General features: G+C 35.4%; 5 protein-coding genes across 6 annotated transcripts; 4 read left to right on the top strand and 1 right to left on the bottom strand.

The window, feature by feature from the left end:
• The first annotated feature begins 11204 nt into the window (after positions 1 to 11204).
• Positions 11205 to 12737, top strand: LOC108994640 (glucan endo-1,3-beta-glucosidase-like). Its single transcript, XM_018969927.2, has 2 exons — positions 11205 to 11340; positions 11481 to 12737. Exons 1-2 carry the CDS (start codon positions 11247 to 11249, stop codon positions 12530 to 12532), a joined length of 1146 nt encoding a protein of 381 aa, XP_018825472.1. The 5' UTR covers positions 11205 to 11246; the 3' UTR covers positions 12533 to 12737.
• A 611-nt stretch (positions 12738 to 13348) lies between these two features.
• Positions 13349 to 16214, top strand: LOC108994664 (glucan endo-1,3-beta-glucosidase-like). Its single transcript, XM_018969968.2, has 2 exons — positions 13349 to 13680; positions 14854 to 16214. The coding sequence occupies exons 1-2, from the start codon at positions 13587 to 13589 to the stop codon at positions 15849 to 15851; spliced, it is 1092 nt and encodes a 363-aa protein (XP_018825513.1). The 5' UTR covers positions 13349 to 13586; the 3' UTR covers positions 15852 to 16214.
• A 2906-nt stretch (positions 16215 to 19120) lies between these two features.
• On the top strand, positions 19121 to 40163 carry LOC108994643. Its single transcript, XM_018969930.2, has 11 exons — positions 19121 to 21955; positions 22125 to 22364; positions 23025 to 23154; positions 25211 to 25369; positions 25474 to 25706; positions 25799 to 25868; positions 32062 to 32268; positions 35689 to 35924; positions 38094 to 38172; positions 38264 to 38401; positions 39427 to 40163. The coding sequence occupies exons 1-11, from the start codon at positions 19491 to 19493 to the stop codon at positions 39610 to 39612; spliced, it is 4143 nt and encodes a 1380-aa protein (XP_018825475.1). The 5' UTR covers positions 19121 to 19490; the 3' UTR covers positions 39613 to 40163.
• Positions 40164 to 40797: 634 nt separating this feature from the next.
• LOC108994644 lies at positions 40798 to 47703 on the bottom strand. Of its 2 annotated transcripts, none has more exons than XM_018969933.2 (13): positions 47370 to 47703; positions 46987 to 47084; positions 45875 to 45957; positions 45559 to 45685; positions 44015 to 44078; positions 43143 to 43240; positions 42954 to 43038; positions 42330 to 42453; positions 41781 to 41882; positions 41561 to 41625; positions 41296 to 41377; positions 41141 to 41220; positions 40798 to 41035 (listed from the first exon to the last, which is right to left on the bottom strand). In XM_018969933.2, the coding sequence occupies exons 1-13, from the start codon at positions 47582 to 47584 to the stop codon at positions 40978 to 40980; spliced, it is 1281 nt and encodes a 426-aa protein (XP_018825478.1). In that variant the 5' UTR covers positions 47585 to 47703; the 3' UTR covers positions 40798 to 40977. The 2 variants fall into 2 exon arrangements, with proteins under 2 accessions (XP_018825478.1, XP_018825479.1); XM_018969934.2 differs by having other exon boundaries at positions 41141 to 41216; positions 47370 to 47653.
• A 15809-nt stretch (positions 47704 to 63512) lies between these two features.
• LOC108994655 (hexokinase-3-like) lies at positions 63513 to 71495 on the top strand. Its single transcript, XM_018969953.2, has 9 exons — positions 63513 to 64128; positions 65434 to 65584; positions 65685 to 65867; positions 66211 to 66285; positions 69107 to 69262; positions 69362 to 69460; positions 69539 to 69666; positions 70764 to 70845; positions 70958 to 71495. Exons 1-9 carry the CDS (start codon positions 63854 to 63856, stop codon positions 71300 to 71302), a joined length of 1494 nt encoding a protein of 497 aa, XP_018825498.1. The 5' UTR covers positions 63513 to 63853; the 3' UTR covers positions 71303 to 71495.
• Positions 71496 to 71904: the final 409 nt, after the last annotated feature.

The raw sequence follows: 71904 nt of genomic DNA, 5'->3' as shown, positions 1-71904 counted from the left end.
AGGGAGGTTGGTAAAAATAATAAAATAGTCTAATGGAGGGTGAACAGTGACTCGACAACAATGGAGAGTCCTAAAAAATTACTATAGCTCAAATGTTGAGCCTTAGACCATTGACTAGTCCAATATAGATGTTTTTTCTTACAAATAGCCAAATTATAAACTTGCATTGGCATTTGGCTAGGCTATCGCCAATGCTCTTAGCACTAGCATAAATTTGGCTATTCCATCAAAGTTTGTCTAATAAAAGATTCTACAAACAACTGCCCTTGCATCCCCGTCATGAAACCAGTTCCCACGTGGCAAGCAAAAACGACGCCGTTTCTTTTCTTTTTCATGGCTCTCCGTAACAACGTTGTTTCTTTTATTTTTCGTTCCCCTTTCCCATTCGATTTCCCTCCCTGCCTTCGATTTCTTTCCTCCTTTCCAGGCCCCCTTCGTTTCCTCCTCTGATTCCTTCTTCCCCCCAAATCCCCTTTGTGGCCCATCACAGGCCTAATTCTTGCAACTCATTCCATCTTTCACCATTGAAGTTGACCCACGAAACTGACGTTCATGGTCCTCAAGCACGGCGTTTCACCTTCATTTGTCTTCATCAAGCACGGCGACCAAGCACAATTCGTCTTCCTCAAGTACGATTTGTCTTCCTCAAGCACTGTCCCCCCCCCAGGGCCCCATTCCCACAAAAGCTCCACCTTCCCACTCAAAACCGCAGTCCATTCGAAGCCAAAACCCTAACCATAATCCAACTCCTGGCATAATCCCTTGAGGTAACTTGTCCAAAATCTAACCCTAACCCTAACATCAAGTAAGTGTAATTTTGGTTTTACTTTCCTTCTAGCATACATTTTAGCTCCAAGGGTGATTTTTTTTTTATGATTTTTGATGGATTGTTTTAGCACCCAGCTTGTGAAAATCCAAGTTTTTAAATTAGATTTGTAGTGATGTTGATGGATTTTATTCTCGATTTCTAATCCATATATGCTTGTGATCACAACTGCATGCTTGTGTTGATGGCTTCATGTATGTGCTTGCTTTTGGGAATCGTTATGTGCTGAGAATAAAATTACATAATTTGTAGACGCAAAAATTCAGTTTGATTGAAGTTATATAATGCTATTCTATAACACATTTTATTTCTACAAAATATATTTCAATAGTTTTTTTGTGACTTTTCTGCTTGTGGTTAATTGTTGTGTATTTCCAGGTTCTAGACTAAATCAATATATATATATATAAAAGATACAGAATTAGTACCATATTATATATAAAATTAGACCTGTTGTCACAGCCAAATAACAAGATAAGGTTGAGCTTAAGGGCTTTTTACATATATATAGTGATTGGGAACAAGAAGACAAACTAATGCAATTAAACACAAAAAGATAGAGAAGAAAGGAAATTGAGGGATGTTGCAATGTTTAATTAGACCTGTTTGATTAGAAGACAACAATGTTTAATAGAGGATTTAACCATAATTGGTGCAAAATATTTGTGCTCATGAGAACATGAGATTGAGATTATTGTTCATGACTTTGGAAGTTTAGGGTTTAGCACATGAAATTCACATAAAACCTAAACAATCATAGAGATTAATATGATACTATAGAGTAATACTGGTTAACACTTGGCTAACATTGAATAATACTATAGAATATCTTCTATAGTAAAAGCCACCTTTGGCTCATTGATCTCATAGAGAATCATAAATTTTCACTACTTAACACTTACTATATTCAACCAACATCAGTTTAGAAGACAAATAAATAATAGCAAGGAATAAAAAAACACAAGTAATGTTAAGACTTCAGACTTTGAATTGTTTTTGTTGCATTCTGATCCTGGTTTTGATTTTGAAGTATTTGTGTTAATTTTTGTTAGCATCACTTCAGTTTCATGAATCCAAACTTTTTTTTTTCCTTTACTTATCAAATCAATTGGTTACACTGCTTACTTGCACATTTCTAAGGCCTCCATCCAGATGTCATCATCATCATCTATGACTTCTTCAACCTCACAGAAGCATAAACCATTATGCTTCTGTGAGATTGAAGCCACACTGAAATACTCAAATACTGGCAGAAATCCAGGACAACCCTTCTTAGGTTGTCCAAAGTACAACACAAATGTAACTACATAATTTGTAGTGTAAAATGCTTAATATAATGATTAATATTATTTACATCTAACATTTTTTATATATGTAAAAAATAATCAGAGATTACCATACTACAAGTTTTTCAAGTGGGCAGATAGTAATCACAACTATGAGCTCCAACTTCGAGAAAGATACAATGAGCTATTAACGAGTCAAAAAGAGCTTGAGAAGAAACTCGAAGACCTCAAGAAGAGGGAGATTGAGCTTTGTAAGAGAGCGGATGAGATCAAGAAGAGAGAGTTGGGGCTTCTAGAGCAAGAAGTTGAAATATTGCGTTCACGCATATTACTCTGGCTATATTGGGCTTTTGTAGTTGTTTGTATCATGTTATGTAATAGTATGTAGGTGATTTTGGAACTTGGTATATGTTGTAAAATTTGTAAGTTTATGTTAGACTAATTAGTTTGTGCTTACCAGAGTTCACCAACGAATTTTGTGAAATTTGTACTTAACTTAAGTTTCTGAAGTAATTTGGGATTGAGTTTTGTATAAATGAATGGATAGTTTAACTTTTTGATGTTCTTTAATCTAACTAGTCTTAAATGGGATTGCAGAAAAATTTGTAATTTGATGTTTGTTGAGTTGTCACAAATTTGTATATGTGCATGTATAATTATATAATTTGTCTGATCCATGCTTATTATAATTGATATAAAGAGAATGGGAGCTGGGTGAAAAGAGTGTATGCACGTGCATGTACAAAATCAAAACTCAACCCGTACCTAACCCAATGTAGGTATCTGTAATACGAATGGGAAGATAGTGACTCATCAGCAATGGGCACTATTAGTACAAGAAACCTCTTAATGGCATGCATCAAGTTATCAGAACCACAAGTAATCAAACTTTATAAACGAATAGGTTCAAAATAGCGTAAAACATGATTCATGGCCTCATATTCTCAGCTAATGTTTACTCTAAGGTTGTGTTTGGATGTTGAGTTGAGTTGAGTTGAGTTGAGATGAGATGATAAAATATTGTTAGAATATTATTTTTTAATATTATTATTATTTTGGGATTTGAAAAAGTTGAATTGTTTATTATATTTTATGTTGGGATTTGAAAAAGTTGTAATGATGAGTTGAGAGATGTTTATAAACCAAACGAAGCATAGTCCTTAGATAAACTCGGAACTAATGGACACAAAAGTCAAAACTCCTACCGTGCACTACTTTAAAACTTTGTTTAGTCCTAAGATTAACACCAACAAAGCACACTCAATTATAATCATTCCAATTTGCAACAAAATAACGAACAAATCAGCCTACTATATATGGCCATTCAACATAAGCATTCCCATTTGCTCAAAAAAATATTATTCAAGTACACAAAACTCCAACCTGCTATATAAGGCCATCAAATTACACTTACATTCCAATACACAGTTCCAATACATTCCAATACACTCACATCAAATTATACAATACACAGTTCCAATACATTCCATGGCTTACATTCCAATACATAATTTCAATACACAGTTCCTATACATTTCAATACACTCGCATCAAATTGCACAATACACAATTCCAATACACAAAAAGTATTTGAATATTAAAATTAAAACATCTCATTGCGCAGGTTGTGATCCATCCCTATCAGGTTGCACCGGTTGTGATCCATTCAACCAAAATTGCATCTTTAATAAATAATGTTCAAATATTAATGTGATATCGATAGTACAATCTGAATATTAAAAACTTACACTTTTTGACTTGCAAACAGTGTTTCGCGGAGCACGGTTCCACTAATGTCTGGAGCAGCCTAGTGATACATAGTCGTGTCTAGAAAAGCCTGGTGATACATGTTTGTCAGAAAACTCTACAATATTGTAATTCAAATACAAACCCTTAATATACCTGCACGTCATCAATATTTGTCATATCTATCTCTGAAGTACCGAATAAATTCCTGCAAGTACCCATGACTAGTGTATCTCCTTTATCACGCTATTAATCAAGTAAGAAAGTGCAAAATACATTAGTCATATTTGTTGTTATAAAATATAAAAACAAAATTCATTAAATATCTGCATCTCTTTACGTTTCCCTTTTCCTGGTGCATTTGTTTTCTTCGCTTTAGCTTTCCGCATGTCTGTCTCCATCCTAGATGCTCTCCTCAGAGATGGGGGTCTATCTTTCCCCCGCACAACACGTGGACTGAGTACTTGCTTAGAACTACCAACTATAGTTGTGTCATTTGTTGTACAACCAACATTGGAATCTGTTTAGGTTATCAATGGGAAGTCTTGGTTGGCATATAACTTATTAGTTGCATGAGTGATCATCTAAATAGATATTCAACAAACATGAATATCTATTACAATCTGCTCGCTAATCCTCTCCGTCATAGCTATTATGGATTAATGTGTATCTCCTTTTGATGTCCTTACTCCGTATATCTAAAATGTACCTTTCTGCCAAAGATTTAATCCTGTTACATTTGAATACTGTCAAAATGTGCAGAAACAATATCCCCCTCGTCTCAAATAAACCACAAGAACATTTTGTAGATGCATCATCCTAGCTAAATTTCACAAAATGTATAACCAGCTTAGTGAAGTCTTTCAAACGAACTTCATCCTCTACTAGATATGTCTTTACTACACCATCATGCTTAAGTAACTCTGGATCCATATCGATGATGCTGGTAACTTGCTGTTGGACTTCCTTGAATTTAGCATTCGTATACAAATCTTGAAACCTCTTCTCAATCGGAGATCTAAATATGCAGAGAATTGTGACATTAAATGTGTGGAAGTCCGCGACATTTTCATTCTCAATTTTTTTTTCAACGCATTCTCAAACTGATCGACAAACTCTTTCAAGTTTGTCTCAGCATGAACATACTCGTTAAAAAAGTCATTCATGCTCTCGCTCCGCTACGTTGTACTCATTCTAGTCCAAAAAAACTCTCTCAAGAATGTTGGCACCCAATGTTCACACTCAGCATATAAACTTTGCAACCACGCATTCTCATGCAAGTTGTAAGTGGTAATTAACTGATCCCAAGATTCCTCAAACTCTTCAATGTTTTGGATGTCATACACACATTTCATCAGGTGATTTTTCACCCCACTTTTGTAGGATCCATAGGAGCCAAGCTTCTTGGAGACTTTCTTCATTATATGTCATAGGCAAAATCTAGGTTGGCTTTTTAGAAAAACAAGAGCGATTGAATTTTTCATCACTCTGTCCTGATCAGTGATAATAGCTTTCAGAGTTATACCATCCATACACTGCAACCAAGTCTGAAATAAGCACACAAAGGTCTCGATATTCTCACTGGAAATCAAGCCTACTCCCAACAAAATTGACTGCCCATGGTGGTTTACGAATGGTGCAAAGGGCATTCCATATCTATTTGTCAGGTATGTGGTGTCGAATGTGACCACATCACTGAAATACTGGTAGGCTGCTCTACTACGGGGGTCTGCCCAAAAAACATTTTTAACCTTCCATCATCATCTAAATCCATCAATGCAAAGAACTCAAGATTTTTGTACTGCATTCGTAAAAAGTACTCTTGAAACGCTTCAGCACTACCTGTGCCAAGTCATAGATGTCTTGCCTTATCGATATAGTTACGACAATCCTTTTTTTCAAAAATAAGGTTCTCAAATCCACCCGCGCCAACAATAAGAGATCCGAAACTCTTATTCATTCAGATGTCAGTCAAATCATTTGTATCTAATACTCTTTTTACAGCATCATTGACTTCTCTATTACATCGAAAGAAGCGGGACTAAGGCCGTGGTTATGGATATTATGAACTATAGTCAACCGAAACTTTTCCTCAGATTTTAAGGCATTAATCTTTGTCTTACATTCCATCTTTCCTGTCGGACGTAGGTTGACGACATTAAAGTCCTATTGCAAGCCTTCCCACCGCGAGCACAAGCAAAGTTGACATATCTAACAGTCTCATGATCTCCCCTCTATCCTTTTTGTCATCACTCCAACGCCACATTTCTTACCATATTGCTTATAATAACTCATTAAATCTTTAAGGGAATTAAATTCCATCCCCGATTTTGGCTCCTTAATCATATCATCACCACCTATCTGCACATTCTGAGATGTCTCGGTGCTGCCATCCTCGGTTTCCCGTGGATTTAGTCTATCCTCATTATTTTCTTCAACTCTAGAGGATGTACATGGCGCTTCAGTTTTCCCACCATCCGGTCTATTATCATCTAAGCCAACTGGTCTACTTGTAGCAGAGCTTGTATTGATGAGAGGAGTCGGAGGTTCCATGTCATATTGAAATGGGTAACCAACGTTCTGCAACAAGAAAAAATAAATAAAAAATGGAAATAAAATTCCTGAAAAGTAGCCAACTTATTAAAAATAAATAATATGTTATCACCACCTATATGTTGAATGGATATTGGTTACCAATTGGATATGGCAGAAAAGCTAGTGACCACGCAGAGACTGGTCCATAGTAACCTGGCATGTAATTTTGAATGTTTGGACAAGTTGATGGTATGTCCTAACATGTTATTGGAATAAGTTATTGATGTATTTTGAAAATAAATATTAACTCAACAAATTCCAATTTAGTTGATATATTAAATGATATAACATATCCCGGATGGGAGATTTGAGGTAGATGGTGTTAATGACTTTGGTTGTTTTTTTCCATTTTCCATGCTGAGAGGGAGGCAAATGCATGTCAATATATCTCTTACATATCTCCATTAAAGAGAGAATCATTTGTTGGCAAAATTATTCTTAATAAGGGCTTAGTAATGGAGTTAATCATGCAAGCTATAAATATCTTATTGAGGGAACTTTTGCTAATGGGCAGGTTCCACTAAAATATGCCACAAATATGGAAAAGGTCTCAATAATTGGAATCAGAAAATATTTATAGTATCTACAGCAAGCTTCCTTCACATGGGGTCAGCTATTTTGATATTATTTCAAGACAAAGATATGCGTTATGCAATGTCTTCCATATCAAAGATCCTACGATTACATCCATCACCCCTTATGTCTTTTAAATAACTACTACAATTACCTTAAGATGCCCCACCACACATCCAATTTTCAGGAAAATTAAGATATACAAAACCCTTAAGCCTAAAGTGACTTTAAAGTTTTTGAGATTTTTTTTATAAGGTTTGAAAAGTGCCGTAATTGTCCAAAACTCAGAAACTTAGAGCAACATCTATTGAAGTGGATCACAAGGCTAGTATCACTCTATATTATATGAAAACTAAGGTCTCAGATGCAAATCCCACCCTGCAGAACATGAACATAGACCAGTAACCTTATGAAGAGCCTTTAATGGGAATTAGAGAAAAAAAAAAGTCCCACTATCACAAAGATAACTATTACATGCGCATACATTTTTTACATGCATTGTGAAACAAAGAATATGGTTCGACGTGCAGAACAGAAATCCAACTAAACAAAATTAAAATGGTTATGCATGCAATGATGCGTCCGATTCCTATGTAAAATCACATTTAGATGGTGGTTCTCCTCGTCTGTTAATATTTGCACACCAACATTCATAGACTAGGTTGTACACCAACATTCTAGAAAAAATCCTACAAGGGCATGGTGACATTGTTACTACTCTGTTTTGGTTGATTATGTTCCCAAATTTAAGCGAATGTAGGAGAAAATAGAGATTGTAGAATCGAGTTTGGTTTTGAATGCCTTACAGTTTAAGAACTTGGGTTCCTTTTGGTGGATTTTTCTTTCATGAAAAATGATTTCAGAAGTCAGAAAAAGTTGCTCGCAATACTTTTGGTAAAAAGGGTGCATCAACATTTAGCCAATTTGGTAAAGGAACTTAAGTTAGCAGTGGATCAGTGCCTTCCGTTACTTCTCTAGCTCAAATGCATGCAGAAGAAAGAAAGCAACAGACGGATGAGGTGGGGGGAAGAGGAAGCCAAAAGCCATAAACCAGCAATAGAAAACTTCCGACCTTAGCTATATCTCCAAGAAAAACTACATGATTCATGTATAAATTTCTTTATTCATCTAGCAAAAAAAAAAATCTTCATTCTATCTTAACTTTTTACAACTAATTTGCAGCTCTCAAATCTCTCCTTCAATGCAAAGATATAACTTGTTCACAACTGCAAATATATAGTTCATAGACATCGTAGAAAGATTTCACTGAGATTCCACTGAGATAATACATAAGCAAAACTCTAGAAGATCAAACTTGTGATTACCTAACAAATTTCACTGAGATAATGTAGGACTGGGTTGAAGAACCAACGGAAACTCTCACGGCGACCGCAAACCTCTCTCTCACCCACGACACCACGACTTAGAGATTTGTAGGTTGTGACGATGGCGACCACAACAACGGGACAACGACCATACGTGAAATGAACCACTAGATTTCTTCAGACGCACGATGGCGATCAGATCTCCCTCTCCGATTTCACTCTCTTGCAAGCTTCCTTTCTGTGTACAAGATGTTTTTTTTTTTAATAATATTATCTGTTGACGTGGCAGTCTGCCACATCAGCAGGTTCCACAGTGGGTCCTAGCCTGTTGTCTGTAGACTTTTTGTCAATATTGTACTTTTTATTTTTTGCCATTTCCACTCAAAATTTAATCTTATATTGAATTATTCATCTAAATTCGATATAATAATAAAAAGATTACTTATTTTATTATATTTTACAAATCTATCGTACATATTTTATTTTTAATCAAATAAAATATATTTGTTTTAATTAAAAATAGAGGATGAAGATGAGTACCGAATTGTTGAGAAAATTTGAGAAGATATGAATGATGATTGTTAAGATAGCTAGAATACCAGCTCAGCAAGAGAGGCTCAAATATGGTCTAGAAGACTCTGGGCGCATTCTACACTAACGAAATTGGTGCAAGTGGTCCCAAGTTTGTTTGTAAATTTCAAATGAAATTCTCTGTAAATGTCATTTCCATTTTCTTGAGATATAATGTATAAATAGGACCTACGAGTCATTGTAAATGATATACAAAATATATGCAAATTCTGAGAATATAAAAATGTCGTTGAGAACTTTTTCCAAACACTTACTTTGTCTTCTTTCTTTCCTTCTCTTTATGGTATCAGAGCTACCATAAAGCTCATGCTTCTTCTTCTTCTCAATAAATCAAATGGACTCCATTGAAAAGCTTATTGTTGTTACTGGTTCAAATAACTTGCTTATTTCTGATTTCATTACTACACTTGGGTCTTATTTTCCTGTAAAAGATCTCGATCCTTTACAGTATTTTTTGGGTATTGAGGTCACGAGAAATTTCAATGATCTATCTATTTCGCAATCAAAGTATATCTTTGATCTGTTACTACACACCAATATGCACAAAGCCAAATCTGTCTCGACCCCTATGTCTTCCACTGTTAAACTCATTGTACTCGAAGGTTCCTCTTTTGAAGATCCTCAGCTTTATCATAGTGTGGTGGGCAGCCTTCAATATCGAGCCTTTACTAGGCCAGATATCTCATTTGCTATCAACAAAGTATGTTAGTTCATGCATTATTCACGGCTTCCCCACTAGCAAGCTATAAAACGCATTCTTCGTTATCTAAATCTTACACAACATTTTAGTCTCCATTTCAGTGCATCTTCTTCATTAACATTGTCTGCTTTCTCTGATGCTGATTGGGTCGGTTGCCCTGATGACTGTAAGTCAACTGGTGGTTTTTGTATTTACTTTGGTTTTCATCTTCTTTCTTGGGACTCTAAGAAATAACCAACAATTGCTCGGTCTTCTACTGAAGCCGAATACAAAGCAGTAACTAACACTGTTTGTGAACTTATTTGGCTGCAATCTCTTTTAAAAGAACTTAGTATATTTCTTAAGAATCCACCCACTTTATGCTGTGACAATTTGGGTGCTACTTACTTAACTACTTAACTCTCAATCCTATTATGCATGATCACATTAAATATGTTGAGCTCGATTATCATTTTGTTAGAGATCGTGTGGCAGCTAAATCCCTACAAGTTTCTTTTGTGTCTAGTAAGGACCAACGTGCAAATGTTTTCACAAAGCCTTTATTCAGCTCATTTTACTCAATTACGATCAAGCCTCACAATTTGCCCCAAGGTGCTTCAATCATGGGGGACTGTTAAGGTAGTTGAAATACCAGCTCAACAGGAAAGGCTCGAATATGGTCTAGAAGACTCTGGGCGCATTCTACTTTAACGGAATTGGTGCAAATAGTCCCAAGTTTGTTTGTAAATTTCAAATGAAATTCTCTGTAAATGTCATTTCCATTTTCTTGAGATATACTGTATAAATAGGACCTACGAGTCATTGTAAAAGATATACAAATTATATGCAAATTCTGAGAATATGAAAATGTCATTGAAGACTTTTCCTATACACTTGCTCTACCTTCTCTTTCCTTCTCTTTAATGATCAGACGGAAAATTTGATATTTTCTCCTTATTTTGCTCATGTTAAACCGATGGGGGAAGAAGCGTGGGGAAGAGTCGAAGACTGGCTTGTGTGAGGAGAATGAAAGAAAAAAGGCATACTGACTTTAACTTGCACGATGAAAAGGAAAGAAAAAAATGCATGGTAGGGTGATTTGGATTAGAGATGAGATGGTTTGTGAATAATAGAATAAAATATTATTATAATATTATTTTTTAATATTATTATTGTTTTGAGATTTGAAAAAATTGTATTGTTTATTATATTTTGTGTAAAAATTTAAAAAACTTATAATAATGAAATGAGATGAATTAAAGTGAGTTTTGAATCCAAACCGTTTTTGGCTAAGCCAACGAAGAGTGCTTATACCATTTCTACACGTTGACAGATATTGATAGCCCTGATTATGAATGGATCGAATTATGGCAATCCTATTCAAGGAGACAGAAATTTCCAAAACTACTCTCCACCTTTCCGCAACACTACTCTTGGAAATTTCTAGTGGGTCAATATTGGTGGTCCATTTTGGAGGAGAACTTATTCACTAAAATATTCCATTGTGTAGGGATAGACAGCAATTCCGTGAGCCGCTTGCCTCTGATCTATATATAAGAGGCAGTAAGAGTATGTTGTGAAATGCCAATTACTATATTGTTTAGTTATTTCATTCCCTCTCCTCTATGGCTTCAATATATACAATGAGGAATAGAACTTTTATTACTGCCATGTCGATGTTGCTACTTCTTCAGCTGTTGTGTAGCCTACAGAATATGGGTCTCTCTCTCTCTCTCTCTCTCTCTCTCTCTCTCTGTGCGCGCGCTTGTGTTATATATGCATGATTACCAGATATAGTAGTACATGTTGCAAGATTGCTTTCTTTGAAACTCATTGAATCTTTGGTCAATACAATACAGATGCACAATCCATCGGTGTTTGCTACGGAGGAAGTGGCAATGCAAACAATTTACCACCTGAGTCGGAAGCTGTAAGTCTCTGCAAAACACATGGCATTGGAAAGATGCGCATTTACTCTCCATATCCACAAATTCTTCAACCCCTTGGAGACTCGAACATAGAACTCATGGTTGGAGTCCCTAAGGACACCTTTCAAGACCTTGCCGACCCTTCAGCTGCAGCTGATTGGGTCCAGATGAATGTAAAAAGCTATTCTTCCAATGTCAAGCTCAAGTACATTGCTGTTGGAAACGAATTAGATCCAACAGCTCATTTTGTTCTACCGTGTGATTCATTCCAGAGGAATAAAAAAAACAATTCCTCCAATGTCAAGTTCATGTACATTAGCGTTGGAAACGACATAGATCCAACGGATGCAGCAGCTCAGTTTGTTCTTCCCGTAATGCAAAACATTTACAAAGCAATTGCTGATGCTGGTCTGCAAAACCAAATCAAGGTCTCAACGGCGGTGAGCACAAATTTGTTGGGTGTTTTTGATCCTCCATCGGCAGCTGCTTTCAGTGACAAGGCAAGGACATTCATCGAGCCAATCATTAGTTTCCTGGTCAGTACTGGGGCACCACTCCTTGCCAACATCTACCCTTATTTCAGAGTTAAATACAACAACCAATCACTACCCTATGCCTTATTTACTGCAACAGATGTTGTCGTGCAAGATGGCAAGCTAGAGTACAGAAATCTCTTTGATGCCTTGATGGATGCTTTGTATTATGCTATTGAGAAAATAAATGAAGGAAGTTTGGAAATTGTGGTGTCAGAGAGTGGCTGGCCATCTGCTGGTGGTGCTGTGGAAACTATTGAGAATGCAGGCACTTATTATAGGAATTTGGTTAATCATGTGAAAGGAGGGACTCCAAAAAGGCCAGGAAAGGCCATAGAAACTTATTTGCTTGGCTTGTTTGATGAGAACCTCAAGGAAAAGGACGTTGATAGACACTTTGGCCTATTCTATGGCAATAAAACGGCAAAGTATAGTATGAGTTTCACTTGAAAGGAAGAAACTTACTGTCTCTTGTAATATATACCTTGCATGTATGGGTGCAAATATTAAGAGTGGCTTCTGCCTTTAAATTATGAAATGCTTAATTAACCGAATGAACTCGATCCAAATAAGCCAGAAATCCCTTCAGCTGGATTTGCAGGCTAGTTACATGAGGAAAAGGTTGCAGCCGTGTTCAACTTGCTAAAATTTATCTGCCTTGAATGGGACCTAATTGTGTTGAGCTGTGTGCCTGATTACTTGGGTTTTACGTCTCTTTTATTTTGTTTAGTTACTGGTTAGACTTTTTGGTGACTATCTTTGTGTTTTTTATTAGAATAAATATAGATAGAAATTATTATTAAGAATATCTATTTTGTATAAAAAATTATATTCATAAGCCTCATACACAACATATTATCTTTTTTATAATTTCTTTAATTTTATTCTCTTATCAAATATGTGATATGTAGATTATGAGTAGAATAATTCAATTATTTTAAGAATAATAAAACCAAAAAAAACTTTAAAAAAATTTAAAAAAATTTAAAAAAAATAAAAAAAATCTTGATGTGTGGTGTATGGGCTTATGAATAGCAATGCTCATTTTGCATACATAATGTGGTATCATTTAGACTACACATCTTTTCAAATGAATGTTGAAAATAATTAACTAGAAGTAACTACGCAGTGAATGCAAAATATGTACTATTATAATAATTTCTCTCTAATATTACTCTTTTTATTAAAAAAACATTTTTTTGGTAATTTTGAACTTGTCTAGAAAAAAGGACCTAAAGTGGCAGAAGTTAATGGGTGATTACAACTGGGTCAGTCTTTGCTGCTGGACTTTTCCAAGAGAAACTGGGTCAGCCTTTCAGTCGTCGGCAATAATTCCTAACTCGACCATGACCTTGACCAATTTACAACAGGGTTAGTTCGGTTGAATTGAATGCAACTCAAATTATGTAAACGTTTGTGGTCAAGGATCTTGATCTTTACATAATTAGAGATATCTGTGCTGAGCAATAGAGCTGGTTTCTTGGTTTTCTCATTTGCTTTTCCCATGGTTGGCTTACTCGACTCAAAAGATAGCAAAGCTCTTATGGCTCCCATATTCCTACTTCTTGGTTTTCTGATATGGAGCCTAGAATTAACAGGTCTACTCTCTCTCTCTCTCTCTCTCTCTCTCTCTCTCTGCATTTGTACTGCATGCACAATTTCATAGTTTAATCTTTGGAGACTCTGTCTTGGTTTTGAGATGTGATGATCGAAAAAATTTACACGCGTACTCTTTGGTATTTACCAGTAAGTTCGATAGAGGGGGAGGCACGTTCAATAGCAACCTATTTAAGAAAATGGCTCCAATTATCTCCCATTTGAGTGGGGCTAGCTCATTCGTTTTCAGTTTTTCACCTAAAAAGCTGCTCTTGCAATAGATAGAGATATAAAGACGGTGCGTTTCTCAGGTGAGGTCAAACGACCAAGTGATCAACCCAATTCTGTGTAAATTTTATTCCTATAATTTGAGATGGGCCTCCTCATCTTATCGAAGAATGCTTGTTTTGTAGTGATCAAAGCCATATAATTTAGGGCGATATGATTGCCAGGGGGACATATTCACTAGCAATCTAATAATGAGGGTTTAAAGTGTACTGTTGAGATAGGTCTCTTTGTCCTTATATGTAGAAAGCAGCATTTGGTTGAAGAGCCAGATTGACAAATATATAAATGTATTCCCAGGTGATGAGGAAAAAAGAAAAAAAATTTACCAGTGAGTTCGGACATTCACTTTCTTTAACTCCCTACATGACTCTTTTGATAAGAAATTCTAGGTCAGTTGAACTCAGAATAGGTGTGTGGATCTCTGTTTTTTTTTTTTTTATGCTTTGAAAAAAATTTGTTAAGACCTGCATGGCACAGACTGGATTTAGTTTGTTGTTCTATAACTGTTTGGAACTGATAGAATTAACACGATTTCAGAATTGGCTGCCATAAAAAAAGCACTTCACTCACATTCAGTTTAACCGGAGAATGGTTACTTCTCATTTCAGGCTTTGTTCTTAAAATCTTTCTGGACGCATAATGACATGAACATTAATTTTAACTAAAAAGAAATAATCATCCCGTTATTTAATTTGCCTTTCCCACATGCCTGATTATGCCACAACTCATCAAGAGTATTGGGTTGAGGTTTACTCCCACCTGATTTGGCGGTTGAAAGATTATGAGATGTTTGTTTGAATCTTCATGGATACCACACCAAAGAGATTATATTTAAACAAATGAAGAGATGATAAAACTCGTCATATTTTGGCCTAATTTTGATGAAGGTGCACAATCTGTTGGTGTATGTTATGGAAAAAATGGCAATAATCTACCAGCTGATGGAGAAGTCATAGAACTATATAGAAGCAATGGCATTGGAAGAATGCGGATATATGAACCAGATCGATCAATTCTCGATGCCCTTAGAGGATCAAACATAGAACTCATCATTGGCATATCTAACAACAACCTTGAAGCCCTCACTGATGCTGCAGCTGCAACAAATTGGGTCGAGAAGAACGTCAGAAACTACTGGCCGGAAATAAAGTTTCGATACATTGCTGTTGGGAACGAAGTACATCCTAATGAAAATGAAGCCCAATTTGTTCTACCTGCCATGCAAAACATTCTTAATGCAACTGCATCTGCCAATTTGCATGACCGAATAAAGGTGTCAACAGCCATAGACACAACTTTGCTGGGAAATTCCTACCCTCCATCAGTAGGCTCATTCAGTGACTCTGCAAGTTCATATATAAACCCAATCATCAAATTCCTTGTCAAGAATGGTGCACCACTTCTAGCCAATTTGTACCCCTACTTTAGCTATATAAATAACCCTCAAGCCATCAGCCTTCCATATGCCTTATTTACTTCACAAAGCGTTGTGATGATGGATGGTAATCATGGATACAGGAATCTCTTTGATGCAATGTTGGATTCTCTGTACTCTGCTCTTGAGAGAGCCGGTGCACCTGATTTGCAGATTGTAGTATCAGAGAGCGGTTGGCCATCAGAAGGTGGTGCTACAGCTTCAATTCAAAATGCTGGCACTTACTACAAGAATTTGATTAATCATGTGAAGGGTGGGACTCCAAAGAGGCCTGGACAAGCAATAGAAACATATTTGTTCGCCATGTTTGATGAAAACCAGAAGAGTGCGGCCACAGCAATTGAAAGACATTTTGGTCTCTTCTTACCTGACAAACAACCCAAGTACCAAATCAGTTTTGGCAATAGTATTTTCTGCGTGGGAAGAGGAATCTTTGTGAGTATACTATAGCCACATAGATACATGTTTTCTGTATACGAGTATGTGCTAGGTTTTTTTTTTAAATGAAAAAAATGAATTGGTCTTAAGTTTAAATCCATGATGAGTTCTAAACCATAACAATGTCAAAACATCATATGTCCATATGATCATCTCATAAAAGGAACTTTTATTTCAAGTTTCCTACGAAGACACTGAACACTTGGTGTTTGTAAAAATGTCTCTTGCACCGTGAGAGCGTTGAGAGCCTTTTTATTCATATTTATAGATATTAGCTACAAGATGTATAATAGGAAAGGGAGTATATTACTGTTCGAAGATTATTATGTACCAGGAAATAATCAATATTAATGGAGTATGATACATGTTTAGGAAGGTTTGCCATTAGCCATTGTAGAGAGATCTTGGGACTCATAGCTGTTGCTAGGTGGATATGGGAAGTTTTGCCGCTTTTGTCTCTCCTTGATTGTGGTTAATATCCCAGTTTGCTATGATAAATTGTAAGGTTTGTTTCTTGTAGCAGCGTAGGTTTTAAGACTGCCTGACTAATTCCAAAATTGAAGAACTGTAAGTAAAAAGAGAGGAGAGATAGCCAGTAGAATAGAAAGGGACTTGTAAAGTATTTGGATTTTTTGAGCTTTGTACTGTTTGTTTCACATGGATATGTAGTATGTTTGTGCTTTGACATATGAGATTTTGAGAACTTCAAGAGCCCCTATTAAAAAGCATTCCAGATTTAACTCAAAGTTCATTTTGATTGATTTTTAAGAGAGAACCGTTTAGAACTCAGAAGGAATAGTTTTGGGAGACTAAAAATTAATTTTGGGAGACACTTATACAAAATACTAATTCCTATGGAAGTTCCTAGTGTTTAGGTGTCCAAGTATGTGGTTGTATGTTTCTGTGTATATATAAAGACACTCAAGAAATATTTAATGGTATTGTCTGCTTCTTTTCCACTTTTTGTTAAAATTATAATGCAGAATTCTACGAAGTTGAAGTCCTTTTTCTTAGAATGATACTGTTAATAAGGCAGATCTTGAGCATCAGACAGATCTTGAACTCTGTTTTCTTTGAATATCCCACCCTGCCTTGATAGTTTTGGGTAACCATTTGTGCTAGATATGGTTTCATGCCCACTACCAACCCTTCATCTGCATCCTTTCAGTAAAATATCTGCATCTTGAAAAACTTTCAAATTTCATTGTCATAAAAGCTACATAGCTTTCACACTTCATTGTTAGTGATGATATATAACATAAAACAAAAAACAAAAAAATCAGAATCTTCAAAGTTGTAAAATAGGAATCAGTAAGAGTGTAATAGAGATCTATTACAATAATGACATAATGATTTTAGCTCAGAGCCCAAATACCAAGTCAGAAAGGTTAGTATTGCAAGGCCGAATACGAGTGTAATGATAATGATTTGGTACTACTTATTTCAGTTGGCATGAAAATGTTTCTTAAGTGGATACCAAATATTTAAGGCCAAGTATGCAAATAATTGAGTGAAATTGGACTAAAATTCATGGAGAAGTAACCCTTTTTTTTTTTTTTGGGAAATACTTTAGATACAAAGCGATTACACAAAAATAAATTCACAAACTGATATAGCTTGATATGATACGTCAGATTGTAAAGTTACTTTTATTGTAAAGTAAATCTACCGAATCTTATAAAATCACATCAGTTTGTAGATTTGTTTTTGTGTAATTTCTTTATGTATGTAGCACTTTTTTTTTTTTTTTGTTCTTTTTTGAAATCGTTGTCCTATTTTTATATATAAAGAAGGGGGCTGACAATTATTGTTGTTCAATTCTCTTATCCTCCCTCCCTCTCTACAAAAGCCCTCTCCCCCCTGTATTCTCTAGGTCAAAAGAGTCACGATCAATTGCTTTCTGGCAAACACCATTCACGCTTACTTCACCACAGCATTCTCAAGTTGCCAATCATTCAGATAAGCTCATAATCAAAGTCATCCAATCAAAATGTTGGGCTTACTTGCCGCCCAAAGTCACATGTAATTTCCACATACCGTCGTGAAATTGTGACTCCAAAAACCATATGCATGGCATCATCAGCCTCAACTTTTCAAGATCCAGCCCTTCCACACATTCCCACCAGTGCACGAGTCTCCCAATGCTTTATGCTATATCTGTTTTTTCTGAATAAAAAACTAAAAAATAGAGGAAGTGAAAATCTCTGATAAATGTACCAAAACATTGATCACATTGCCCTCCTATCATTTGCAGTCTCTAACCACAAACAATCAGTTCACCAATTAGACCAAAACAAATCGTCTATTTTTTAAGAAATTTATGAACCTAACTCATCTCATAAAATCATGAACCTAACTCATCTCATAAAATCGGTTCTAGAAAAGATGATTGTTTATTTCTTATAAACATGCACAAAACTTTATCTATAGTCAATGTAAAATTATTCCTCTGCACTTTTGACGATCTCTTCCTTAATTTTGCCAAAAAAAACTATGGGCCAAGTGTCATTAACAAGTAATAAAGAGAGTTAATACTATCAAAATTTCTCAAGGATGCAATGAAATAGACGGTAAGTGGCCAATGCTCAGCGCTACCACCCCATGGCCTTCTGGATTCCTTCAAAGTTTTAAGGAGCTAAATATAATAAAGATTATTATGTGTAAATATTTATTGTGTACATTAGAAGTTAGCCATTTTATATATTCAAGTTGATGTCACTGTTAACATATTTTGCTTGAGTTTCAATCAAAATTTTCATTAAAACATTGGAATTAAGCTTAATATGATGTCAAAATGAACAATATAAGCTATTAATGAAAAGAAAATACATGTAAACTCAAGTTGTTTATGATTTGCAATTGCATCACTTGTTTGATACATCATACAAGGTCAATCTCTAAATATAGACAATATACAATTTTCATTACTACAAATTCAATTATACAAATTCAATTTTCTCATATTAAAATAAAATAATAACACTTTTATACCGAGTAGCAGGCAATCTCATGCAAGATCGTACAATCTTTAAAAATGTTGTCGATTTTACAAATTTTAATCGAAATTTTTGTCTCAATTTCACTTTGGACATGATGTTTGATAATGCAAATAAGTTTGATAATACAATTCTTATGTTATTAAAAGGTATTTAATAGAAAAGTTATTTAATAAATAATGGTACTTTAATTGGGATTTTCTTTTGAAAATAGAAAATAATAATAATATGGTAAAATGTAAGTTAAAAATAAAGAGGAAAAAAAGGAAGACCAGAAACCAAAAGCGAAAACAGAAAAGAACTTTTTGAAAACGCCATGAGAGGATCAAAAACCTGACTCATCAGGAACAGAGAAGAGAAAGAAACATCTTTCAGCCCGTGAATTTGTCAAAAGAAACGCTCTCTTTCTCTTTCCTTTTTTTTTTTTTTTCCCTCTTTCGAACCAAACAAAGACGCCTAAAGACCCCTCAGACGCAAATACATACACACCTTAGAAATTTCTTCCTTTAATCTATCTTGAATTCTTAGAATCTGAGAAATCCTACGATTACACACATGCAAAGATTAGCATTCGATCTCAAAATCAAGATTGGATCAGAAAGTCCCATCAACACCAGGATCATCAGACGTCTGATTTGATGACTCCAACTTTGACATGTTGCCGGCGTTGCTAGACCCTGCAGCTCCGGCGCACACAACCACCCAAAACCCCAGCCTTAACGGTCAGTTTTCTCGTTCTCTCTCATTCAACTTTTCTGGGCTTCCATCAAAATTTCAGTCTGTGCCAATGAACCCATCCAATATCGGGAATCAAACTTCCGGATTTTCGGAATATTCAAATTCGAATACTGGTTTCAATACGTCGTCGTTTACGGGATCAGCGACCGGTTCTTCAAGACCGAGGTTTGTGAAGGTGAGGAGGCATTCGAATTCCCAAAATTTGAGACCAAAGGGAGCCTCCGACGACCATGCAGACCTCGGCTTCAATCCATTTCGGCCCGTTTCCGAGCGTTCGATTCCAGCCTCGTCTGCATCCCAAACCGGGGCTTCAATTTCTGGCGGCTTCGGTTTTGGCAACAGTGGGAGCGAGGCATTTGTGTTTGGAGCGAACGGGATCGATTCGGGTGCGGATTTGAATCTGGGAAAGTGGGATTCTAGTGTAGGTTTTATGAGGAACTTGAAAATGGGAAATGAGGATTTCGTGAATGTCAAAGATAGCTATCCTGGTAGGACACGTTCAAGCCTATCCGGTCGGTCCGTGAGTAGTGGCTTCGTATTCGGTAGTGGCGACGAGAAGAGTTCTGGTATTGATGAAGGCATTGCATCGATGCTTCCAGAGGAAATGAGGAAGTTGAACATTGAAAGTCGAGAAGATGTCGAAAATATCAGGAAAAATAGAGATGTAAGGTTTAATCTAAGTGCGAATGACAAGACCAAGTTTGGGTTTGGGAGTGATGACAATGTGAGCAGTTCCTTTGATAGAAGCGTGGATGCAGAACTCCCAAACGAATTCAAAAATAAATTGGGCATTAAAGAAGCTGGTAAGTTTGATGGTGCTGGAAGTTCAGCAGATACACTTCCTGATCAGATGAAGAATTTAAACATGAAGGATTCTATAAATACCAACCGTTTTGAGAAGAATGATGTTAATATTGAGACAAATGACGAAAACAATGCAATCTTTGGAGGCAGTGAAAGTACTAGTGATGCGTATGGAGGAAGAAGAGAAAATCTGCTGTTGAGGAAGATGGAGAAGTTAAAATTAGGAAGTGGGGCAGGATACACTAATCGATCAGATTCGGGGCTATCTTCCTCTCGAGTATATGTGAAGGAGACTCAAACGGCAGATTTTAGTGATATGTTTTTACATGACCTTGATAAATCAGCACCGATGGAATCCAATTTTCAGGTGGGGATGCAGGGTAAGAACGTAAGTGGTAGTCAAGTTCCTTTGGGCCAACCAAAAGATGATACCAAACTGCATGGAAAATTCGCATCTTCTGCTTCATTCTCATCTAGTGACATGGGTCTTCCTCCAATTGGGAATGCTTTTGAAGTACCTAAGGCTGAGTTTAGCTTTACTAGCAGACAAGATGCAACAGAGACAGACTTTGTAGAATTTAAAACACCGAAACCAAAAGCTAACATATTTTCAGGCTTAAATCAGAAAATGGAATTCAGTGCAAGGAAGGAACCAATCAGAGACACGAGACTAAATAAAAAGAGTGGAAAACTGAAACATTCTACCCCAGTCAAGCTGTGGCCTGGTCAATATGCCGTTTTTGGGGAAAGTGTTTCCCATGAGAACGCAGAGGTTTCTGAATCTTATTCACCTATGGATATTTCCCCGTATCAGGAAACACCAGCTGATAAGCGATGCTCAAGAGAAAATTCTGTGACATCTGACGAGTCATTTAGGCTGGATAGCAACTATGAAGCAACTAATTCAGCACCAACAACTTTGAGTGATGCTATAGATGAGGGTTTGATTAAAGCAACTCAATGCTTGAATATTAATGAAGACAATTCAATATGCCAAGAAGCAAAATTCGTTAGTTCTGAATACTATTTTGATAAAATTGGTGGTGCTAAAGGCCCTCAGGAAGGGTCTGTTTCTGGGGCTGAAACTGAAAGCTTCAAATCTGCTGCTGAGGATGTGGACTATAATAGTGACGTCACCATCACATCACGAGAAACTGAAGCCATTCCGAGCTCGAATATTGAGAGTTGTGATAATGATGACCGGATGCGAATTGGCATTACTTCAAGTTTGGAAGATATAAGTGGGTTTAACTTTACATTCGCCGCCTCTTCTGCCACTCAAGGTCAATTATCTTCTTCAAAACGCTACCAGAAAAAGAAAAGTTTGTTGAAAGTTGCTCATGATGTGTATGATTCCTCTCCCAAGGCAAAAGTTTCACATGGATCATCCTCTGTGAATCTTTTTCCATTCTCCGGAACTTCATTGCCTTTGTCTCCTGGGCGGACCCAGAAAGGAGATCTATCTATATCACAATCAAATGTTAAAACTGATTCCGCGATGGAAAAAAGACAGGAGATCAAGCTAGAGCCTGCACCGAACATTGCAGCTCAGGAAGTATGTGAGAAGTGGCGACAAAGGTTAGCTTCGATTCAAATCATTTCCTTTTCATCTGTCCTTAAAATTCATAAAATTCTCTCTTTTACTAATCTTTTATGTCATTGGAGCATTTAGTAAGTTGGCCATGTGCATGCCATTTGTTTTCATTATACCCTCTGGCATTGAGATCCAATTTGTTTCTTGAATCAGGGGAAACCAGGCCTATATGAATGGGGATCTTTCTAAAGCGGAGGATTGTTACACAAAAGGGGTTAACTCTGTTTCTATGAGTGAGTCGTCAAGAGGTTGTCTCAGGGTTTTAATGCTGTGCTATAGCAACCGGGCAGCAACACGTATGGCTCTTGGAAGAATTAGAGATGCATTAGGAGATTGTATGATGGCTGCCACAATTGATCCCAACTTCCTTAAGGTGCAACTTAGAGCTGCAAAGTAAGGGTTCTAATTTTATTTTGAATGCATATTAACATTTCATTGTCTGCATATGCTTGTTTATCTGTGACTGAGTCTGTTTGCTCTTGAAGAATATGTAACCATTTAATTGACAGCTTTCTTGGTAAATGACGTTAGAGAAAAGAATATTGTGCATCCTCAAAACTATCAGGGATTTTGCACGTTGTATCTCCAACTACCGTAACTGGCACATTGCATACTAAAACTACCAAAAACTAATATTTTTTCCTCCATTAAAATCTGATCATCAAGATTGTGTCAATTCACCAATTTTTCATTCACCAAAGTGCAAGGTTTTGTTAGTTGGAGGGTCCACTTTGTCAATTTTGGAAGTTTGGTGTGCACAATGCAAAATCTTGGTGGTTTGCGGTGCAAAGTGTGCTTTTTCCTTATTATTATATTCTATTGTATTCTGGCATATACCATTAAAATAAATTTCATGCTAGATTCTATATTGGTAGACGAAAGATGTTTATGGTGTGGAAGTTACCGCCCCTTTTGATTTCTATTTACATTTTTATTTAACTAGTTTTTTTAGGCCTATATAAATAGATATCTGGGTACCCATAGCCTGAACTTCTTAAAATAGTGATATAAGATTATATCCCCTAATCTATGTTTTTTTTTCAATTTTTAAAGTTGTTACCTTTCCCTTGGAGAAGTTGAAGATGCATCAAAATATTTTAAGAGGTGCCTTCAATCAGGAAGTGACATCTGTGTCGACCGGAAAATTGCAGTAGAAGCATCCGATGGCTTACAAAAGGCACAGGTACTGTAACTTACATTTTGTAATGTAAAAGATGTAGTCATTGTATTTATTAACATTTTTTTCATTCTCTATTAATATGAAGAGTTTTTATCAATGTTTTAAATCCCGTTCCGGTGATCATTCCGATTTAAGCACTGGAACGGAATATTTCGCAACCGGTGTGTTTCGGTGGACTGTTTCTGGATTAGCTGTTGTATAAATAAACCGATAATTAATAGAATAAATATATGTCTATGTAAGTGTGTATCATGTATGTATGTGTGTGTGAGTGTGTATGGAAGAATTGACGATTATACCCTTATTTTCATGAATATCTTATCAATGAGCTAGCATTTCTTCCTTGGAGTGTTTGACTGGCTGATCCAACTTCCTCATTTCTCCAGCATTGTTAAATCGTATTCAGTTTTCCCAACAAGTAAAAGGGTTGATTTTTTATTTTAAAAACCTTGTTATTGTATTTGTGAAGGCAATTTGGAACATTATTTCTCACTCATCATAGTTGCTACCATCAGAAGTAAGCATTTTGGCAACTCTCTTTGTAGTCATGGGTGTTTCCTGTATAGTAATGAAGTGAATACACAAAATCAGAAGCTTAGGGAGCAGAACTGAATATTTTGTGGGAACTTTGTCTTTCTTTCCTTTTTATATTGGTGAAATGGAAGGCCAGACACTGTTTTTAGACTGTAGCAGATTGTTTCTTGCAGCTGAATTATTTGAGAGTGTGAATTCATTAAATTGTTCTTGATGTATCACTTAAATATACTTCTTTATTGCTATATATGAAAGTTTTTATTGGTGCTTGTTTTAGTGAGACTAGGGGATGTTTCAAAGATGTTTTCATTCCCAAACATATTAAATCTACGGTATAAAAACTCCTCAAACACCAAAACTCAAAACACCATCTCGCAAAGAGTATTCTTCTAATTTATTTTTTCTTAAAAAGCAAGCAGCAACAGCCCCATCATGGTTGCCACCACAGGGTGAGCAGCCTGGCCACCAGGGGTGGGCCAGATCTGTGGTGGCCATGTTCGGGCCACCACCAGGCAGCCTGGCTCCTCTGGCCACTAAGAGTGGTCCGATCTAGCCGCCGTGATGGCAAAAGTTTTCTAGCCACTATTGTGGCCAAAGCTTGTAGCTGCTGTGGTGGCAAAATTTTTCTAGCCACCAAGAGGACGATCTGGGCCCCATCTAAAAACAAATGCTTACTTTGTGGCCACAACATGGTGGCAACCAACATGTGGTTGCAGCCACTATGGGGTGGCTTTTAGGTTTTTAAGGGAAAAAACAATATATTTAAATTCTTTATTACACCCTTCGTAATAACTCATCTAAAATTTTTTTACAGCCAAACATATTCTCAATAGGTTCCACCACTCCTATAAAACTTATTGAAACCTCCTTTCAAAAAGTTTTGATGACCATTCATATACATTTTAACGCTATTCATGAAAAATCCTAACATCCAAACATCCCCTAAAGATTTTCTTAAAGGTCTCTATGTGAGCCTAGAAAGGCGGGTCAAATTATAAACATGGTGTTCAAATTTATTTTTTAAACAAATCAAAAGTTAGCTGAATTGATATTTCATTTTGGGGATTTTTGTCTGTTTTGAGACAAACCCAAAAAAGAAAGCACATCACTCTTGTGGGACGGTGGGAGTAAATTGTAATATTTTGCTGTACCATCTTATCAAAAATATTTTGCTGTACCATTACATACAATTGTTGCTCTTGATCTGTTCAAAATTTTATAGTTTTAAGTACTTTGATGCGTTAGTTGTTAAACTACACCAATCTGGTTGTGAGGCCATGCCTAAAATATTCCTTCATTTTCTCTAAAACATTTTTAGTTACATAGCTGCGGCAAAATGTTGTCAAAAGTTTCTGATTTATTTGCTATGTGGCTTTCACTTCTGAAAATGCTTGATATTACTCCTTCATTTTCTTTTATATTTTCCCTTTACAGTGAGTCCATTTATTATTTTTTTTCCTACAATCTCAGTGTATATTTCTTTCTGTATGTTATCCAAACTAATTTGTGGTTTTATGGCTAGCAGAAAGTGATAGATTGCATGAATTGCTCTGCTGAGATTTTGACAAGGACTAGGAGCACAGCCAATGATGCAGAGACTGCTCTGGAAGTAATTGCTGAGGCTTTGATGATAAGCCCGTACTCGGAAAAGTTACTTGAAATGAAAACAGAGGCTCTTTTTATGGTTTGTAGCTCTGTTTCTGATATTGAGAAATTTTATTTTTAGACTATGGAAACTCATTAAGAGTCTGTTTCCAGTTTTCTGTTAACTTCTCTATTAATTGGCAGCTCCGGAGGTATGATGAGGTGATTCAGCTGTGTGATCAGACCCTTGGTTCTGCTGAAAAGAACTCTCCTCCAGTGGCTACTAATGACCAGGAAACAACTCTGAATGGTTCTGAAAATTTGAAGAACTTTTACTTCAGAGTTTGGCGATGCCGCCTGACTTTTCAAGCCTGCTTTCATTTAGGAAGGCTTGAGGAGGGTCTTGCTTTACTTGAGCAAGATGAAATCATGAATAGGTAACTCATATTCCTCTCATATGAAAGATCCCCTACATTTACACGGTTTGTTACTGCAACACAAAGTTCCTGATGCTAATTTGAACTGTCAGGAGTGGAAGCAAGTCTCTGGAATCATTAATACCCCTAGTTGGTACCGTACGTAAGCTCTTGCATCATAAGGTATTGCTTTTTTCTCTTCTTGGGCTTTGAAATTGTTTGCTACAAATGGACACCATATAACGTGTGAGACATCAGTGTTAAATAAGGAAGACAACTCTTATAAAAAAAATAATAATAAGGAAGACAACCTGGGTATTTCCAATTTGATGCATGCTCACATTTTTCATTTTGATTTGAATGTATTTTGTAGACACAATTAATACAATTATGTGATTGGTCTTTATTTGAATCTACTTACTCAGCATCCTCCATCAATCAAGACCAATAAGTGCTATTATAAGGATATTCTTCACCTTTGTCCATCATACAAAATCAACAGATATACATCGGATGATGATTTGAGAAATGCTAAATGCTAATAATCAATTCAATAAATGTCTAATACTCCAGAAGGATGATCATACGTTCAAATTTATAAAATACAGGGCATCACCTCTGTTGTGTATTGTATAGGTGTTATTGGTTCACTTGACTTGGTCTCTTTTTCCTCTCTAGTAGTTCAAAAAATAAAGCTTAATCTATTAGTTAAGCTTGGTACAGTTTTAGTTTCTCTCCGTACAGTTTTAGTTTTTTTCCTTCTGTTGGTAGTGCCTTCTGTTGGTAGTGATTCATCAATGGCTTTTCCCTTTTGAGGGGATTAGTGTATTCTCTGAATCATTAGGTCTGTGGGTTGGTTTAGATGGGGTTGTGTAATGAGGTATTCATTGATCAGAAGTTGTTTGAGTTTAGAAAGGAGAATGCAAGGTGGTGGAGGATAATAGAAAGTAGTCATCGTGGTGTGAAATATATTTCAGTGGATTGGGAAACTTTGGGTTGGCTGGGTTCTATGGTGAAGGAGTGTGCAATAACATTGGGTACTCAGGAGTTTCTGCGAACTCGTAGAAAAGGGGACACTGTGATAATAGTGAGGAAGGGACGTAACTTTAATGGAAGTTTTATATCCATCTCGGAATTTGGTCGTGATAAGAGGAGAGGATTGATTGTGATTCCGGAAGGAAGAAAGGGGGAGGGATGGAAGAAGCTTGCTGATATTTTAATGGAGATGGCTGATATCCAGTTGGTTGCTGTGAAGAAGAACAAAGGTGAGGGAGGTGCTCCTTCATCGTGGGCAGGAGGTGCAAGGTCGTACAGTGAGGTGCTGAAGAAGGTACCGTATCATGCTGCGTTTGACGTGGTGTCAGGTGCAACCAAGGACGTGCAGCGGCATGGTGTAGCAGAAAGCAGATTGGCGGGGCTAAATGAGGAAAGCATGTTGAAGACGTTAGCTGGATTGGAGGAGAAGATCGGCATTGTGTTAGATGAGATAAACTTTCTAAAACGGTGCGTTAAAGGTAAAGAGGTGGTGGGCCGAAATGGTGGGCTTGGTATGGGTCTGGGCAGCGCGACGGGCTTGGGCAAGGGTCAGGCTTTAGGCCCTGTGAAGGCCTGGAGGGCAGTGGAGACCGTTGGGTCGGGGAAGGTTCTCGGACCCGAGATATCGGACCAGGGACAGCGGGCGGCGCCGATAAGCTCATTACCGGCAACCCTGCCGGCACAGAAGCTGCCGACAACCTCGGTCGAACCCTCTGGTGAGACGGAAAAGGAGATCCGGCTCGGATCCGAGACTTTGGACCAGGGTCTTGTTGCTCCTGTGGCGCCGATAGTTGCTTTATCGGCATCCCTGCCGGCACAGAAGTTGCCGACACCCTCGGTCGACCACTCAGGTGAGACAGTCAAGGAGTTTCGACGGGAAGAGGTCGAGGAGGGGGAGTTTCTGGCGTTAACTCCTGCGTCTGTGGAGAATAGTCTATCGGAACTGTGTGTGGTGGACGAATTCCCAGAAGTGGTGCACGAGCAGTCTGGCTTGAGGGATAGAATTCCAGAAGAGGTGCTCGAGCAGTCTGGCTTGAGGGAGAGAGAGATGTCTCTTTGCGGTGAGGTGTTTTCGCGGGACAGTGAGGTGGTTCAAAGTGGTCTTCCACTTTTGGTGTTGAGTAGTTCTGATGAGTTATTTTCTGGGGATGATCCTTCTCTTAATAATATGGTTTTAAGTGGTGAAACTGTTTCGGTGATTTCAAATAACAGTGTTGGGGAAGAGGGGGCTCTTACTCCTTTATGTACACTCCCCCCCAGTGATTATGGGAGTTGTTCGACGAATTGGATATTCAAAAAGGTAGAGGAGCTACAGAAAATTTTGGGGGTCTCTTTTGGAGGTTATGAGGAACAATTTATGGCCCTTCTTGTGGCTATTGAAGCTAGCCGCTCGAAATCAGCCTCAAAACAAGATAGGGAACTTAAACGCTTAACATGCTCCATCAATTATGATGTCAAGGAGGGGAGTAGCGGAAGGGTTAGATCAAAAGGGAGGGGTAAGTTAAGCTTTAATGAAGCCTAAGATCATTTCTTGGAATGTAAGGGGTCTCAATGATAGGGACAAACGCATTCGGATCAAAGCGCTATTGAGATTATGGAAGGGAGATTTGATATGCTTGCAAGAAACGAAGTTGGGTTTTATTGATAGAAGTTTTGTGCGTAGTATTTGGGGATGTTCCTATATGGGCTGGTCCTATTTGGCCTCTCAGGGAGCATCAGGTGGAGTATTATTAATGTGGGATAAAAGAGTGTTTGAGGCGATTGAGGAGTGTGTTGGAGAGTTTTCGGTTTCGGTGCTATTCAAAAATGTGAGCGATGGGTGGACTTGGGCTTTTGCAGGGTCTTATGGTCCTAACATAGATAGAGATAGACGACGGTTGTGGGAGGAGTTGGCGGGAATACACTCTTTATGGGATGTGCCGTGGTGTATGGGGGGTGATTTTAATATTACTCGTTTTCCTAGTGAACGATCGGGGCTTCATCGACACACTTTGGCCATGGCGGAATTCTCTGAGTTCATTTTTGATATGGATCTTATGGACCTCCCTTTGGTGGGTGGTGAGTATACTTGGTCTAATGGCCGTGCTTGGTCGAAATTGGATAGATTTCTTGTCTCGCCGTTATGGGAAGCCCACTATCCAGAAGTTAGCCAGAAAAGGTTAGCTAGAGTCAGCTCAGACCATTTTCCCATCCTCTTAGATTGTGGTGGCTTTCAAGGGGGTCGCCGGTATTTCAAGTTTGAGAATATGTGGCTTAAGGTGGACGGGTTTGTTGAGATGGTGAGAAATTGGTGGACTTCGTACCAGTTTAGTGGCACTCCGAGTTTTATTCTTGCAGGTAAGATGAAAGCTCTAAAGCAAGACCTGAAGAAATGGAACTTGGAAGTTTTTGGTCACATTGACAATCAAAAGTCTATTTTGATGGAGGAGTTGCAGGAGTTGGAGGGTAAGGAATTAATGGGAAGGGCTTCGGAGGAGGAGTTATTGAGAAAAGTAACGGTTGTGGCAGATTTGGAAAGGGTATTGCTTTTAGAAGAGACTTCATGGCGTCAAAAATCCAGAGCTCTCTGGTTGAAAGAGGGTGATAGGTGTACGAAGTTTTTTCACAAAATGGCTAATTCTCATCGACGTAATAATGCGATTGAGTTGTTACATTCAGGTACACAGGTTCTATCTTCTTCGGCTGATCTAGAAAGTCACATTGCACATTATTATGAGTCTCTACTTACCGAAACAGTAACTTGGAGGCCGAAGCTTGATGACTTACCGTTTGAGGTAATTGATCCGCAGCTTGTGAGTGTATTGGAGAGACCTTTTGTGGAAGATGAGATTTTCAAGGTCATATCTGGTATGGCTAAGGACAAAGCGCCGGGTCCGGATGGTTTCTCAATGGGTTTCTTCCAAACTTGTTGGGATGTGGTGAAAGGTGATGTTTTGCGGGTGTTCAGTGAATTTCATGCTTATCAAAAGCTTGAAAAATCACTTAATGCGACTTTTATTGCACTCATTCCAAAGAAACATGGGGCGTCGAATATTGAGGATTTTCGCCCAATAAGTTTGATTAGCAGTGTTTATAAGATTATTTCAAAGGTCCTTGCTAATCGGCTTAGTCTAGTGCTGGAAAATATTATCTCCAAGCCTCAGAATGCTTTTATTCATGGGAGATATATACTTGATTCGGTGCTCATTGCAAATGAGTGTTTGGATGCTAGATTGAGGGAGGGAAGTCCAGGTATTCTTTGCAAGCTAGACATGGAGAAGGCTTATGACCATGTGAACTGGGATTTCCTTTTGTATTTATTGAAGAGATGTGGTTTCGGCGATAGGTGGATTTCTTGGATGCGTTTTTGCATTTCAACGGCCCGATTTTCAGTGCTAGTTAATGGCACTCCTGCAGGTTTTTTTCATAGCTCGAGGGGTTTGCGACAGGGTGATCCATTATCTCCCTTTCTTTTTGTCATAGTTATGGAGGCGTTGAGTAAGATGTTGCAGGCTACTGTTAGTGGAGGTTTTTTATCTGGTTTTCAAGTAGGAAATAGCTCTGGTAGCTCTTGTATCATTTCACATCTTCTTTTTGCAGACGACACCCTGTTGTTTTGTGAAGCGAATAGGAGTCAGGTCCAAACTTTGCGTGCATTATTACTTTGTTTTGAAGCAGTATCAGGGCTTAAGGTGAACCTTGACAAGTCTGAGTTGGTTCCAGTGGGTGTGGTCCCTAATATACGTAATCTAGCAAGTCTTCTGGGTTGCAGGGTGTCCTCGTTCCCAATGAAATATTTGGGTCTTCCGTTAGGTGCTACTTTCAAGAGTAGAGCTATATGGGATGGGGTGGTAGAAAAGATAGAGAAAAGGTTGGCTGGATGGAAAAGGGTGTATCTATCGAAAGGAGGTCGTCTCACTCTCATCAAGAGTACCCTCACAAACCTCCCCACTTATTTTTTATCCCTTTTCCCTATGCCTGCAGGGGTGGTGAATAGAATTGAGAAACTCTTCAAGACATTTCTATGGGGAGGCTTAGGGGAGGAGAAGAAAGTTCATTTGGTTAATTGGAAGACAGTATGTTCTCCAGTTGAGTATGAGGGGTTGGGTGTGTGTAATTTGAGAACTTTTAATAAAGTGTTGTTGGGGAAATGGCTTTGGAGATATCATATGGAAGAGGGTTCTTTGTGGAGGGAAATAATAGATGCTAAATATGGGGTTGAATGGGGTGGTTGGTGTTCTAAAGAAGTGAGAGGGGGGCATGGAGTGGGGCTATGGAAGTTTATAAGGAAGGGGTGGATTATTTTAGTAAATCATATTCGTTTTGTCGCAGGTGAGGGTAATCGAATCAGTTTTTGGCAAGATGTGTGGTGTGGAGATCATGCATTGGAAAGAGTGTTTCCAATTTTATATCGTATTGCAGTTAACAAGGACGTTTCTGTGGCGGATGTGCGATTATTTGCTCATGGTTCGCATCAGTGGAATATTCTGTTTAATAGAGATATTCATGATTGGGAATTATCTATGGTTTCAGATTTTTTCAGCTTGTTACACTCTTTAGGGTCTACTAGGGCGCAACAAGATAGCTTGAAATGGAGGTCCCAGGATCATAAGAAATTCTCAGTAAAAGTGTATTATAAAATTTTGACTTCACAGGATCACACCTCATTCCCATGGAGGAACATTTGGAGGTCTCGAGTGCCCTCTAGAGTTGCTTTTTTTGTTTGGAATACCGCCCTTGGGAAGATCTTAACCACGGATAACTTGAGGAAGAGAGGATGCGTTGTACTGGATTGGTGTTACATGTGTAGAAAGAATGGAGAATCGGTAGATCATCTTTTACTACATTGTGATGTAGCAAGAGGGTTGTGGGATGAGATTTTCCGACGGGTCGGTGTGGCTTAGGTAATGCCTAGGCGAGTGGTGGAGCTGATGGGTTGTTGGAGAAAACTGCAGGGCAGTCATCAAGTGGCAGCAGTTTGGAGAATGATTCCATTGTGTATTATGTGGTGTATTTGGACGGAAAGGAATATGCGCTGCTTCGAAGACAAAGAAAGAACAATGATGGAGCTGAAGAATTATTTTCTGCACACTTTATTGCTTTGGTTTTCAGCTATTGTATTAAATGGGGATGATATACATGAATTCCTATCTTTAGTTTAACGCTCTTAGAATGTATCTAGGTGTTCAACTGTATACTTCCTGTGTACTAGGTATATGCCTATTTCATTCACATCAATAAAGTTTATATCTTTACTTATCAAAAAAAAAAAATAAAGCTTAAATAAAATAAAACTAAAAGAAAAAGAAAAATAACCCAAAAAGTTTTATCTGTGTTGACTCATCTGTTGATCTCAACACAGGCTGCAGGGAATGAAGCCTTTCAGGCGGGATTGCATGCAGAAGCAGTTGAACATTATACTGCTGCTTTGTCATTCAATGTGGAGTCACGCCCTTTTGCAGCTGTTTGTTTTTGCAATCGTGCTGCTGCACACAAAGCATTGGGCCAGATAACGGATGCTATTGCGGATTGCAGCCTGGCGATTGCTCTCGATGGAAACTATCTTAAGGTTCTCCTCTGAACAAATACATTTAGACAAATGCAATCTTTTGAGCCCTTTAATAAAAAGCAGCAAGGAAGAAGTTTTCAGAGTGTTTTGAAATCTGGTGGAGGTTAAACTCAGTATACTAATATTCCTCATGGTTTTAATAGACAAGTCTGCTCTCTTGGAATCATCAACGTTATTACCAATATAAAATATATATAGCAGTGTTTTATTGGATTGCTAAAGCTTTGAGGTAAGCAAATGAAGGTCCACTGTCATTTTAGGCAATGGAATATTTAATTTCAATTGGTTTGCAATAGGCAGGGCTAAAAATGTACGCAACACTCTCTTTTATTTAATTCCCTACATCCAATTTGAACACACATTTTTTAAAGTTAATAAAACGTCATTAAAAAGTTGAAAATCAATTTGAGCACACACAGATGGCAGATGAAGTCATCTTACTGAGATGGAAAGCACATCAAGTTGGATTTTTTGCAGCCATCAACCCACCCGTGGGTAGCCCAAGTGGTAAGGGCGAACTTTTATGCATGATCCCCATGTCACAGTTTCGATTCCCCTAGGATCAAACTGCGATTTAAGTGGGAGATCATGGCGGTGGGTTGCTGTGCTAGTCTCCACGGGGGTTTAGGTTCCATGGGTGAGTCTTGAAAGCTCTTCCGTGGGGTGGTTCGCTCATCATTAAAAAAAAAAAAAAATTGCAGCCATCAAGATGGGTTTGAGTGAGAAGAGATGCATTCGGTTGGTTTCCTCTGGTCGTAACTTAGAAATTTCTAGTGCCAAAAGCTTAAGCATATCATGCGCATACTAGCACTTGCAACCCATCACATAAAAGCCTGAAAAACTTCACATTGATCATGCTTCCAGAAGTGTGAACACTAAACTAAACCATGACAGAAACTGAAATAAATGGAGATATTGAGGATCCATATAGAAGATTCTAGACAAATTAGTTTGATACCATGTTAGATTCCTTTAATCCCACAAGCTTAAGTTGTGAGGAATTGGGCCAATGATATATTTTCAAGCACATATGAACACTAAGGCCTCGTTTGGTTACACAAATGACATGAGATGAGATGAGATGAGATGAGAAATTTGTGAATAGTAGTGAGATAATTTATGAATAGTAGTGAAATGGTTTGAGTTAAGATTTTTATGGGGTTTTGGAAAAGGAGAGAGAAAAAGTTGAATAAAAAAATTATAAGTTAAAAGAGGGTTAGAATATAATTTTTTAATATTATTTTTATTTTGGGATTTAAAAAGGTTGAATTGTTTTTGTATTTTGTTTGAAAGTTTGGGAAAGTTGTATGATTAGGTATGATTAGATGAAAAAGTTGAAAATTTGAAATTGAAAAATGTTTGTGTTTGAATGGTGTTTGGATGTCGAGATGAGATGGGATGAGATGGTTTCAAAGGTTTGTGAAACCAAACCAGGCCTAAAAGAAACCTGAAGTTTCTTTCTTATGTCTGGTCAGAATAAGATGCCTCATTAAATTGTCTTTTGGATCCCTGTGCCCTATTTTTTATATTTTTACTGATGTTCTTAATGTCAGCTCTAATTTCAAAAATTTTAAATTATTTCACTTCAGTCTGCATTTTTTATTTTCCACGTAAATGGATTGTGCCCCCATTAGTACCCTTTAATTTATCCAATCCCATTTATCAAGCCTTCAATCTAAACAGTTATTTCAGGCAATTGTTGATTCTGGATCAAAATTACAATTAGTACCAAAAAATAATTTCTTTACAATTTGTGAATGGCGTCACGTGGATCAAGGTGCTTGTGCTTATTTCATGTTTATGAGCATCAATGATCAGCAATGTTGGAAAAAAGACATTTTGAAGCATACTACTTTTTTCTTTTCTTCTTCTTTCCTTGAACATTTGAACTGAGGTTCTGGTATCAACTCATAAAGTCGAGCATTCTTGTACACAGTTATAGGGAGAAAAGCCTTTTTTTTCTTTTGGAGGAAAAAGAGGTTGGGTGGAATCAACTTGAGGTTTTTATTTTAAAATATAGTCTTCTTAACTAGTCTGCATTCTATCGTCACATGTTATATGAATTTTATTATTCGCATGCCTTAGAGTAGTCTTCATTGAACTTGTAGAAAAAATATTTTTTGAACATAGCTTGCCAATACAAGGGCCTTCTAGAGCTGAATGGGCCTGATTTAAAGTTTGAGATGCATGGAAAAAAGTTCAAGAGTCCATTTTTTGAGCATTTTGATTAAAATTCTGTTTCTTGTCCACATTGACTTTCTTGCTGTATGAAATGATTTTGGTCGACATCTTCTCTGTTGCCTTAAAAGTTGAGAAGTCCCTTCTTTTATTGATGCTTGTAAGAACCTGCTTTAACTTGTTGCTTTTTTGAATTGTTTTAATTTTTAAGACATTTTAGAGAAGAACAGTCTATCCCTAATGGGAAGGGGGATTCATCTTCCATGGTGTAGGTCTCTCTCCACCATGTCCGACCCTTGCCCTGCATCTCCTATATATCTTGATAAGGTGCCTAGATGGGCCTACGATGCAGGGTTGGTTGAACATGGGGGATCATGGGCACACACTTGATAGGTTCAGTCATATCTCCAAGCGCCCCCCCCCCCCGGCCAACCCCACCAAGGCTATAGTGATAGAAATCATGCTCAAGGATACCAAGCATAAGTTCCATTCCCTTGGTATCATTGTCCACATAAACTCCAACTCAGACTCCTATCCACCAATTCTCATGGGGGTGACCTTGACCTCTAAGGCAGCACCCTCCAATGCTATCTGTGTATTCTTTCAATTATACAAAAATAACCCCTCTTATGATTTCTGAATGGAGAGGAATTCATTTCCTTGTGGAGTGGGGATTGGGATGCTTATTCTCATAGTTGGAATCAGTATAGTTAAAGTCAGTGGGTCCCGGGATGGGTAATGGGATCCTGGGCCATTCCCGGCCCCTTTGTCTTCCCAGTTTCTTTGTTATTGTCATTTTTGAGATGGAGCAGTGAAACAAGTGATGGGATCTATCACCTTTTTGTGAAAATAATTTCTGTTCAATTTTATCATTTTGCTTCTCAACTGTAGCTTGTGTAGTTGAGCCTTCTAAGGAAGTATTGCAGTGATGTTATAACTTGGGCTGTTGACTGAGTCCCATGCACTTTAGGAAGACTTGTGAAGTTGAGGGTTTTTTCTATTGTTTTTATGAATATTATTTTCTTGGATTGGCCTTTGTAGCCTGTTATTCTTGTGTTCGTGCCTGTGTGTCTGGGTGGTGAGTGTTTATACTCTTTTAAATTGCTTATTTTATATTCATATATTTGTTTGATCATTAGCACTTTATCTGTTTAATTTCATATCAAAATCTTCGATAGAGATGATGTGATTCAACTACCTCATTGGTTGTGTTTGTGCTTTTTTGTGTTAATACTTTGACAGGCACTCTCAAGACGGGCAACTCTATATGAGATGATCAGAGATTATGGACAAGCAGCTAAGGATCTTCAGAGACTTGTATCCCTTCTAAATAAGCAAGTAGAGGAGAAGACCAATCAATCTAGAGCTTCTGATCGATCTATTAGTGGTGCAAACGATTTGAGACAAGCTCGCCTGCGGCTTTCTGAAGTAGAAGAAGAAGCCAGAAAAGAAATCCCCTTGGATATGTACCATATTCTGTAAGTTTCTCTTTCTAGGTGTGATTCCAACTGTTGTTTTTTCAGCTGCACTTCTTTGTGGATCTGGTGATCATAATTATCCTCTCATGGTCTAATGCAGTGTGGTAGTCTTTACAACGTTAGCCTTGATGGCGAATTACCTTATTTAGAAAATAAAAATAAAAATAATTTGGCACTCAATGAAATCCATGATATAAATAATAGGCCATTTGGATGCTCGAATGGCTTGTGTATTCTTATTTATTACGCTAATTGCTTTTATCTTTGTTTCTTTTATCTATGATATGTCACACACTTCCCATAACATATATTTGGCATATCAAACACATGATTAAGCTAAGGCTCAGTTTGGATACACAAAACTATCTCATCTCATCTCATTATTACAACTTTCCCAAACTCCTACACAAAATATAATAAATAATTCAAACTTTTTCAAATCCCAAAATAAAAATTATATTAAAAAATTATATTCTAATAATATTTTATTTAACTTTTAACAAAATATCTCATCTCATCTGAATTGCATAACCAAACGAGGCCTAAGTGTGCAATGTAACTTTGTCAAGAAACTCGTGCATAGCTTCAGTTTTCATTACTTGTTTACTCTTTATGGTTCTTATGTCTGCAAATAGATAGTCAACATAGCTACATAGATATGTCTACTGTTGCAAATGTACGTAATAATCATGTCCTCCTAGGTTTTGGCGCACAATAAATGGATCTAGTATATATCTGATGATCTGTGGGTTGTCACTTTTCCTTTCTTTGAGATGCATGTGGAAATCGTGTTTGAGGTCTTTTCAAGTATGTGTATTGGCTTAATTTATTCTCTTTGTCCCACGGTGAGGGTCTCTTGTCACTTTTGTTTGTCTCAATTGTGTCCCATTTTTACAGTTATAAGTTTAGGTTTCTAGCTTTGTCTTATCCTCACCTCAAAATACCTGTCTCTTACAAGAAGTTTAAGGAGTCGTTTGGATTCGAAGATGAGTTGAGATGGATTGTGAATAGTAGTGAAATTGTTGAGATGAGTTGAGGTAAGATGGTTTTTGGATTGGAAGTGAGTTGAGATGATTTTAACTTTTTAGAGATGAGATAGATGTGGGTCCCACAAATTATTGCATAGTATTTTTAATAAATTTGTTTTATTTATAAATATATTTACTCCTTAAGTAATAATAATTTATAAATTATCTACCCAATTTTTTATTTTTTATAATATATTTTATAATAATATTTTCTGGATTACAATATTTTTTTTCTAACGGAATTTGTTTGTAAAATATTAAATACAAATTGATTACAAAAAATTGTTTTAAAAATGATTTTTAAATTGTTTCCAAAATCGTTAAATAATAATTTTGACTATTATATATAAAATAATATTTTATTTTACACCCGTGTGAAGGAGGGCTGGGTGAAGGCGTGGGTCTTCATTTGCATTCATTACACTGGTTGCATAGAAAAGTAAAAATCAACATAAGCTATTTTGTCCTCTTTGAAAACAAATAAAAAGTTTGGGGAGAGTTTGCTGGGAAGAGAGTTTGCTGGGAAGAGTTGAAATGTTCTGAAGTGATCTCCGAATCCAAACCACGCAGCACATCCTCCCCTTGAAATGCCTATCTTTTACAATAAGGTCAAAGCACCAATGGGTGTTTTGATTGGTGCTTTGCAAACAGATTGTCCTATTAGATGGGATGTGGAGTACTTCCTAGTAGGAATGAGCATTCCCTGATATGTTCCTAGACTCCTAGTAATGCTTATGTTCTATCTTTAGTTCATCTAAATCCACTATATGTTCTTGACTGTCATGCATTCTTACGCTGATTATTCATTGTGCCATTTATAAACAATGATGTACTGAGGATTATATGTGGATGGGTATGGATTATTTGTCCCTGTTAAGTCCCTAAATCTAGAGAGTTGGTGGATACAGAGCAATTCATTTAACTTAATATCCACATGCATATATGCATATGGGTTTTTGATTCTAAGTGTGGCAAGATGGATGTCTTCAAAAATCTTTATGCATGTTTTATGTTTTTCCTTTAGAAGTATTTTGTTTTCCACGGAAAGATTTCTTGCTGTTGACACAACACAATCACTTCTGAGTAGGGTCATTAATCTCAAGCTTTGAGATCAGGTTCTAATTCAAGTTTTTGACTCCAGGGGAATCGAGCCCTCTGTTTCAGCATCTGAAATTAAGAAGGCATATAGGAAAGCTGCACTTAGACATCATCCTGATAAGGTTTCAGAGTGCACTCGTTTAACAAAAGAAGGTGCTGATTTTTACGTTCTTACTGTTATTTAACCTGTAAAACAAATCATTTTTCATGTAGGCTGGTCAATCCCTAGCAAGAAGTGACAATGGGGATGACAAGCTGTGGAAAGAGATAGCAGAAGAAGTTCACAGGGATGCAGACAAACTCTTTAAAATGATTGGAGAGGCATATGCAGTACTTTCAGACCCTATCAAGGTATAACATGCATATCATCATGATGCAGTCTTTTTATTTTTCCTTGGCTAAGTTTTGAAGAGTTTGAAACTTCTTACCAACTTCTTGTTTCTCTTGTTTTTTTCCAATCCAAAATATCTCGACAAAATGTTACTTCAACATAGAAAGTAGTAGTTAAGTCAATCCTAAATGTGACTTTTCTACTTGGCGGGAATCTTGCATTTGTTGGCTTGCTGGTATACAATCTGAGATGCGTTTCTTGGCATTAAAAAAAAAAATTTACATGGATGAATGAGAAATGAAATTCTATATCTGCTATTTTGGGGAATCAGAAAGATATATCTACATTGCTCATTTATATTTAATGTCAAAGGAAGGCCAGCTTCACTTCTCCAAAACCATTTATTAAAGCGTTGATGTCTCTGTATACTCCTAGTGTACTTTCGCTATGCCTGTCTTTCTATCAATGAATTAACTTATTACCTATCAAAAAAAAATATTGAAGCGTTGCTAAATTTTTTTTCTTGTTCCTCTCTATTTGATGTGCTTTCTTGTTAAACATTTTTATTAGGCGCACATAAACATTGCTTGCATAATGTGTATGCTTGCTCTAGTCAAATTAAATTTAGACAGCAATTAACATCAATATGCCTAGATTTTAGAATGTAGGTAAGCATCGAAACTTGATTACCCTGAACAACATGCTATTGAAACCAGCTCAAACGTACTGTCTTCCAAACATAGTCATGCTTGGTTAACTTGTTTGACAAGATTGTCTGAGAGAGGCAAATCAACTTTATGCTAAACAGATTTGGATCAGTTTCCTCAGTGCTCTTTTATCTTTGATTGCTTAAGGAATTGACTGATCACCTGATCTCAGGATCAATATCCCGGGTGGTATGATTAGGTTTCTTTTTGTTTTTGTTTTTCTGTTACTATCTGCTCATCCTCTATTTTGTATGATAATCTAACCCAGTCCTTTATCATTGGTTTTTAAAACTCTCTGATGAAATTTGGTTTATTTGCTGGACTTCTATTTTTTGCAGCGTTCAAGGTATGATGCTGAAGAAGAGATGCGGAATGCCCAAAAGAAACGCAATGAAAGCAGCACAGTTAGAACTCATACAGATGCCCAGTATTATCCATTTGAAAGAAGTGGCAGTGGACGGCAATGGAGGGAGGTTTGGCGATCATATGGTAATTCAGCCTCTAGAGGGGGCAGGCATTCATGAAAGCTGTGTCATCAAATGGGATTTTTCAGTTTTGATCAACAACTCAGGGAAGGGACTAGCAGATGTTCAGATTCATTTTATATGTACCTTCAGATTAGAGGTCTCCAGCAGACGGGCCATTACTTGGGCCACTCTTTTGATTTAGTTCCACAGTTTTCATCAAAAAGAAAGGAAAGGAAGAAAAAAGGAAAGAGCTTGCTTCTCTACAATATCAGTAAAGAGCTGTTTAAATATATTTGTAACATGTACAGAAACTTGGTTGGCGTTGGTGGTTTGATCCTTGTTGAGAGATTAAACTAATTGAGTGTAAAGAAAGGGATTTTCTTGTTTGTCCCAAAATCTTTGCTATATTTCTTGGTGTTTGTTGTGCATTCTTTTCAAAACATTCTTAAGAGTAGGAGAGTGGTTTGGTGCACCAGTTGTACACACGAGTGTTGATTTTTTTATTGTATTGAAAGATGTTTGATTGTATAGTCACCGTTTATCATGTCCTTCTGCTAATCCAACAAGGAAGATCAAAAAAATTGATTGGAAGGATTTTCTTCACAATATTTTGTGTTTTAGTTTAGAGGAATTTTATGTATCAGCCAATATTCAATTTCACACCTCACACTTATAGTTTTTTTTTTTTTTTTTTATAATAGTGTTAAGGTATTTTTCATAAAATATGAAGTGTGGGGTAGTGAATAATAACTAATAAGAAGAATTTTTTTAGTTTATTTATTTAAAGTTAATAGTGTTTTAGTTTTCCAAACATGTGTATTTTGGTTTTTCTAACTCATGCCTTTTTTAGTATTATAAATAAATAATGTATTCATCATAGAAGTTAATGAGTTTTAGAGGAATTGAATATTAACACCCTCATCTAATTTTATGATAAATTAAGAATATGTGAAAAGGAGTGATGTGGCACAATCTTAAGAACCAGATATTTAATAGATGAAAATGAAAAATTCTATTCATTATCCCAACACACAACACACCACTTTTTTTTTTCTCTTACCAAATAGTAATATATGAATAATTAGTAAAAGAACTCAATAAGTTTAAAAAGAATAAAATCAAAAATAAAAAGTGTGGTGTGACGTGTGTGTGGATGATGAGTAGCAAAGCTCTTAATATATTATAAACATTGTTCTTTTTTAAAAAAAATAATTTGAGGGTATAATGTGCCAGTGTCCATAATTTAGGCTCCAAAGTGTAAAATACCTAATCATTTAGAGGTGAAAAGTAGACTTTTCCCTAAGTTTCGCCGAAGATGATTATGCAAAAACAGATCAAGAGCACTATTATCATTCCTTTTACAGTGATTTTGCTGCCTGTTATACCATTCCTCTTGAGTTATAATTTGATTTCCAAGCACATTCATACATATATTCCTAATCCAAGCTCTTTTGGGTCTGATTCAACCATCCATGGTGGCCTGTCAAGAAGGAAAAAAGACAAATGAGCTAAACTACAATGAAATAAAGAAAATGAAGATGAATAAGTGGAAAGTTCAATTTAGGGATCAGAATTTCTTTTTTACCTGTTCATTACAAAATTGATTGTTCCTTGGGCAGCACGTTTGAGTAGAACTTCCCTCGCCTCGATGGCAATTCCTTCTGGCTGCAAGAGAATTTCACTAAAAGTTCCAAACATTGTAAAATAATATTTTGATCTCCACGTGATTTATTGTAATACCTCTTCTGGAAACCAAACCCCAGGCTGTGTGCTTCCCTCAAGAACTGCTAGAGCAAACGCAGCTGTTGCATTTCCCACAGAACTGAAAGAAACGAACCCTATAGTTATGATATCTAGCTTCTAGAGCCGCCAGATTACATCAATTGAAATTTATTTACACAAGTGATGTATAACACAAGGGCATCAAGAGATTGAAGGTAACATCAGAGAAAGACTCGGCAGGATTCCCTTGACCACAGTAAATCTCTGGAAAGCAAAATCTTACACAGAGAGTCTCCTGTGACTGAATATACCAACTGCATTGCGCCCATCTGAACACTCCAAATCAACCTGTTCTCCAGACCCCAGAAAAAAAAAAAACAAAACAAAACAAAAAACAAAGAAAATTTGTGCAAAATTATAAGAAATCTAAATTGTTTTATAAACTGTAGACTAGAAACAAATTATAAGCTTTTGTAATTTTCTTAGTCATATTAGTATCTCACCCTCATTGACACGCGCTCTCCAGCAATTCTATCCACTGCTCGAACTAAAGGGTCAAATAGTTGAACTAGTTCTTGGACTTTGCTTCTGTCTCTCAGAAACTCCTGCAATAGTCAAATTATATAGGCTTATTAAATGAAGCTAAAAGCAAGGCAGTTACTGTGGTCGAAAAATAATCAATAGTGAGCCATTTATCTCTTAATTGCTGGTATATTGTTCAGGGCCTTCACATGTCATATAGGGAAGAAACTTTGTAGCACAGTATAAACCATCATAAGAAAACAGGTTTCTGTTATTTTTTGTATGCTAATTTCTCAAGAGACTTGATGGTCAACTAACATCAATTAGATTATCTTGTTAGATAATTACTATGCACTCCCAGGAATGTGGTACGATAGTGATGGATGAAAGAGGCTGATATGAGAGTGATCTAACGTTGATAAAAATAGAGAATGCGAAATTGGATACAAAGACCAATATCGGGAATCTAAATTGTGTCCAAAAGAGAAAAGAGAAGGGGGAAATCAATAATTGATACTACAAGAGCATACCGCAGGAAGAAGACTTGTCATAGCTGCCATTCCCCAATTCCAGTAGAACGGTGCGGTTCCAAACCGAGCACTAACAGTTGGTATTCCTAGGACCTCATGTACACTTCTTACTTCAGGCAAATTCCTGAGAAGATAAAAAATGAAAAAGAAAGTTCTGTTGAGTAGAAATGTTGTAGGACATAAAGAAGCTTTGGAGTGTTGCATTGAGCAGCTATACAGAAAGCAACTGGTTCCATCAAAACAGCATCTAACTGTACAAACAAAGTTTTAATAAAAGTTTATTCGAGGAAGCACAGAAGTGTAAATTACAAATGGATATATACCAATTTCCTTGTAGTCTATAACCTTGTCGGGCATACCCTTTATGACTCTTTACATTTAGCCTAGCCTATAACAAACTAAAGCTTGACTTGGACAGGGCCAATTGAGTTACCTTTACATCAGCTTTTGGGATGGATTCAACAAAGAGGCTTCAATTAAGGTATTTATGAAGTATGTCTCTCTTTTTTCACCAATAATGTACAGACCAGAAACTTGAACATTGGTGGACATAATGGATGAAACTCTTGCATCAGGTGCATGAAATTCACTGCTTTGAAAGCTTTTGTTGCCAACAGAACTTACAGAAGATAAACATCTCTCTTTCCAATTCCTTTTCCGAAGTCAATATTGAGCATCCCACTATAAGGCTTCAGCTTGATCATTTCTCCTGATTGAATAGTCAACCATCATAGTTAGCATCAAGTGCAAAATCGTGTGAGCTATCTAAAGAGAAAAGGAATTCTTTATTTGTATAGTGCTTTTGAAACTGACCTTTATTATATGCAGCCACTTCCTCTCCAAGAAGTAAAAAACTAGTAGCTAAGATAGTAGGACCTGCACCACCAGTGCCTGCTGTGTAGTAGTAGAATCTGACGAGCATATTTGAGTGTAAGTTGCAAACTTTTTCATAGGAAAAGAGGAAAGTAAACCGCTTTTAGCCTTTGAAACACATAATGCAATTGTTTAGCAAACAAGAAAAGATGTTGCATTTGCATGTCATAATTGTATTTCTACATAGTTAATTCTATTTTTTTCCTTTGAGCATGAAGTAGTCAATCAAAAATCATGTTAGGATTATAGATGCATAAGTTTGGTGTGACTGAGATGAGGATACCAGGCTGCATACGTCAGAATGCTAGAATTAAGAAAAATAGAACTCATATAAACACAACCAAACTTAGCCTTAATTTGCAAATAATCAGAGACAACCACATGCATCTTTTTCTGTCATTTTATCCTATCTTTTTCTCACCTCCTAATTGGGTGCTTGGTGGGCTGCTCTGTTTATGTTTGCAGGCCCATGCACAGAGCAGAATAAGTGTACTTCCACAGAGATTGTATTTTTGGCTCAAGATAAATTAACCATTTTACACACTCTTTCTGCAAGGATTACTAATCTTTAACAGTTTTTTCTCACCCTCACTTTTTGATGTCCCTGGTTCTTTGCATCCCGATTGTACTCCGATATACATGATTTTCTTAACACGACTTTTGTACATGCTCAGGGAAAAGAAATGTACATTGGTTTCCTCTCAACTCTATCTATAGTTCTATGTGTCAGCTGTGGTGCCAAACAAAAGAAATAAACATATAAAATTTATTATCAGTAAAAATAACATGTAAAATAAAATGGAAGCAATTACCGTAGTCTCTCTGGCTCACCATTACTTTCACTTCTTGAAGCACGAACTAGTTCTGCTGCCATCACTGCCATATAAATGATGAGAAGAATTAATATCTGGCATGCAGGACCCCAGTAGCATTCAAGAAAACGTTTTTATCTTTCACAAAAAATAATCTGACCTAATTTCTACACTAATGCATATGCGTAGAACATTCTCTTTCATACGTAGTCCCAAGTCCAATATGAACCGTTCCAATATTCAAAAACTGACATAGACAATCCCATGTAATGGGATCATGAACTATTGAGCTTAGATTGGTTGAGTTATACCTTTAAGATACAACTCATCTTAAATTGACAGGGCCCACTTGTCTAAAAAAAAAATATTTTCGCCATTCAGCTTCACCTAGAGCCATGTAGGGAAAGATATTAGAGATGCTCATAAAATATCGCAGGATTCCTTATCTAAGAAACCCTCATAATTTAGTGCATGTTTATTTACTGGAGATCTCTTAGACTTGGCAGTCATGGGGAAGTCTCACTTCAACATAAGCTGCTAAATGATAATCTGTAATAACTTGGGGTTGCCCAGTGGATGCACTCCCCTGGCTCTAAAAAAACCTGGTCATTAAGGCCAAGCATTTACACCTTGCAATTGAAGTGGCGAAATGACCACTTCATTGCAAGTTAATGGCTGGCCTTAACCAGCTGTGGGTTACACAAGGAAGGGACTACATATAGCCCCTCCCCCTTTGCAATGTGCACAAAGTCCAGCATCTCTCTCTGCTTGATCTCACTGCAAGTGCTCTTAGGCCATGGATATTGTGAATATCGCTAATCGTAGTGTGCTCCACTATTGGGATGAATCTTTCAAGCCTGAAGGGCTGAACAAGTGGAACAACTATGATGAAGACAGATGATGTGGTGTTTATGGTTGGAAAGGAATGACAGATGTTTTAATAACAAGGAGCGTGCAATGGGGGAAATCTGGAACTTTTTGTATTCTCTATTTTCCAGTGGTTTTCTGCTATTGTATTGAGGGGAGGGAATGTTCATGAGTTCTTATCTTCTTTCTAGTCTATTAGAATGTAATTAGGTGCCTCTCTTAGTATATTTCCTGTGTACTTGGGCATTGCCTAATTTCATTCACATCAATAAAGATTATTACTTATCAAAAAAAAACTATGATGAAGATCCCATTTTCAGTGCAAGTGAGGTACCAAAAAACTATGTAATTTCTAACATGATCCATATGGTGGAACACAGTGCCCAGATGTAGGAAGAAGATACTCCTTTTAGTGCAAGTGAGATACCGAAAAACTATTTGATTTCTAACATGATACAAATGGTGTAACACAAACCACAGATGATTAATAGAATGCCCACTAACTACCATGTTTAAGACTCCTGGCCCTGCAGGCTGTAACCTAGTATATGGCATTACAGTAAAAGTACAATTACTTCTTTTCTTGTTTATTGATTGTCATTCATTCCTATTAATTTTCAAGAATGTATATTCATTAAGTGTGTTAAAACTTATGACAATAATGAATACGACAGCACCATTGCTCACTCCTGGATAAATTCCTCCTGTTGTTATAGCTGGAATATTTGCAGCTACTGCTCTATCCTTGAAGGATTTAGCACGCCGTGAATAGGTTGTGTCATCACAAACGTCAACATACGCTGTCTGAGGAAAGAGTGAGAAACATTATTTGGGAACTTGCTATATATATTATCTATAGAGTTATCCAAAAATATGTTTTATATATGTACATGTCTGCGAGTGTGCAAGTTGTATATGTTCCCAGTAGTTAATGACTTACCAAAACTTCAGAACAAGTTAGGTTTTAAACTGTAGTAGTTACCTTTGCCTCACCTTGGTTTGTATGGCAGCTTCCAGAACAGTGCACCTCTCTGCCTGTTGGAAAGGTCCAGCAGTATGAACTACAAGATCCACATCTGCCGAAAAACTTGCAAAGTTTAAGGCTAGATTATAATGAGCTACTTGAAGGATGTCGTTTCAGGCATCAACTATAAATTACTGTTCTAGAGAGAGAGAGAGCCTCAAAACAAGATCCCAAGCAGATATTACTTAGCACTCACTCTATCTAGATCTGTATGGCTTATGAAAAAGTCCTTATGGAGCCCAGTAAATGGATGGAGGGACTGATCTAAAATAATAATGTGTCAGCAGAGTTACAAAGTCATCTAAATCCCAGGTATGACACTAAAGGACCGTAGATCATTGATCTGGGAATATATCAATGACTGATTAAGGTCAATTTGTTTACTTCAAGTAAAATATTTACAATGTGAACATCATAGGTTACATATGCAGCGTAAAAAGCATATGAAAAACCCTTTAGAGTGCAAAAGGTTGAAGCCTGTCTTTGATATCATTTGTCCCATGCCACATTTGGACATATACCAAAAAACCGCTAGTCAATATTACAATTGGAGTCCCTTGAAAGTATTATTTTTTTTTTATAAGTAGAGTCCCTTGAAAGTATTATAAATCGCAAAACTTCTCCCTCCCAAGAAACATGGAAATTCCATTTATCAGCCTCTTTCCCATACTCAACCTGGGATATTACAAATGGTTCTCCTTTGTTGTGCTCGTGATTCAAAGTTTACACGCATGTCAAGCGAGTGTTTAGTTAAGAATTCCTTTTTTTAACCTTTTGTCCTCTTTTTCGTTTTCTTTTCCTTTTCAACTTTGAGCCTGTAACAAGTGCTCGCAAAATGTAAATTTAGCAGGCTAAATGTGAATTTTGAGGAAGAAGGCAAAACAAATAGCGCTTATTAATGTTAAATTAAACATTTCATGAACTATATCCACAGCAGTGTCTAACTTAAAACCACTGGACGGTTGCATGTAGTACGCATGTGATTGAACAATATTTAAAATACAGGGACGTTTCATGGAATCAGAAAACTAAATACATTATGAAGTGTTTTTGTTTGGTATAGGTTGCCACTCCGACATACCCTTTAAAGCTGCCTCCAGGGATTTGACATTCTCAATATCGACTTCAGCAAACTGAGAGTTCCCCCCGAGTGTAGTCACCATAGAGGCACCTTTTTCCCTGTCATTAGAGTCAATTTCCATAAAATTTTGGACTTAGAAATAATAATAAATAACAGTGAAGATTTCCTGTGATAAGATAGACAAATGGCATTATAGCAGTAGCTTTTTTTTTTTTTTTTTTTGGAAGATATGAAGAAAATTCCATGCTTTATCCAGTTGAACAAAGCAAAAGAACACAAAAGCATAACAATCTTTTCCGTTTGTTTTCTTTCCTTTCAATAGATTTTCTCGGGAAACGAACAAGAAGCGAGACAAGGAGTGATTCGTTTTGTAGTTCATTCACCTATTACGACCAGCAACAATGATACGGAGGTCGGGACGGAGATTGGAGAGGGCGATGGCTGTTGATCCTCCGACCCGACCCGTACCTCCCAGCACCAAAACCCGGGCATTAGGAGACGAGTTCTCAGGGTGGCGAACCCTGTACTCGCTCTCTTCTTTAGCGCAAGCCAACGGAGTTCTGCTCTTCACTAAATGCATCGAAGCACTCACCGCCATAGCCACCCCAACCTCACTATCTCTCCATGGCCATCCCAACTGTTTTATCTCGTTCCCAGTTCATGTTGATGCTAACGTGGCACTATATGGCCCCTCAATAAATCCAAGAGAAAGTAGCCGTTTTTAGTTTTGTTATTTATCATACATTATATATTATAATTTTTTTTTATTTTATTATCCCTAAACTAATTGAATTTTTTACTTATATCATTCATATGCTATAGCCACCCCAACCGTAGAACAACGCGAGAGTGAGAATGAGACGAATAGTACCAGATTTGACAATTGGACCAAGGGCACATTTGTTTTTGAGATATATAAGATTAAAGTTAAAAAATTGAATAAAATATTATTAGAATATATTTTTTAATATTATTTTTATTTTAAAATTTAAAAAAATTGAATTATTTATTTTATTTTATATTAAAAATTAAAAAAATTATAATAATGAGATGAAATATTTTCTCAAAACAAACAAACCTAAACGTATCCTCATAGTCAAGCCTGTGAAGTTCAACAGGCAACAAGACAGACTTTGTAACGTTCAATGGATACATCAGCCCGAATTTTAATTTTGAAAACCCACTTAATACCAACTAAATTCATATTTGGGCGTTTAGGAAGTAGAGTCCGTGTATGATTTGCATGAAGGGCCTTTAATCTCATCTTGCATGGCCTGCTGCCACCGTAGGTCTTTGAGGACCTGGATGTTGGTCTTGGGCTCTTGAGCATGGGCCTGAAAATTAGCCACAAAACATGCAGGTATAGGATAACGAGTGGAGAGGTAGACCTTAGGACGTCTAGTGCCATCTTGAGTTCTTATAATCGTAGGATTTGTGCGAACTGGACTTAGAGCATTAGCATTGGTTTATGCATATACATATATAAAATTATCTCTTTTGTATATCTATTTTACCATTCAAGCAAAATTTTTACATTGGCTTATGCATATTTGAAACAAAATAATAATAAAATCAATTTTATTATTTTATTATTATTATTACTTTTTTGCTAAAATCAATTTTTTTTATATATTTTACAATTAATATCCACTACATACATTTGACATTAATGATACAAATGTAATAATAAAAAATATAATTTTTTAATAATAATATATTAAAAATATAATAAAATGAAAAAAATATATAATATATTATAATAATAAAATGAATGTGCAAGTGAATATTTGTTTTATTGTTGAAGGAGGGAGAAAATGAAAGAATTGTGTGAGAGAGAGTGGGAGGAGAGATAAATAATTATTAAAATATGATTTGTAGGATGAATAGTAGTTATCCAAATTTGGATAAGCACTATTCATAAGTAGCTAAATATTTAGATATGCATAAGCCAATGTGGAGGATTTTAGGGCCATATTATGCAAATATAACTTTGCATATGCATATGCATAGACCAATGCTAATGCTCTTAGGAAGATAATGGGTGATGGCTCATTCGATGTGGGAGATGACGCAATAGGAAATGATGGAGCCAGAAGAAGGTCGGGCTAGAGGGATCACTGGGGGCTGCTACCATCGGAGCTGAGGGCATAGACTCATGCGCAGCATGCTGAAGGGCTTGAAGAAGAGCACGGACCCGAAACAACTGCAGGTTGTATGAGGAAGGAGACTGTGAACGTAGAAAATGAAACGTAAGTTCATCAAAAATAACATGCAGAGATATATAGATGCGACCTGTGTCCATAGCCATGCATCGATACCCTTTATGTTGGAAAGAGTATCCAAGAAACACACACCGAGCTGATTTATAGGCAAGCTGTGAACATCCAAACGGGGTGAGACATGGATAACATGCACACCCGAAAACTCTTAAATGAGTGCAGGGAGGAGTGCCAAAAACCAGCTCATGAGGAGATTTATTCTGTAGAACTGGAGTGGGTAACTTGTTTATGAGAAACACTGCAGTATGAAAAGTTGTTGTCCAATACTTAGATGGAACGGAGGAATGAGCCAACAAAGTCAAACCCGTTTCAATGATGTGGCGGTGATGACGTTTAGTTAGACCGTTTTGCTCAAGAGTATCGGAACAACAAGAAAGGCGACGAACAATCCCATAAGACGCAAATACTTGTCGTAAAGTGTGATTGACAAATTCACCTCCACCATCGTTTTGGATAATTTTAGGCCAGATGTTAAACTAAGTTTCTAAGAATTTTAGGAAGGTAGAAAAAATAGTAATAACATAAGATTTTTGAACCATCGAAAAATGCCAAACATAGCGAGAATATTCATAAACAACGACAAAATAAAATCGATAACCATCGTATGATGAGAGAGTGGTCGGACCCCAAACATCACTATGAAAAGTATGCAAAAATGTAGAAGCATATGAATTTCTAGAGGAAAACGGTAATTTGGTAGATTTTCCCAAGCTACAACTCTCACAAAAACTAACTGTTTTATTCAAAGATGGTAAACAATACAATAAAGATTAAAGAGTCTGAGAATGAGGATGCCCCATCCTTGCATGCCACACACGTCCAAAAACTTTAGTTGCCATCAAACCAATAAGTGGGTGCTGAAGGTGCTTGGAAGTGAGCGGATACAAGCTATCCTCCATAGAGCCTTTAAACATCACCTTGCTCGTTCTCAGATCCATACCAACAAAGCCCTATGGATAAAAAAAAAATTAGCAGTGATTATCCGTGTAAATTGAGAAATTGAAAGCAAATTTTTAGTGATCTCAGAAATAATAAGCACATTTTATAATCTGAGATTAGTGGCAGGAACTTTAAGATTACCAATACCAGTAATATTGTATAGACCACTTTCATTTCCAACCACCACCGAATCAACTTTTTCAAATCTTCGAATAAAAATTATATTAAAAAATTATATTATAATAATATTTTAATTTTATAATTTTTTTATTTAATTTTTTCTCTCATTTTTCAAAACCTCATTAAATATTAACTCAAATTATCTCACTACTATTCACAAACTATCTTACTATTATTCATAAAATTCTTATCTCATCTTTAGAAAATGCAAAATCCACTATAAATAATTTATTTATATAAGTTTTCATTACACTCTAATTGCTCTATATTACATTGAAATAGATGAGTGAAGCGAGATCACTAGGATGAAGGGGCCGGGGAGGTCAAATGAGACAGGTGAGTAGACATAATGAAAACTTACTAGGGCAAGACCTAGTAAGATTATCTAACAGGACAAGTATAATAAATATAGAATGGTTCGCGACGTGATATGATTAACTATCTATTATATTTATATATATATATATATATATATATATATATATATATATATATAATACCAACAACGCGTCGAAACCTACTAGGGCAAGACCTACATTAAATGCATGATCCGCATTAAATGCACTACCAAAACTAGGTTAGAGAAGAGGAAACTTCTCGTGCAAGGCTCAAGCTGCAACCTGCTATAAATATCTCTTGGTAAGACATAAACCTTCTACATTACTAACTTGGGCATTTTCTATTAGAATCTCCTAACGTTGTTTTCATTAATTGCATATAGGTGCTGAGCGAAGGAGGGCATGCACGGTGGACGTTCCAGCTAGCTGACAGATCATTGTCTCAACATGATATTCTCCATTGGTAGGTTTTGTTCCCAACAACAGGCATACAACATCTTTTATGATTCCTTTTATAAACCATAGACAGTACTTTTGCTGTTGAGTCTTATGATAAAAGCTTAAAACAGACGGAACATATATAAAATCATGGAAACTTTTGCTGTTGGCCCTTCATTAATCAAACTCCAAAATGTTGTCTTCTTTGCTAGGTTTTGGGCTTTGCTTGCTGCAACATGAATAATGAATATGCAGCTGAAAAGCGACAACCATAATTAATTGAAGAGAGTTGAGTAACGGTGCATGGGATATATGGGTCCAAAACCAGAAACGCTGCTGCTCATGAACACGAGAAAATTTAGGAAGCAGGAGGAAGTCAGCTTGGTGTTGTGAGAAACTCATTCTCTTTTGTTTTGCTTTCCCTAATTCCTTTGGTGGGAAGACAAGGTCAAAGGATAAGAACACGAGTTGTTGTCGGAGGTAATCAATGAAAGGACACGTTTATCAGCTTGATGATCATCATGACCTTTTTTTGTACGGTAAATGGTGGTGGTTGTGCGATACAGGTTGATGTGAATGCAGATCAGCCAAAACTCAAAAGTAACATAATGATCTTTTGGGCTACAAAATCAGGTAAGCTCACAACCCCCCATATTCTCTTCAAAAGGCCACTCCGTCTCCTTCAGGCCGAGTAGCATGATCATTCACACCACTCCAATACAACACAACTTGAAAAATTATTTGGCTTTCTCGGAAGGAATGATGAAGTTCCATAGTTCAAGGACCCACGCATACAGATTGTGCTCAAATTCACTGTTTCCATCCTTCTATTATCAATGTTTATTACTGTCTGTCTCTTTAATAATAAGAAAAATTATATTTACAATTGTAAAGTGAACAATTTTATAAAAAGTGAATAAATTTAAGAAATTATATAAAATAAAATTAATTTTTTAATAGAAGATCTTACTATTTTTTAAAATGATTGTGTAATTTTTACGCACTTCACAACTGTATGTAGTATTATTCTAATAATAATAATATGGATATAAATATTTTACATTAATCTATTTTACAATTACCAGCCAATATGATAGTGTATCATTTCATCAAAAATTTAATAACTTTTTCGAGTTTTCCGTTAATTTTAATTATTTATTGTGATATTTATTATAATTATAAAAAAATTAAAATAAATTGTTTAAGATGCCAAAATTCTATATCAGTAGCGTATTTAGTGTATCAATAACCGACTTTACGAATATATTTTGTAAGCGAAAAAACAATTATTTAAAACGTTTCTGTTCATCCTTTTGCAATATATGTGAAAAGAACAGAATGGAAATGGGGGCCCATATAAAATTTCTGTTATACATGATCACTCTTTTTTACAAGTGGGCCCATACGATTCTCTTCACACTATATTGGTCCTAGGGCCCATTTACATCAAGCACGTGGATATTTTGGACGGTTACTGGCTCAGATTACCAGACTACCTGTTTGAGTTATAGCCTTATGGGTCATGTGATGCACCTTGTTGTCCACTTTTGCCCCCCACTCCTTTTTTTTAGTTTTTAATTTCTTTGTGATTATTATTATTATTATTATTATTATAATATTCTTTCACTTATAATTTTGAAGTGTAAAATATTATTTTTATAATGTTAAAATATTTTACAAAAAAATAATTAAAAAGTTGAATGCTAGGTGTGTTTGGATGTTGAAGTGAGTTGAGTTAAGATGATAAAATATTATTGGAATATTATTTTTTAATATTATTATTATTTTGAGATTTAAAAAAATTGAATTGTTTATTATATTTTGTATTGGGATTTGAAAAAGTTGTAATAATGAATTGAGATGAGTTTGGGATCCAAACTCACCCTAAAGCTTTTTCGATTAGCCAATTTGACATATCAGCGATGTGGAACATAAATTATTTATATAAAATTTAAAAAATATAATAAAAGATTATAAGAAATACTGTATTATTTTTGTATGAAAGCGAGGGATGATGATGATGATGTGATATTATTGTGGGGGTGCATTGACAATATTCAAAAATTGAAAGTTGATGCACATAAAAGCTTAAAAAGAGTCAATTCAATGGACCAAAATAGTTAGGAGGTCCCCTGATAAAAACATGTTCATGTTAGTCAAAAACTCGACCAAAAAAAAAAAAAAATGTATTTTAGAGTAAATTCCTTAAGTGGACAAAGGGTGAAAAGGGTAAATTGAGTATATGTTATGGGACCCAACTGGTCTGGTCCTCCCTTTTATGTGGAATGAATATAATAATAATAAAAAGCTTTTGGTGGGCTGAGAGTAGGCCCAACCAAAAACTGTATTTACATATAAATTATTAATGAAGTTGCGAGTTGACGAAGATTTGCTCGTCGTGTTAAGGTGAAAAATCACCGAACACATGCGACCCTGCTCTTATTCCATCAATTGTGTACCAGGAGTTAGCAGTTTTAGGGGGGGTTTTTTTTTTTTTTTTTCCATTTTCTTGCTTACTTTGATGTTCATATTTTATTTGGCAGTTTGGTCAATAAATATCCCAACTACCAATCGACTCGACGAAGTTGGTTTGATTCAAATGTCGACACCCATTAGTCGTTTGCTGATACAAAATATTGTTTATCAATTATTATTTATATATATATATATATATAGAGAGAGAGAGAGAGAGAGAGAGAGAGAGAGATTTTAAGGTCGATATTCAACCTCAATCATATTATGTGCATGTCGAGATTTTAGACATCCGACAAATGTGGATTTTTTAGAAAGAAAACATTATAAACACAAAGAGATCCCATAAAGGAATTTCACACATTGATGTGACACGTGCCTTTTTTTTGTTTTTTTCCTTTCTCCCCCTTATCTCCTCGTGCCTTTCCACTCCCCTCCTCCCCCTCCCTACACCAGCCATGTTGGTCGGTGAACACTTCAAGGTGGACAGAAGCCGCAGACAATCCAAGCGACATTGTCGACTAGGACATGTAAGCTCACGACAGGGTTGGGGTTGTTGCTTGTCGTGCACATTTTGTGCATTGTGGCTAGTTGCGGTGTGGTCACGGTTGCGTGGCAGGGGTGGTTGCGGTGTGGAAAGGCACAGGGAGGTCACAGCGTGGCTAAGGTGGTCTCAACATACGTGTGTGGAATTTCTTTGTGTGATTATTTTATATCTCTACCAGCCCTCTTTCTATAATCCTAAAGCGAGTGATTGCATTGCATTGATATGAACATTTATAAAATTTTCAACTTCCTATACATTTGTAAATGACACTTTCTTTTCCCTAACATTTTAAGACAAATCAAATTAATTATCATCTAGCCCTCTCCCACAAATAGTCCCAAAATAACTCCAGGAACTATATTTTCACGATGACGTGTTTAATGACGATTTAAGTTCAGACACAAACTATAAATGAGGTATACAATTCATGATCATTTCTTTCCAATTAACATAAAATTGGTTTAGAGATCTTGTCATAATGATTCAAGCATATAATGTCAAGATGTCTCAAAAAAATGGTCCATGTGAGGGAAGACATTGCAATCAAGTGGGCTCCTAAAGATCACAAAATCTTCTTCAAGATTAGGTCCCCTATCTATCTATATATCTATCTTATATCTAGATATTTGAAATTGTTACCTTGATTGAATAAAAATAAATAAATACAGCTGATGTTGGAATGGATGTTGAATAAGCTGGGAGACAAGAAAGATGGGCAAAAAGGAGAAGGAGTTAGGTGAATTAAATTACTATCAATATATTTATTTGCTTCTCCAATTAATGGGTCACTTCCACCAACTTTCTTTTGGAAACAATTCCATCAACCCCTTTTACTGCCACTCACCTAATCTATGTTAAATACATGATTAATTATTTTATGTGCTAATTCATGATAAAGTAATTATGAATTTAGAGTTTAGCTATTTACAAATCTCGGTGTCTAGATACGTCGCTTTGCTTGTATGTTAAAATACAAATATTTTTTATGCTAACTGATGTGACAGACTTTCACATCACATCAAAAATATATTTAAAAACAAAACTTTTTAATAAAATACAAAAATGTGTGAAAATGTGACTCATGACCCTTCATTCATCCTAAGGTCACCGCTAATAAAATAAATTTATAAATTAGTGTGATTTTATAAAATTAATTAGATCTATTTTATAATTAAAGTAACTTTACAATCTAATATACTATATCAAGTCACATCAGTTTGTAAATTTATTTTTATATAATTTTTTTATAACTAAATATTTTTCACATACACACATATATATATAAGTAATGCTACATGCAGTCATAGAATGCGCAAGCGTCGTGCAATCGTTTTGAAAAAAAATAAGGTCTATTATTAAAAAAAAAAAATTTTTTTCTCATGAGTCCCGTATATATTCATTTTTTTTTAAAGTGATTGTACGACTCTTACGTATTCACGACTGTAACTATTATTTATCGTGTGTATATATATATATATATATATATATATATGGGATTGAAAGTGAGCTGCATTTCATGCCAAGAAAATTGAGAGAGAGTTGAGTGAGTTGTGGCCAAAATGATGGAAACAACTGGAATTTTGGAAAGCGCCCCCCGGGACACATATATCTTGAGGAGATACCAAGCAATTAAGTGGCAACTTTTTGGTCGGCAGGTTATGCCCTAGTTGTCCAGGAACTCTTCATAAAAGAAATAAAAATCCAGAAAATGAAATCCCCCTCCCAAAATAATTATTTACATGTGGCTCATACACACTTATATGGTTCACGTGTTGCATGTTTGGAGAAAGTGCGTCCTCCCGCCCTACCTTGTCCCAAAATACTTTCACCCCTCATCTTAATTTTTTTAACCCAACATTGGCACTATGTCCGGCAGTTTTGTCTCATTCAAACATACAATTTCAAACACATTCATGATTTTTTTTTCTTTAATTCATACAGTTGGCATTATAATGTCCTCATTCACAAGTTTATTCACATCACTAAGTGAATATTCTTATAGGATCCCTTGTTCGTCTCAAGAGAACGGTAGAGAAAATTCGTTTAATCGAACAGAAATGCTATTGTCATCGAGAGTTGGGCTTGATTGGATCCCAATAATTTTTTTTTTTACTTAATAATTAAGAAAATATTTTTTTAATGATATAGTGATTTTTTTAAAAAATATATATATATAAAAGAAAAAAACATTTTTGTTCTTGTCGGGAGACGTCTCGTGCTACATCCTCGGCTTTTATTCAAAATGTGATTATCGGGCTACCTCTTCTTAATAAGTGAGTCTAACATACGAAATATTTAATTCGAACTAAGGATTTTTACCGTGACATCATGTGAAAGAAATCAGTACTGTTTGTCCAAAAAATTTAAACCGATGCATGGGAAAAAATATAATTAATTATTTATATCTTTAAAGCTATACGCATACTATCTATTAAGATGAGAATAAAAGTTGCTATGAAAACAATAAGAAAGAAAGAAGATGTCAAATATAAATATTATGTTGGTGACGAAAGAAGAATAAAATAAAGAAGGAAAAATGGGCGGGGTTGAGATGCTCATATTCACAAGGCTAAACGTGACCTACTACTACTTTTTTGTGTCTAATCAAAAAGATGTCACATTGGATCCGTCATCAGAATATGTCAATGCTTACCCTTCATGTTATAATAAAGACAGCAACGACCCAATTAAAAAAAAAAAAAAAAAAATCGGATAAACATGCTTCACTCTGATTGGCCATGGACAACTCGGATAAACTTATAAATAAAAAAAGTTATAATTCTCATGAAAAAAAGAATCGTGTTTTATAATAATAATGCTCATGAAAAACTAGATAGGGTTTGTTGGCTTTTTGCATGCATTATCAGAATATTTTCACCGCGCGTCCAATACATAATGATATATATTTTTTTAAGTAATTATATATATATAATCGTAAAATACGTAAATATTAAGTAACTATTTTAAAAAATAGTATAGTCTATTATTAAAAATTTAATTTTTTTCATGTGAGTCTTATATTTTATTTATCTTTTTCAAAACGAATACGCGACGATTATACAATTCACGATTACAAATATATTTTCTCATATTTGTTTTTTCTTTAGTTTTAATTGCTTTTTAGGAGAAGGATGTTTTTGCAGACTTGGAGATTTTTTTTTTCGGGTTCTATTTGAAAAAATAATCCGATTCATCGTTAAAAAATAATTTTTTTACATAAATTTTAAATTGATTTTTTAAAAATAAATTATACAAAATTTATATACTTTAAAATTATAAATATTATTTCTCATCTACGACCGCATCATGCCATCATAATATTACATATATATGTGTATATATATATATATATTGCTAATAAGCTAAAGTATATTATTGGACATTATTATCTATTATTTTCAATTTATTAAGCCCACTTGAAGGGTGGCTTCCCCACCAAATACACACCGAAACAAAACCCACATCATTGTATTAATAAATAATCACCACATCGTGTTATCTCTCAGGACGTTCGATTTTTTTTCTCTTTTTTTTTTTTTAAATGATCAACCTACAATACTTTTTACAACATATTTCATAATCTATTTTAAAATAAAAAATATTATTATAAAATATCATATAAAAGTAACATCATTTTATAAAAATATATTTATTTTATATAATATATTATAAAAAATATTATGAGTATATCATTACTCGTCATGAAAAAAATATACAGGAGCCACGTCGTCGACTTATAAATTTGAATGGTTTGGAGTTTTTTGGAATTCAATATATTAATTTAGCACACGCTTGAAAAGTAGTCATGGAAAATATATATATATAGGAGCCACGTCGTCGACTAAATTTGAATGGTTTGGAGTTTTTTGGAATTTAAATTTTGGTTTGGTAGCATGTGAGCTTCTCATTGTTCAAGTCCACGAGTCAAATTAGCATTTTAAATAAATAAATGCAAAGGCATGGGCACCGAGACGGAAGACAAATTCATCTATAATAGCCCCCCGCCCAATAGGTAATTATTAATACATAGGCCGAATATCCTCACGAGATATACTTTGACAAATATCATAAAAATATCTTTATAAATTAACATAATAGGTATATATAGATGAATTTTATTATAATATATATATATATAATATCACATCAAATTATATTAATTTATAAATTTATTTTTATAAAATTATATTTACATATATCCTATTATTTATAAAATATTTTATAAATAAAATCTTACAATATAAGCAGTAAGAATGACACCCTTAATGTCAACTTGCAAATAGAAAGATTACTGTTAAGGTGAGTTTGGATAGGTTTTCAACACCGACAATTGAATATTATCGATTCTCTTTGACTAATAATTTTGCTTATTTATAAGACATGTGTCTTATGTAATGTGGATGTCGAAAGCACGATCCGGTTACGTCTTCACGGTAACTTGTGGAGTTATTGTGCTCATCTTCTCGTCAACAAATATTATGTGTCGTTTGAATTCGAATATGGGTTGAGAAGAATTGATATGAGTTGTGAATAGTAGTGAGATGAGTTGTAAATAGTAATGAGATTTATGAGTTAAAGTTATTGAATAATAATGAGATGAGTTGAAATGAATTGAAATTGACTGTGAATACAAACGATGAAGTCTAAAGAATAATGGAAAAAAGATTCACTCAAGATTAATTAGAAAATGAAGGATATATGTATATTAAGGATTTGATGCTTATACTTATGCGCTTAGGGTTAAAGGAAGCACGATTTTTAAGTTCAATGTACATGGTCACGTAAATAATAGTCAAATGAATTTTATTTATTTAACAAGAAGAGCTGCATGGGATGACACTGCTCACCCACCTCCCTTTCTTATATATATATTTAATAAAAAAAAACAGACATGCACATAAAAAAAGCACGTGTTGAAGATCAATAAAAAATATATATATAAAAGAAAAGAGAAAAATAAATTGCCAACGCATAATCCACAAATAAAAGCTTCTGAAAAGAATAAAATCTTTCTAACATCTTAATATTTTACACTCTATATTATTTTTAATTTTTATTAATTTTTTATTTTATCAAATATTTATTATATAAATAATAAATAGAAAATTTGAAATAATTTAAAAAGAATAAATTCAAAAAAAATTTTAAAAAAATTTTAAAAATTTTAAAAAATGTAAAATATAGAGTGTGATACAAGTTATACAATAAAACTCTTCTGAAAAACCATAGCCTGCTGCGCAGTCAACCAGCTCAGTCTCGTTAATTGTCTTCACAAAATGTACGGTCAGGATAATTTAAATTTATTACTACCGCATCTAAATCTCTATGAAAAAGTAGTACGAAAAAGATACCATAGCATTGAAACATCCCGATGCATGCTTTGCCGTATTCTTTGATCTTCTTCAGCATGGGCTTCCTCACTCTTACAAAATTGCTACTTCCAACTTATGTCGTGTTTCGCGTTGGGGTGAAGAAATGTTAAAAAGGTGATGATTAAAAATAAATTATATCAACTAAATATATATATTATATTTTAAAAAATAATAATAATATTTATAATCATAGTATATGAAAACATCGTATAATTCTTTAAAAAAAAAAAGTAAAAATATAATCCACGTAAAAAAATTTGAGTAAAGCTTTGTCGGTGTTGATGGGTGACAAAAAAAAAAAAAAATATATATATATATATAAAGAAAAAACAATTCTCTATATCTATTTAAAATTATAGAAATGAGAATAGTTAACTTGGAAAAAACATGATAATACAACATTTTTATCAAATTTTCCCTACTCATGAGTAAAGTAATTTTCAAAAGAAGAATGTTATAGTCACAAAATGAATTACACAAAAATAATATCACAAACTGACGTAGTTTCATATAATTTATCAGATCTATTTTATAATAAAAATAATTTTACGATCTGTCGAATCACATGGAGCCATATTAGTTTGTGAGATTATTTTTGTGTAATCATTTTGTGACTAAAATATTTATCTTTTCAAAACACTAAGGATACATATTAGTTAAAAAAATTGTTTCCATTATTTACTTGAACTTAAAATATGGGTATTATTTATAGATATAATAATTATTCGATTTTGTAATAAAAAGGGCTGCACCTTTGGATAATATAGATGACAATTTGGAGATCATTGGTAATAAATAAGAGATTGCAAATTTGTAGAATGGGAGATTAGAAATCAATTGTTGCTTTGAAATATAATTAATAAAATTTATGAGATAGGATAAATATATAGTGATTAATGGTGCAACGCTCAAAGTAGCCAACCTCCCCCTCTTTAGTCTTAAAAGACTGGCTGCCAATAGGATGAATTAAACCATCAAAATTGAGTGAGAAATACAACTTATACATTTGCATCTTAAAATCTTGGTTTATCACAAGCAATAAAAGCGTATATATATATAAAGAGATCTCACATAAATAAATCTATAAATTGATACGTCTCATATAAAAATTATTATTTTTACTTTGTCGAGCACACAATTTGCGATCAACGAAGCGTGTGAACTTTTGAGCGTGCGAGAATAAAATATTTTTATTTATTCTAATAAATAAAGTGGTTTGATTATTTGTTTATATAATTCTCATGAGTGACTCATTATTTTAAGAGTAAATGATAAATAAAGTAATTTCTTGCTAGTGAAAACAATTTTAAAAAATAATAATAAAAGCAATAAATAAAGAAGAAATATAGTAGAGCCAAAAAATGGTGAGGTGGTAGTGGTACGTACGAGTGGGGGTGGACCGTGGGGTGGGCTTTATTTGCTAGCACAGCTGGAACTTAGCGGGAGACAGCTGGCAGTACGGCGGCGGATACGCAGCTACCGTCGCCGTTTCATCTCTTTTTTGCCGAACAACGAATATAGTTGTCTCCTTGTGTACAAAAGAAATCCACCCCCACCCCCACACCTCCATCTTTTCTGTGCCTTTTCTGCCCTTTTCTTTTATCTTCTAAAAGAATGCCTAATGAGGGAACTCCTCATCTCTTCTTCTCCTTTGTAAATTAATTAGATATTACTTGGGAAATATAGTAAGAATAAATAGATATCTCACATTATTACATGAGAGTTAAATGATTTTTACACTTTTAAATGCGTATCATATAATAATTTAATAGCAGAATTACAATTTATTCGTAAGTATTTAAAATTTAATGACTGAACGAGCGTAATAGATAGAGTACACCATAAAAAAAAAAATTTAACTTTTTTAAATCTCAAAATAATAGTAATATTAAAAATAATATTATAATAATATTTTTATCAATTTTCATCTTTTATCTAAAACTATCTCATCTCATATCTGAATCCAAATCAATCCTAATTAAATAGTATTTAATTTGAGCTAATTAGTGACCATCTACCATAGATATTTTGACCTAGCTGTATTATATCTTTAAGTTACATTTATTAGTGGAGCAAAGGTCATGGGTCTAATCCTCCCATCCAAAGGGAGATAAGTAAATAGGAATGCTTTAGAGAATTGAATGATCCCCCAACACTCGCCAATCATCTTAAGAGCCTTGGGATAAAAGACACTTGACTTTCCTTGCAATATTAACTCATGGGTATCTTAGTTCTAACTCCTCATGGAAACCCAATCTTTATACATAACAATCTAACATCAATATGGATAATAATAATAATAATAATAATAATGTATAACAATAACAATGACTTGGTGTTGCAATTTGCACCAAGGTCTTAGTTTATTCCGAATACTCTATGATTCTAAGATCAATAATCTTCGTATCGAAATATATTTAATAAGTATAAAGAGTAATGATATACACATAACATATTATACAACAATATTATAAAACGAGAGTATTTTTGTAAAATAATGTTATTTTTATAAGATGTTTTATAAAAATATCTTTCATTTAAAACATAAATGTGTAGAGTGTTGTAAAAAATATTGTGTACGTCATTTTTCAAATATAAATACCATACTCCATGACGTTTACCATTCTAGGTTTTATCATTTCTAATCACACTCATTAATGTTGTACATTTTACGTGAATGGTATATCAAATCACTTAAATTATGCTATATTAATGTGATTGCACTATGTGTCTTTTAACACTATCACATGCTTCACACGTTGACTTTGCATGCATGATTAATAGCAAGCTAGCATGTAATATCGTCACCATATTACATGTTCTGTCGACTTGGCACAAATATAATCAAATTTTTATTTATTTATTTTGACAATTCTTTAGCCCACCATTTGACCTTTTAATCCAAAACAATCTTTTATTCTTTCCTTATTTAATTGAATATTGAAGATGTGTTGAAATATGTTGACAATTTATTTCATCGCGTAAAAATTACACAATACAATAATTATTCCTGTTGAAATTTCTCAATTAACTTCAAATAATATCGACGCATATGCAAATTTTGAGAAATTTCACGAGAATATTAGATAGATATGACACATGTGAATGCAATATTAGAGTGCTTTAATATATAAGAGAGCATAGGACCCTTTTTTGCAATTGGAAACTCTTTGGTATCGTTTGGATAGTGAGTTGGGATAAAAATTAAAAGTTAAATAAAATATTGTTAAAATATTATTATTCTTTTAAAATTTGAAAATGTTGAATTGTTTATTATATTTTATATGAAAATTTAAGAAAACTGTAATGATTAAATAAAATGAGATAAGATGAAACATTTTTACTATATAAATATAGCCTGTATCTATCGGAGAAAACAATGAAACAGACATTTTAAAAGGAAGCCAATCATGATTTTTTCTCATCACAAAGAAAAAAAAAAGAAGAGAAAAAACATAAAATTCACATTTTTATATTTTATTATTACTTATTATATTTACCAAAAGAGTTTTGCTATTTATTATTCTTACACACTATACATTACATTTATTTTTTATTTTTTATTTTTTTAAATTTTACTTTTATTCTTTCTAAACTAATTGAATTATTTTGCTTACCATATATACATTACATATCTAATAAGAAAAAAAACTGTAATAAAAAAAAGTAAGAAAAAAAACTAATAAATAAAAAAATTATTTGTGGGTCAAGATGAGCATAATTTTTCTTACCCAAAAACGTAATTTATGACAAATAAAGTGGCAATTTCACGCGAAAGCACCTTGCCATGACGAAATAAAGGCTAAAGAAAGAAAGAAGCACGAGTCAAAATCTTTTGATTAACGGTAAAAAAATCCCCAGAGATAGTCTAACGAATTCGGCAATTGCGAAATTGTGGGGAGGCAAATCCGTCATTTGGCTCTGCCCTATAAGTACCCCCTTCACTTCGCTTTCCAACGTTACAACTTTACTGCAAAGCCCCGTTTCTCGCTCTCACTCGCTCGCCGTTCTTCGACCAAATCATCTACACCGCTTCACCGACGAGTCTCGCCGATGAAAGACGCCGGAGGAACAGTACTTTGTATTTGAGGCGAGCTGTTACGGTTCTCTTAGATACAGAGACCGAACAAAGCGGTCTTTTGGACTGTTTGACGGTTTGGGAAAGACAGGTTTGGTGACTAAAAGGGCGTGCGCTGTGTGTGTGAGCGCTCGCATGTCGAGACGACGTGGTTTTGGGGAGAGTCATACGAGGGAGGCAAAACGGCGCCGTATTTGGATGCTGTGAGTGATCGGAGGCGATAGATGGGTAGGGTAGTGGTGGTGGGGGTGGCGCTGACGGTGGCGGCGGCGGCCTGCGTGTTTGCATCGGTGGTGGTTGGGAGAAGAGTGAGGAGTAGGAGGAAGTGGAGGAGAGTGTTGGGGGTGCTGGCGGACCTGGAGGAAGGGTGCTCTACTCCGGTGGGGAGGCTGAAGCAGGTGGTGGACGCCATGGCCGTGGAGATGCATGCTGGGCTGGCCTCCGAAGGGGGCTCCAAACTCAAAATGTTGCTCACCTTCGTCGATCGTCTCCCCTATGGGTAATCACACATACATATATTGTCTTTTTCCTCGTTTCTCTTGGATGGATTTTTGGTTATCTTTGTTGGTTTTTTGTTCTTTTGGTTAATCGATTATTGCTGTTGTTTGGTTGTGAGTTAGTTTCGTTTTGGATTGGATGGTCTTTTTCTACTCTACACTTGACAATTAAGCTGGTCTTTTTCCCTGGAATTTGATATATTGTGCTTTCATAGTTTCATAGCATTGGTTTAACTATTTTTTTTCATTTGCTGGGCTTTTTCTTCTTTATTCATTGCTTTCTACTTTAAGTGTGTCAAAATTCCATCTCTGTTTGATTCCTGAAACAGTTTTGCCACTTTTTCTTTGTAACAGTACTGTTGTTTCTCGAATGAGTATCTCTACTTTTGTGACATTATGCGTCCTTTTCTTTCCCTCCCAAGTAATTTTCATTGGCGGTCTATTGTCATTTCCTACTGTTCATTGAGCTTTTGTGTTAATTTCGTTGCGAATGTTTAAAATTACTTCTTTTTTCTTAAGTTTATTTTGTTGGCTGCCCGTGCATTCTCGATCTAAGTGTGCCATTTTTTTTTTTTTTGTAAGAAATGTAGTCTTTTCCTGCCCCTTTCCTTATTGAGAATTTTGTTTTGTTTTTATTTTTATTTTTATTTGATAGGTTATTCTTCTAGGAGATACTGATGCATGTCTTTTAAGGATAGGGATGTTTTGAAGTTATTCACTTTTCCATTTTAGATATCTAGTGTGTATAATTTTGTCTGTTGGTTTGACATTCGAAATTGTGATTACTTAATCTACTTTATTTGGGAATATTTTGTTTTGAAAATTTATTAATTTGGTTTACAGAATCTTGGAGGTTCTTCTTGTCTGACTTCCCTGGATAAATGCTCATAATTGTGATAGGATTGTTCCAGAAATACTGTGTTAGATTCCAAAGTTGGAATCCTTTTATTCTCTCTTAATCCATTTTACCCATTTAGATTGGTCATTCCTTTTTGAGTCATGACTAAATGATTCTGCAATAGTCTTTTCATTCGATAAAATTCTGCAAATTGGGGCTTTAACACGCCTTGAGTTCTCAGGTGTTTCTCGGTGTCATTTTGCTTCATTTAAGAGGTAATTTTGCTTCAGTATTTATGCTTCAAGTACTAACACATGCAATTGTTGCTTTCATGTCTGCATTCATTATGTCTGTCATGATGGATGCAATGAACATATGGTTCCCGTCACTGTATGAACGGGCTGTGACTATAAAAATGTTGCATTTATGACCATTGTAAAATTGATCAGTGTATTGGCTTTTTCATCAGGAGTGAGAAAGGAACTTATTATGCACTAGATCTTGGGGGTACTAATTTTAGGGTCTTGCGGGTTCAGCTAGGAGGTCAAAGGTCCTCGATCATGGAACAACATGTGGAAAAGCAACCCATTCCCCAACATCTGATGAGCAGCACAAGCGAGGTTACCGATTTGTTGCTCAAATAGCATATCAATATTAATAATTACTTTGAAATATTATGATGTGCTGATTTTATGGGTATTATGCTTTTATTGCCCACAGATTCTCTTTGATTTTATTGCTTCATCGTTAAAGGAGTTTGTCGAAAGAGAGGGAGATGGCTCCCAAACGCTACTAACCAGAAGACGGGAACTTGGATTTACATTCTCTTTTCCAGTGAAGCAAACTTCTGTTTCATCGGGCATTTTGATTAAATGGACAAAACTGTTTTACATTCCAGACATGGTTAGTTGGATTATATTCGTGAAACTTTTACATTATTGAAAGCTCAACAATCATAGAGCTGATACCATCTAGTCAGTTGCCTTTCACAAAATGTAACAGCTTTTTGGCTGATGCAGAAATTGGGATGGTATCAGCTCTACTAGTTTCAAATCAAGCTAAAATTTGATTGATAATAAGCTAGACTCTGCTTGCCAAATTAAAGCAATGTTCGTAATCGTTCTTTCAATATCAAATCATGACATAATTTAATGTAAGAATTGCACTGGATTCCTCATAATAATTTGTTTCAATGATTTATAAAAAATAATTTGTTTTAATGTCATTTTCTTGATCTTGTTGTCAGGTTGGAAGAGAGGTTACGGAATGCTTAGAACAAGCAATGAGTAGAAAAGGCCTAAACATGCGGGTAGCAGTACTGGTGAGCTCTCCCTGATAATGTTTTTTTTTTCAAGTAATCATGAATTTTATTCAATAGGCATAGCCCAAGTACACATGATGTATCCAAAAGAGACACCTAATTAAGATTTACAGCCGATGCAAGAAACTCATGGACACTAAGTCCTTAAAAACCTATCGCAACTACCCAAAGGAACAAAGTGTTGAAGAAGAAAACTTTAAGCTCATCCATTGCCTTCTCTCGATGTTCAAAACTTGTGTCAGTCCTCTCTGTCCAAATGCACGATAAACATATGAGAGATTTCTCTTATTGCTGCAATTTGTGGATTACCATATAAGCCCCTTCAATCTGCTAGGAGGTCAACCAATCTTTCTAGGCATAATCCATGCTAACCCCACTCTAGTAAAGAAATCATCACATAGGGTCCTGGCTACTTCACAATGAAATAGCAGATGATCCACAGTTTCCCCACTCATTTTTCACCTACAACACCACTCCATCACAATGATCCGACATTTCCTTAAGAGTGTCTATAGTGAGAATCTTCCCTAAATGACACTGTCCTGAAAAAAAAGATGCTTTCAAGGGCACTTTAGACTTCCAAACGTTCCTCCAAGGAAGTGGAGTAGTATCTTGGATGGCGAAAACCTGATAATATGGTCGAACTGTGAACTTCCTTTTTCTGAGGGGTTCCAAAGGATATTGTTTTGCATCTCCCACTGTCATTCTTGAAACTTACAGAATGTTGGAAATCTTTGTGAAGGAACCCACTTCCCAGTCTTTTGCCGCACAAGAAAATTGACATTTCATTGCAAGCTACCACTGGTGACTTCCATAAGGTCAGCTATAGAGGCATCCTTGGCATGCGCAATCGTACACTACTGGAAAAGTTTCTTTAAGTGCCCTCTCTCTGCACCATGGATCGTGCCAAAATTTATGCGGGAGCCATCCCCCACTTTTAGCTGAGAGCGTCTCTAGAAAATGTCCCAATTATATGCTTCCACAGCCCCACTCCATGAGGTCCACGTACTCATTTCATCTCCAACCCCTGCCAAACTTTGAATCTATTACAGCCTTTCATAGAGACTCCCTTTCTTATCTTAATGGTGTTTGACTGTGCTCGAGGATCACATAGTGTTTTCTAATATATGAGATCATTTGGAAAAAATTGAAATTGTTGGATATGACGATGTGTCTTTATGTAATATTTTGCACTGGATAACCTTAATAGAGATCATGGTTATGCTGGTTTTTTTTTTTTTTTTTGTTCTTATTTTTAATATTGTTATTGGATATAAAATATAATTTTTGATTGGCACTGGGTGTCTGGAACCAAGTCCTGACTTATCACAGGGGTGAATCTATAAAAGATACTGTATTAGCTATTGATCATAGTTTTATAAATTTACAGGTAGAATAGAGTAGTTTCTCGCTTAACCTTGTATGAAAATTTGAGTTTTCTTAACAGCTTCTATAGACTTTAATGGGCTAAAATTTCATGATTTTCTTATATCTTTTTCACCTTTGTATATATACTGTGTAATTGGGTTGCGCTTACTTATAAAAAATAAATATTTCCTTATAAAAAAGACATGCTTTTTTAAGTTCTAAAACTGCTTTGTCTATTTAAAAAAAAAAAAAAAAAAAACTGCTTTGTCTATGTACGTTGGCTTAGAGTAGCTCTGGCCTTCTATTTATTGCTTTCCGCTTCCCTTATTGGGTGCTTCTCTATTACACACCCTGTGTACTTGAGTCATGCCCTTTTGTGCTATTAATTAAAGTTGAGTTATAAAAAATAAAAAAGGAAATGAGTTTGAGGTTTCCTTGTGGTTCATGCTGAATGCTTGACCATAGATGTATGAAATTATGTCAGACGGTGGATATTTCATCTTGAACTTATATTTTTCAGCCTCTGACCATGGCATTCTTTGCATGATACGTTGTGACACTGTTCTAGCTATGCCTTAATTACTGTCATTACCATTGTGATTATTATGGTATCAAAGAGCTCTTGTATATGTCCCATGTACTTGGGCTATGCCTACTATCATCAATAAAATTCAAATTTGCTGATTAAAAAAAAAAAATTATGGTGTCAAAGATATGTATATTTATAAGGTGATGAGCATTTGTGCTTTGGCTCATTTAAGGTGTTTTGGAAGGTAGTTGAAAAATACTGTATTTTGTTTTTACTCTTTGAATTTATATGTTTTAAGAAACTCTTCCTTTCAGTTTTTCTTGTATACTTCTTGTTTACTTGGGCTATGCCTTTTGCATTTCTTAACAAATCTGTTGATTACTTGTAAAAAGAAGAAATCTCTCTTTTCAACACATGCTCAAACTAGGTGGGCTTGAGCCCATCTTAGTAGTTGTATATGTATATAATCTATTAGACATTTTTAAACGTTATTTATATGGTAGATTGATAATTTCATCTAAACTTCTTGAGTATCTGATTTCAAAGTTTGCAACTGATCCTCAAATGGATATAGAAAATTCTAGTTTAAGCATTTTAAAATCTTAACCATTAATTCCAACATAAATAGTTCAATTTTTTTATTGTCGCATCATTAATTATGTGTAATCTTTTGTTTTAAAAATATTGTAAGACCTCAACTGTATACATGTAATATGATGAAGACATATAATTGCTTGAAACCCACCTTACTAGTGAGTATACTATCTGTTTAGGCATTTCTAAAGCATGAAATTGACATGCATGCATAATTAGCTTGTTTTTATTTACAGCCACAATTGCTTTCGCTTCGTAAGTAACTATGTTACTTTTGTGACTATATTATTTTGGCTTTGTAAACTCTAATTTATTAATGCTTTTAAGCAGGTTAATGACACTGTGGGAACATTAGCACTTGGACATTATCATGATGCAGACACTGTTGCTGCAGTGATAATTGGTACAGGTACAAATGCCTGTTACTGGGAGCGGACAGATGCCATCATCAAGTGTCAAGGGCTTCTTACAACTACTGGAGGCATGGTATCCTTTCTTTTGTTTCTATGGCGACATCATCAGATTCTTTATCTGATGATACTTTTAATATTCTTGTTTATGTTGAGGCATCGTTCTTTTGATCAGGTCATCAACATGGAATGGGGAAATTTCTGGTCATCGCATTTACCAAGAACTTCTTATGACATGGACTTAGATGCTGATAGCCCTAATCAAAATGATCAGGTAAGGTTCAGTTGCTCACCCTTTCTTCTGTTACTTTCCTGTTTGGGGATGAACTTAATTTAAGATATTTTGATGCAGGGTTTCGAAAAAATGATATCAGGAATGTATCTAGGTGAAATTGTGAGGAGAGTACTTTTAAGGATGTCTCAAGAATCAGATATATTTGGAGCTCTTCCCTCCAAGTTATCAATGCCCTTTATTTTGAGGTTCTCTCTCTCTCTCTCTCTCTCTCTCTCTCACACAGACGCACGCATGCACGCACACACATGCAGACACTAAGGTATGCCCTCAATTTTGAAGATCACGAGAATCCAGTAATTACCATAGCTAATCCACATTTATGCTCAACTAGTTGTATGAGTGGTCATTGGTCCACACCAATTCCAGCTTTTCTTCTCTTTGGATTTTCTGAATTCCTGTTCTAATTCCCCGTATTTTGGGCCTTTTCTGATGTATACTCCCAGAGTTTTTGGTTATTTTTCCCCTTACATATTTAATACAATTTACCAATGTTTCATATCGAAAACCGTGATCCTTGCTATGTTTTGCTTTGTTTTAGTCCTGTTGACTATCGATTTCTAATGCTATATAAACATCTAAGTTTGGCTTCCTCAAAGATAAGATAGATCTCTCTCGGCTTTGACACATGACATTACGTTAACACCCTGAAGACCGATCAATTATTCAACAAATTTCCATTCCCTTATGACGGACTAATTGTTTTTCATGTTACCATTCCAAAATATTAGTCATCCTTATGTCACTTGCATTATATATGTGTACACACACACACACACACACACACACACACACACACATATATATTCGCCATTTTCTCTGATTTTAAGCTAGTTGTTCTTAGGATGTGAGATATTTGAAGTCCCAAGGGGTGCATGAGCAGGCAGGCAGGAGCAGCAATCATTTTATTTGGTTTTTGTTTTTTTGTTTTTTTCCCTCTCTATATATCTCATTATATTCTTTCAAGTTAGTTCAGATAAAAAATACACTTGATGTTGGAAGAAAACAGAATGCCTGTAACTTACTGATCAAAATCAATGCTGCTTGTGTTTAGTCTGTTATCTTTCTGAGAGTAGTTTTTTGTTACCATGTTTTAGCCATTTAAGATTGTGAGGATTATTTCCTCTGTTAGAACTTGTAAAAAGAAAAGGTACCATTTTTTAGCTGAAAAAAGGGACCTTTTTTTTTTACCTTTCTCATCGTAAATGCTTGAATGCTATAATGCTGTAATAATTTTAATGCCTTCTGAATGCTACTGATTTTCAAGGTATCTCTCTAATTTCAGTACACCTATGATTGCTGCCATGCATGAAGATGACTCCCCTGAGTTGACAGAAGTAGCAAGAATCTTGAAAGATGCTCTGGAGGTAGATGCGAGTATTCCATTCAGGGTTCCTTTTTCCTTTCAAGAATGCTTTACCCAAATGGATCACATTGTCCTTCGATGATTTTCTTACACAGTTGGCTCTGTCATTTCAGATTCCTGATGTTCCTTTAAAGGTGAGAAAGCTCGTCGTAAAGGTATGCGATGTGGTCACCCGCAGAGCCGCTAGATTGGCAGCTGCTGGTATTGTGGGTATCTTGAAAAAGATTGGCCGGGATGGAAGTGGCGGGATCACGGGTGGAAGGACTAGAAGTGATGTTAAAATAAGAAGATCGGTGGTTGCTATTGAAGGGGGTTTGTATACAAGCTACACAATATTTAGAGAATACCTGCATGAAGCCTTGTCAGAAATATTGGGGGAAGACATTGCTCGACATGTCATTCTTAAGGTCACCGAAGATGGATCAGGCATCGGAGCAGCGCTCCTGGCTGCCTCATAGTAATCCAACCGTGTGGATAGCGTACAGTTGCTATAAATATATATTCATATATATACATATAGCCCCTGTAAATGTAGATCATTTTCCATATCATTTTGTATAAAAGGAAGGATGTCCATATTTTTTCCCCCGAAAATTTCCATCAATTTTATAGTTTGATGTCCGCAATGTGAAAATGTTGTTCTTTATTAAAGTTTCCCTCAAGTCTTGATTTTCAGTAATAACGTCTTTTTTGCCACTTGGATTTGGAAGGATTTTTGGAAGTAACTCCTAGGCTAATTCCTAACAGTATTGGGCTTTTTACCTGCTAACAGACTTTTAAATCAATATTTTTTTTGAACAATATTATACATTACACTCATTTTATTTTGATCATACTAAGTAGTATGTAGCACATTCATCACTATTAGATGATAAAAAAGTATGTAATAAATGATCATTTAATGATGATAAATGTGTTACATTATACTTAGTAGGATGAAAATTAGATGGTAATATGGTATATAAAATTTTCTTATTTTTTTTAGTAAAATTCTATGCACCATACCACTATCTAACTTTCATCCCGTTATGTAAGATGTGACATATTTATCACCATTAGA

The sequence above is a fragment of the Juglans regia genome, chromosome 14 (assembly GCF_001411555.2).
Source record: "Juglans regia cultivar Chandler chromosome 14, Walnut 2.0, whole genome shotgun sequence".
Classification (NCBI taxonomy): domain Eukaryota; kingdom Viridiplantae; phylum Streptophyta; class Magnoliopsida; order Fagales; family Juglandaceae; genus Juglans; species Juglans regia.
This window is presented reverse-complemented; position numbering and strand designations above follow the sequence as displayed.

What these genes read in the sequence shown, in the direction of transcription:
- LOC108994640 (XM_018969927.2), top strand. Translation starts at nt 11,247, where the DNA reads ATGGCTTCAATATATACAATGAGGAATAGAACTTTTATTACTGCCATG. An exon ending in GTGTAGCCTACAGAATATGG is followed by an intron (nt 11,341 to 11,480) that starts GTCTCTCTCTCT and finishes AATACAATACAG; the next exon opens with ATGCACAATCCATCGGTGTT.
- LOC108994664 (XM_018969968.2), top strand. Translation starts at nt 13,587, where the DNA reads ATGGTTGGCTTACTCGACTCAAAAGATAGCAAAGCTCTTATGGCTCCC. An exon ending in ATGGAGCCTAGAATTAACAG is followed by an intron (nt 13,681 to 14,853) that starts GTCTACTCTCTC and finishes ATTTTGATGAAG; the next exon opens with GTGCACAATCTGTTGGTGTA.
- LOC108994643 (XM_018969930.2), top strand. Translation starts at nt 19,491, where the DNA reads ATGTTGCCGGCGTTGCTAGACCCTGCAGCTCCGGCGCACACAACCACC. An exon ending in CAAGATGAAATCATGAATAG is followed by an intron (nt 25,707 to 25,798) that starts GTAACTCATATT and finishes TTGAACTGTCAG; the next exon opens with GAGTGGAAGCAAGTCTCTGG. An exon ending in TCGATGGAAACTATCTTAAG is followed by an intron (nt 32,269 to 35,688) that starts GTTCTCCTCTGA and finishes ATACTTTGACAG; the next exon opens with GCACTCTCAAGACGGGCAAC.
- LOC108994644 (XM_018969933.2), bottom strand. Translation starts at nt 47,584, where the DNA reads ATGGCGGTGAGTGCTTCGATGCATTTAGTGAAGAGCAGAACTCCGTTG. An exon ending in ATTGTTGCTGGTCGTAATAG is followed by an intron (nt 47,085 to 47,369) that starts GTGAATGAACTA and finishes CTCTAATGACAG; the next exon opens with GGAAAAAGGTGCCTCTATGG. An exon ending in CCTGGAGGCAGCTTTAAAGG is followed by an intron (nt 45,958 to 46,986) that starts GTATGTCGGAGT and finishes GTTTTTCGGCAG; the next exon opens with ATGTGGATCTTGTAGTTCAT.
- LOC108994655 (XM_018969953.2), top strand. Translation starts at nt 63,854, where the DNA reads ATGGGTAGGGTAGTGGTGGTGGGGGTGGCGCTGACGGTGGCGGCGGCG. An exon ending in ACATGCGGGTAGCAGTACTG is followed by an intron (nt 66,286 to 69,106) that starts GTGAGCTCTCCC and finishes GCTTTTAAGCAG; the next exon opens with GTTAATGACACTGTGGGAAC. An exon ending in TCTTGAAAGATGCTCTGGAG is followed by an intron (nt 70,846 to 70,957) that starts GTAGATGCGAGT and finishes CTGTCATTTCAG; the next exon opens with ATTCCTGATGTTCCTTTAAA.